At 44.3% G+C, this 72,089-nt stretch overlaps 2 protein-coding genes across 6 annotated transcripts; one reads left to right on the top strand and one right to left on the bottom strand.

Moving 5' to 3' along the window:
* Positions 1–28,659: 28,659 nt before the first annotated feature.
* LOC123402357 (receptor like protein kinase S.2-like) lies at positions 28,660–52,670 on the bottom strand. Of its 5 annotated transcripts, none has more exons than XM_045096276.1 (16): positions 52,510–52,670; positions 42,787–42,897; positions 42,522–42,683; positions 42,340–42,414; positions 41,741–42,179; positions 40,899–41,473; positions 36,993–37,100; positions 36,261–36,699; positions 35,394–35,978; positions 35,195–35,290; positions 34,801–34,930; positions 30,952–31,213; positions 30,599–30,827; positions 30,348–30,498; positions 29,089–29,277; positions 28,660–28,959 (listed from the first exon to the last, which is right to left on the bottom strand). In XM_045096276.1, the coding sequence occupies exons 2-16, from the start codon at positions 42,878–42,880 to the stop codon at positions 28,819–28,821; spliced, it is 3,675 nt and encodes a 1,224-aa protein (XP_044952211.1). In that variant the 5' UTR covers positions 42,881–42,897; positions 52,510–52,670; the 3' UTR covers positions 28,660–28,818. The 5 variants fall into 5 exon arrangements, with proteins under 5 accessions (XP_044952211.1, XP_044952214.1, XP_044952213.1 ...); XM_045096279.1 differs by having other exon boundaries at positions 40,899–41,365; positions 52,461–52,670; XM_045096278.1 differs by having other exon boundaries at positions 37,005–37,100; positions 52,461–52,670.
* A 10,875-nt stretch (positions 52,671–63,545) lies between these two features.
* Positions 63,546–64,448, top strand: LOC123406362. The gene is made up of 3 exons (XM_045099871.1): positions 63,546–63,621; positions 63,750–63,968; positions 64,072–64,448. The coding sequence occupies exons 1-3, from the start codon at positions 63,619–63,621 to the stop codon at positions 64,312–64,314; spliced, it is 465 nt and encodes a 154-aa protein (XP_044955806.1). The 5' UTR covers positions 63,546–63,618; the 3' UTR covers positions 64,315–64,448.
* The last annotated feature ends 7,641 nt before the right edge of the window (positions 64,449–72,089 follow it).

Consider the following 72,089-nt stretch of genomic DNA (forward strand, 5'->3'; position numbering starts at 1 on the left):
TCCCTGCAAGGGACCTGCATCTCCAACTGTCGGCCCCTGCATCTCCAACTGTCGTCCTCCACGTCAGGAACCTTAAGGTAACAGAGGAAGAAACCAATCTTTGGATACTGAATTTCAATGGCTTCCAATGGTGTCTTTGCTGAATTACTCCGTGCCTACAAACTTGATGGAACAAATTACATGGTTTGGAAAAGGAAAATCATGTTCTTGCTTACGGCTGAGAATATTGATTATGTTTCTGAGACTGGGGCGCCTAATGAGCCAGCAGAGGATGCTACAGATGAGGAGAAACAGGAATATGTCGATGAACTGAAGCAATTGACCAAGGACAACAAGACTGCGAGAGTGTATATCCTTGGTTCGATGACTGATTCGTTGGCTGCAGAATATGAGTCCGATAAAACGGCCTGTGGAATAATGGTCAGGCTTGAATAGGATTTTGGAGAAGTTTCCCTTGTAAAGGTGTTTAGTCTTGTGAACAAATTTCTGACATCAAAGATGGGTGATAAAACAGTCAATGAACACTTCAACAAGCTCTACGTCTTGGCGGAAGAATTAAAAACTGCTGGTTATCCGTTCGAGGAGGAAGTCGAAGTCATAGATGTTCTGAACTCTTTACCACCACCTTGGGAACAGTTCAAGATTTCTTTTTGTCACTCAGAGCGCACACTCAATATGAGGAACCTGAGACAACACTTGCTAATGGAGGAGGATCGCAGGCTTAATTTAGGGAAAGAGAAAGCTTCTTATCAGCCAGAACTTCACCTTGGTGAGTACAGAAACAATGGGAACCGGAGGAACTGGAATAAGAGAGGAGGACAAGACCTAAGGGAGAAGATCAATCACAAACGGGACAGGGATAAAAGAAACTACATTGATGACCAGAGGGAGAGGGGGTAGCACAACAACAACAATGGAAGTTACAAAAACAACAACAGCAACCATAACAAGTCTTTTCACTCAACTGATAAGAGGAACTACAAGTGCCATAATTGTGGTAATTTGGGCCACATCAGGTCAGAATGCACCAAGAAAAGGAAGCTGAACAGCGAAAGGAATAATATTAACAAGGATGACAGCCGCAAGGGGAATCATTCCCCTGAAGGTATTATTGATGTTTACGTTTGCACTGAATCCTTGTTTACTACTAATTTTCAAAATAGTTGGGTTATAGATTCTGGTGCAACTACACACATAGCTAAAGATCTTAACTCTTTTGCCACACTCAAAACAATTCCAAGAGGAACAAGACATGTCTATTTAGGAACTCAAGCTAAAGCTGACATACTAGGAATTGGAAACTATGTGCTTAAACTCCCTGATGGAGGAAACTTAGTGTTGGAAAATGCACTTTATTCACCCAACATGAGAAGGAATCTAGTTTCAGTGTCCAAACTAGAGTCAATTGGATATAAAATTTTCTTTGGTGATAGCAAGGCTAAGATTATCTTAAATGGAAGATTAATACATATAGGCGATAGACATGATGGTCTCTATTTTCTAAATGACATCATGGAATATGATTGCTTAGTAGGCGAAGATAACTCAGTTGTGAGGAATATAAATGGACATAATAATTGTTCTGAATCTTACTCGTGGCATTTGCGACTTGGACATATATCTAAGAACAGGATAAAGAGACTTATTAGTTCAGGAATTTCGAACTTTAAGTGGGAGGATTATGGTATTTGTGAAGCATGTATTTTGGGTAAAATGACTAGGTCGCCTTTTCCCAAAGCGAATAAATCAACTGAACAGCTTGCCATCGTTCACTCCGACATTTGTGGGAAATTTTCCACACCCACTTTGGGAGGGCAGAAAATCTACTTTATCACTTTCATTGGTGACTATTCAAGATACGGTTATGCGTATTTGCTTAAACACAAATCGGAAGGATTTGATGCTTTTAAAGTATTCAAAGCGGACGTGGAAAATCAGCTAAACAGGAAAATTAAAATACTTAGAACTGACCGTGGTGGTGAATACACGTCGGGAATACTAGATGATTTCTTCAAAGAACATGGCATTATTCATCACTATACCTTGCCATATACTCCACAATGGAGTGGCGGGAAGAAGGAATAGGACTTTAATAGATATGGTTAGGTCTATGATGGCTTATTCTGACTTGCCATTGTCGCTTTGGGGACAGGCACTTCACACTGTTGTATATTTATTAAATCACTCACCTTCTAAAGCTGTGACGGTAACACCCTATGAGCTTTGGAAGGGAAGGAAGCCCTCACTTTGCCATTTGGCAATTTGGGGGTGTAATGCCCAAATAAGAATACCTAGCCAGTTGCGCACCAAACTACAGTCTAAAAGTACCCCGGGATTTTTTATTGGTTATGCATCAGGTTCTAATGGTTACTGTTTTTGGGATCCTCAAAGAAAGAAATTGATTGAAAGTGGAGATGCAGTTTTTCTTGATCAGGATACACCTCGCCGTGCTAAACGAGCTAGGGTGGAATTATTAGTAGAACCTGGAGACGTATCTATACCTGAAACTGAACCTCTAGTTCAGGAAAATAATGGTGATATACAGTCCAATAACTCCAATTCAAATAGCATGCCTAGGAGAAGTGGGAGGAACACACAAGCTCCTGAATATTTAGATGATTATTTTGTTTTTCTGGGGGAAGTGCACTCTAAAATTCAGAACTTAGAGGAAGAACCAAAAACATTCAAAGCTGCATTGCCAAGTCCTGAATCAAACTTTTGGATGGAAGCCATGCAAGAGGAATTAAGCTGTATGAGGAAAAATAATGTTTGGGAATTAGTTGAATTACCAAACAATCATAAGTCTATTGGTTCTAAATGGATCTTTAAAAGGAAATTGAATGCGAGTGGTCAGGTGGATAAATATAAAGCAAGGCTTGTTGCTAATGGATTTACACAAATGGAAGGAATTGATTTTGTAGAAACCTTTTCTCCCGTTGCCAAGTTTACCTCTATACGGATCATTGGTGCATTAACCACTTATTATGATCTGGAATTGCATCAAATGGATGTTAAAACAACATTCTTGAATGGAATGTTGGAAGAAGAAATATACATGAACCAACCGGAAGGTTTTGTGGAAAAGGGGAATGAAGGGAAGGTCTGTAAATTAAACAGGTCCATATATGGTCTTAAACAAGCCTCACGTCAGTGGTATATTCTTTTTGACAATTCAATCACGTCATATGGGTTTTCAATGACGGAAGGTGACCATTGTATCTATTTTAAGATAATGGGAAATAAATTTGTATTATTATCTCTTTATGTTGATGATATTCTCATTGCCTCCAATAATAAATCTACACTGATGGAAGTTAAAACCTGGTTATCCTCTAAATTTGACATGAAGGATATGGGGAAGCTTCCTATGTTCTGGGAGTGGAAATACGTAGAGATAGAAGGAAGAGAGTATTGGGTTTGTCTCAGAAGGCATATCTCAATAATATACTTCAGAGAATCTCTATGGAAAATTGCAAGCCTGTTAAAGTACCTATTCTTAGGGGAACTAAACTTAGTGAGGAAATGTGTGCTAAAACTCCTGAGGAAAAGAAACAAATGAGCAATATTCCTTATTCATCTGCATTGGGTTCTTTAATGTATGCCATGCTATTTACAAGACCTGATATATGCCATGCCGTGGGTTTATTGAGTAGATATCAAATGAATCCTGGACCTAAACATTGGAAACAGATTAGGAACAATTTGCGATATGTCAAAGGAACTATGGACTATTTTCTGTGTTTTAATGGACACAATCTTCAGCTGCAGGGCTTTACTAATGCTGATTGGCAAGGGGATCTTGATGACCGAAAATCAACATCTGGTTATATATTTACACTAGCAGGAGGAGCTATTTCCTGGAGCAGCAAGAAGCAAGATTCTGTAGCACTTCCATCTATGGAGGCAGAATATATTGCTGCGTCGGAAGCTGTGAATGAAGGTGTATAGTTAAAGGGGTTTCTTGCATCTCTCGTGGTGGTGGAAAGCGCTTCATATCCTGTTACTATTTTCTGTGATAACCAGGCGGCAATCAAGGTCTCAAAGGATCCCAAGTTTCATAGCAAAAGCAAACATATTGAGGGAAGGTATCATTACATTCGTGACGTCGTCAATAGATTAAAAACAATCCGATTAGATTATTTACCTAGTGTGGACATGGTTGCGGATCCACTGACTAAACCTATTAGTCCGGAAGTATTTTGTAAACATGTTTGTAACATGGGTCTACGTTTATGGAATTAGAATGTTTTAGCCAAGTGGGAGATGTAGGAAATACTTATGTGTGGCTTGCAACATTTTATATATATACTACATAGTTTCTGGAATGGTTTACCTCGGTATGGAATTTACCGATGCACTTGAATATTGCTTGGAATACATGAATGGAATATAGTTCATGGAAGCCGGTACATATATGTTGGAAAACATTATTTATTAATGCTGGAATATTTATTATACTGAACGTATATTTGCTCGGGCACAACATATTATGGAAAGCCAGGTTGTTCATGGGATTGGCTCCATGAATTGATAAAGCCTGTGAATTTGAATTATAATTGAAATTCAGCGTGCGACTCACACGTACGTGCTTAAGGGACATATTACGGATGAGACTCCTTGATGGTTACTCATGATCATGGTTGGTTAAGTTAACCTGAAGTCCTCACTTAACTGGACACCTATCTGCAATTTATACAGTTTAAAATAAACTGCAATAGCACTATATAAAGTTCCCTAACCCCTAGCCTCAAAAGATTATTTGTGAGCGGAACAACGGAAAAGGATCGAGGAATAGGGGTCAGAGCGTGTGCGTATCTCTGTATCTGCCGTTGTCATGCAAGTCTCTCCAAGTAGTTGCCCAAAATTTTTTTGTCACTGTCTAGTCGCTATCAATTAAGGCATGTAATAAACCGAATCAAGAAAAATCGTGATCCCTCGACCGTTCGTTCGTCGCGGTAGGACAGGTGAACACGGTAGGGTTTTTTTTTGGAGGGATTCGTGAACACGGTAGTAGGCTTGAGCCAATGTATTTCTGCCGGTTTGGTCACGGCCTTGTAAGCTACAACGTCGGTATTTGATGAGAATGTGAAAGGATATGAAGCTAGCTAGAGAGCACCATCCTTGTCTACCAAACTTCAAATCATATATATGTGCCAAAGTATAGTAACACTCACTACTTATCAACCCCTATAGGAGTCTGACATGAGGTATTTATTGCCACACCACACGAAAATAATGTAGTTAGTTCAACGAGTTCGCCTAGGGCCCACCAGGTGAGCGTGTCCCGAAGTTCTCAAACAAAATCTAGATTTTTTGTCCCAAATATCTGGCTGTCAGTCATTCCCCAAAGGGGAAGGCTGGCCAACGTGGGGTGCACCGGAAGCTTCCGGGTGCCACTGATCGTCGGCCATCCAATGTATTACTCCCTATGTTTCGAAATATAAAACCTTTTAGGGTTTCCACTAGAAGACTACATACGGAATAAATTGAATGAATCTATACTTTAAAATATGTCTATGTACATCTGTATATAGTTTATAGTACAATCTCTAAAAGGTCTTATATTTAGGAACGGAGGGAGTAGATGGCGAGCAGTCGGTGAGCATGTCCCGAAGTTCTCAAACACATTCATCTATAGTGGCCCAAATATCGGTTGTCATTCATTCCCCAAAGGGGGAGCACCGGAAGCTTTCGGGCGCATCGCTCGTCCGCCGTCCAAAGTAGATGGCGAGCGCTCAATCGCATTTGATATGCCCCCTCGTTTGCACGATCACATTTATCAGTCTTATTTATGTAAGCCAGCTATCATTTTCGCAATCCTGACGTGTCGTCGGGGTAGCCGTCCTGCAGAAGCGTCGCGTGCTCTAGCTGCATTGTTGTTGGAAATATGCGCTAGAGGCAATAATAAATAGTTATTATGATATTTTCTGTTTCAAGAAAATCGTTTATTATCCATGCTATAATTGTATTGAATAGAAACATAAATGCATGTATGGATATATAGACAAAACAATGTCCCTAGTAAGCCTTTAGTTGACTGGCCTGTTGATCAAGGATGGTTAAGGTTTCCTGGCCATGAACAAATGTTGTCTCTTGATAACGGGATCACATCATTAGGAGAATGATGTGATGGACAAGACCCAAATTATAAACGTAGCATGTGATCGTGTCATTTTGTTGCTATCGTTTTCTGCATGTCAAGTATTTATTTCTATGACCATGAGATCATGTAACTCACTGACACCGGAGAAATACCTTGTGTGTATCAAACGTCACAACGTTACTGGATGACTATAAAGATACTCTACAAGGTATCTCCGAAGGTGTCCGTTGAGTTAGCATGATTCAAGACTGGGATTTATCACTCCGTATGATGGAGAGGTATCTCGGGGCCCACTCGGTAATACAACATCACACATAAGCCTTGCAAGCAATCGGACTCAAGTGTTAGTCACGTGATCTTGTGTTACGGAACAGTAAATAGACTTGCCGGTAAACGAGATTGAAATAGGTATTAGGATACCGACGATCAGACCTTGGGCATTTAACATACCGAAGGACAAATGGAATGATATACGGGATTATGTGAATCCTTGACATAGAGGTTCGACCGATAAGATCTTCGTAGAATATGTATACCTTGTTCAATCTCGTTATCAGTAAGTCTCTGTACTTGTTCCGTAGCACGTCATCGTGTGACTAACTCCTTAGTCACATTGAGCTCATGATGATGTTCTACCGAGTGGGCCCAGAGATACTTCTCCGTCAGACGGAGTGACAAATCCTGATCTCGATTCGTACCAACCCAACAGACACTTTCAGAGGTACCCGTAGTGCACCTTTATAGTCACCCAGTTACGTTGTGACGTTTGATACACCTAAAGCACTCCTACGGTATCCGGGAGTTGCACAATCTCACGATCGAAGGAAAAGACACTTGACATTAGAAATGTTGCGAAGCTCATCGGCGAGCATCTTGAGCCTCATGCAGTACTTGTCGGTGGTGGCGTTGTCCTGGTGACAGCCGAAGAACTCCTGCTGCAAGAAAACAAGGCGCTGGAGTTTGTTGTCAGTGAAGAGCGCATTGATCTTGGCCCACACGGTGTAGGCATCGTCATCCTCGGCGACAACCGTGTGGAAGATGTCCTTCGAGACTGTCTCGTAGAACCAACGGGTGATCGTGGCATCGATGGCGGACCACTCCGGGTCGCCGCGCATATATGCAGTGTCCACGGAACCGTCGATATGCTCGGTGAGATACTACTCGCGGAAGACGAGGTTGAAGTAGGTCTTTCACGCGTAGTACGACGTGCTGGAGCTGTCGAGACGGATGGGGACCCGGGCCTCAATGTTGAATTCACAGATGGCTGCGGCGGAGGGCTCGTGACCAGCGAACGGGTTGGACGAGTGGGTGGTGGAGGAGCCGGGGGAGTAAGGCGACGACATGGCGGCGGCGTGTGGGGGAGCGGCTAGGGTTAGGGTTGGAAGAGGAGATGGCAACAACAGCGGGGAACCTGCGCGGCTGCTGGTGTAGCGCGGCGCTAGCGAGATGCGCGCGGGCGGGGCGGGCGGTGAGGCGGGCGAGACGTGGGCTGGCGGCAGATGCAGCGCGCGCGGGAGAGCGGAAGCGGCACAGCGGCGGCGGCGCGTGAAAGGAGTGCGGCGGCGGCAGGTGCGGAGGTGGGGCGCGGCGGCGGCTACCCTAGGGTTAGACCGAAAAGGATGATACCATGTGGGTAGATAATTTGCAATACGATGTATATGATTAGGGGTGCTGGTGCACGTATATATAATACAAGGGGATGCCTCTACCTCAACTATACAAGACTAGGAGGTGGGCCACAACTTCAATACACGTGCAACACAAATACATACTCAACAATGTGCCCTAGCAAGTCAAGTGCAGTACACAGGCACACAACGCGCGCGCACACATACAAGACAGAGATAAATAAAGAGGAAACCAAGGTTTATATTGTGCATCTGTTCACGTGATTTTGTTGTGAATGATTTTCGGGCAAAGAAGATAACCTATGTATTTGAAATAATTGACTGTGTCACACATGTATTATCTCTCTGATCTCAATCGAACTGTTATCTCGTTTGATCTCAAATTATGTATCCAAATCCATAATTTTGATTAGAACATGTCTTATATTAGCTAGCTTACCTGACCAGTGTGCCCATCCATACTTCCAAATTCACTTAGAATGCTCAGTATATCTCCTATAGAAGGTCTAGCTTCCGGTTTTTGTTCCCTGCAGTGTACTGCTATGTTCATGCAACTCGTCACTTGGTGGTATTGTAGTAAAGTTGGTGGTTTATTCCACCTGTGTCTCCACCTTCGAAGTACCTACATTTAACAAATGTTTATTATTAATGATAATGCCAGAATCTTACAATACAATTTCCTAGTTCAAGGCCAGACGTTGGACCCGTAGTATGTGTTTGCCTCGACATCGTTAACACAACCGTCCACCCATGTGGATTATACATGAAAAAAAAGATGTTGTTTAAACTAGATATACGTCATTCAGTACTATACTAAAGCACCAAGAAAAGATGCATGCGTGTCATTCAGTACTATACTAAAGCACCAACAAAAGATGCATGCGTCCCACGAACTCCAGCCGAACCCAACGGCCTGTGCCGCTAAGCCCCGAGACAGAGGTGAAGAGGGCCCCGCCGCCGCCAGGCCGTGCGGGCTTTGACCGACGACCCATGCCGACGGCGACCAGGGAAGAGGGCCCCACCGCCGCTAGGCTGTGCGAGTTTTGCCCGACGACCCATGCCGGCGGCGGCCAGGGGAGAGGGCCTGGAGATGAGGAACTGGCGGCAGTGGCTAGGGTTTACTTACTATACTATGAATATTAAAGCAGGAAAACATGCATGAAGAACATTAAGTGTTGTTGTTTTGAAAAAACGAGAGATACCATCCTTACATTATTTTATCAGGGACGGTCTTACACCCCGTTGCTAATTCAGTGATTATGACACCCAGACTATAAATGTCACACATGAATGACGTTTTGCCATATTTCTCGTACTCTGGAGCGACATATCCTCTGCAACAAAAGAAAATAGTGCGATGCATTATGACATAGAACATACTCCCTCCTTTTCGGTTTATAGGGCTCAAATCTGAAATCTCATGAACCAAGATGAATTATGAGTGGATGACACTAGTATTAACTAACCAATGAAATATTTCTCACATATTCAATTTCCAAGGCAATAAATGTAGCTTCTTCCTTCTCATTGGACTTGCATGATGGATGTGGAAAACGATGCATGCATAGCCACTCATCTTCTTTCTCTAAACTCTATGAATTAAATATGGCGTGTGACTCAAAGCACTTTAAATCTATTAGACTCAAAATGAGCCTAGTATAATGAAAATCTGAAAATTTTGAGATGAGCCCTATATACCGAAAAGGAGAGAGAGTATGTAGGGTTGTAATTAATGTTATAAAACTGTGAACTAAGGTTCCTCATATATAGGTTACGCTGTTCCAAAGCGAAGACCAATAGTGTGCGACTTCTCGTTTGATCTTGACAACCCAAAATCAGTAATTTTTGGAACCTTATGATCATCAAGTAATATATTCGCTGGTTTCAGATCCATATGAATAATTTTTTTTTCCTTGTGAAGATAATGCAGACCCTTACAAATTCGGGTGATTATTTCATACCGTGGTTCCCATTCAAGCCCCCTTAATTCATCTGCAGAATAATAAATACATAAAAAGTAAGAATTTATGTTAAACTACATAACTAGCACATATAACAAGCAAGGATAGAATATCGTAAATTCAAGCATGTCACTAAGGTTTAGAGGTAGAAAAGAAGAGCTGCATTAATTGCAATTAGACCGTACCGGTAATATGCTTATCAAGACTTCCATTGCTGATGTACTGAAAACAGAGAATTCTTTCTCTTACGTTGTCAAGGTTAATATCTCCAGCCACTTTTCTCGATATTTGATGTGTATTAGAACAAAAGCCAAGAAACCGGACAGCATTTTGATGCTTGGTGTTCATCAGGCTATTGAACTCACGGCAAAATGACACGTCATCAATTGTGATTTGATTCACTTCAATCCTCTTGACAGCAACAATGATCCCTTTTCGGAGTTCACCCTGTTGGTCAGCATTTAAATGAAGCTCAGACCTACAATACCAGATGAACAGAGTGGACAAGTGGTGCTTCCATTTGTGGCACTTGTTTCTTAACGAAAACAGTAGTAGTAATACTTGACTGGACTTTAGGTATTTGTAAATGGTAAACTGTATACCTTGTAGACCGTTCCGAATCCACCCTGATCGATTTTGTTCTCCTCACTGAAATCTTTTGTGATGAGCCGTATGAGTGCTAACTGCAGATCCCTGGGCTCCTCATCTCCCTTAAGTATACGCTCGAGCACAATCTCGGCAGACATTCAGAACTAGAGCATGGTAAAATTAGATTGCTTAATTGAGACAGGCATGCCGAGATTGGTAGTGAGAAAATGCGTACCTGCTGGAGATTTTTGTTGGTCTTGTATTGTGTGTTGTAACCTATGAAGCACAAAGTGGAGCTGCGACAAGCGATTTTGGCACATTAAAGAAGACATACATGCAGAGATGTTTGTTTAGATATGGTAGGCCATTATGAATGTGTATAGGAAAATGATAACTCTGAGAAGCGAGAAGGAGAAGGGAATACTCAAGCACAAGTGCCTTGGCTCAGTGGTTGGGCATGCGGTTGTGCAACCCAACGACCCGAGTTTAATTTCTAGAATTGACAGGTGATGCATAAGGAGTTTTCTCCCATTTATTGAGGATCAAGTTTGACGTGTGATGAAACCACTCATCAAAAAAATCTTGATACTCATTTAAAAAATTCTGAGGACCATGTTTATCTTGATACTCATACTAAAATGGTTGTATGCATCCCTAGTTGATGCAGAGGCCGGGATGTGAAATTCTCCCCATTTTAAAAATTAAGAGTCTAACATCAATAACCACCGGGGAAACAACAACCATCATCTTTAACATCAACAACCACAGTATTAAGCTGAGGATGGAGGAGGCGTCTAGCAGGGCGACTCGCGGGGCTCCCTTCCCGGCGCCTAGAGAGGTGATCGGACTACCGGTATCTCGCGTCCAGGGATCTGAGTCCGACGATGAGATCCAGGAGATCTCTCCTCGGGCGTTTACTGCTGGGGGTGGGGTGGACTGCCGCTCGGCCGGCGGCGAGTTCGGTCAGCTCTGGGGTGGGTCTCGGACAGAGCATCCGCATCGCCGGTGGGAGGTTCTCTTCCGGGATTCGGCCGCGAATTCGCTGGAAAACAGGCGAGGGTTTATCATTCTACACTTACAATCTATGTGGGCTACCATTAGAGATGAAGAGGGTGACATTCTGGTGGGGAGATATCTCCAAAAGGATGAATTCCCCAAGGCGGGACAGATCCTTCTCATCGATGGCTACCGTTTGATAGTGCTGGAGCAGTCGACGTTAGGGGCCAAGAACAAGGATTCGGTAAGTGTTTCTTCGCTTCCTAGTCGTTTCGGTGGTAGGTTTTGGGTTCTTGCTGATCAGGAAGAAGAGACGGATGAGGAGCTGGGGGAAGATGACGTGCTGGCGGAGGTGTCCCCGTGTACTCCGACCACGGTGTCGCCGATGTCCCCGTGTACCCCATCTCCGACCACGACGATGCTACAGGAGCGCAAGGTCCGACGAAATCCCATCCTTGCGAGGAAGAAGATGGAGGCGTCTTCTCGAAAACCATGGATTGGACCGATTCCAAAGGTAAGCCGGCGGCCTATCTCCCTTCTTGATTTCTTCAAGCCAGACTGCTGGATCAAATGCTCGAAGAACAAACCGAGGGCGGCTTCCGTTCTTCGGCCGACAATGTCGCCAGAGATCGTGGATGGCACCAGTGATTCCAGGGTGTTAGTTACGGAGTCCCTGCGGGGTTCCAAGGACAAATTTTTGAATGCTGGGATCACGGTCGTTGGCCCTGAAGTGCTAGCGAGTTCGGCGGGCTATTCTCTGCCTAATACTGGGTATATGGCCCAAGAATTATTACGGTTTCAGCCTCAATCCGACCTGGACTCCATATCTCTTGGGTATATGGCCCGGGAAGTACCAGTATGGATTGATGGTTCTTCGCCTGCGACCGAGTCTGTTGTCGGTCCAGCGTTCTACCATCTCGATCGCCTGGTTCCTCTATCGACAGGAGCGAGTCGACAGCAACCTAGGGTTTCTCCAAACCCTGGTTTCCCAAGGCTAGGTGCTGGGAGGGCGACTAGGGTGCCACCTCTTACTGCTGCGGCGTCGCTAGTTATGGCAGGGCGTGGCTCCAAGCAGCCTGCTAATAGTCGACCGCCAGGGCAGCACTCGGGCCAGGGGAACCCCCCTGTCGCTAAGTCTTTGGGCTCGACCCCTGCGCAGGTCGGGTCCTCCCAGGTTGTTGCACACGTTGGTAAGCCTCCCATTGGTGCATCCGGGCAGGCTAAGGATTCCACCCAGGCGAACCGACCTCATCGCGCCCGCTGGGGTGATGAAGGTGGTAACGGATACAGTGATGGGCACTATCGTGGGGGTTCATCCTCGGGAGGCGGTCATGGGTTTCCTTGGCAAAACAATGGATTTAATGCACCTCCGGGTCAGTTTGTCCCGGGGCCTTCCGGACCTGCGTATCCGAAGAGAGGAGGATTTAGACAAAATTGGATTGGAAGAGGAGGCGGGAGGAAGCCTAGACCTCCTGTCCCTATCCCTGACCAGCCTGCTGATCTCAATGATACTGCCGTGGTGTCTACGGCGGAAACAACTAAGGAGGTAGCTTCTCCGCCTCCGGCTGATCAGACATTGGTGAGTGCCAAGGGAGACGGTGCCGAGAGGCCTTCTAAGTGGGCTCGAAAGAAAGAGAAAATGACGTGCTTTCTGTTCAGTGAGACTGGGCATTTTGTCTCTGAGTGTAAGGCTGAGCTTTGCGTCTATTGCTTGAAACCTACACATGGTGCTGATAAGTGTCCGCTTACGGTTGGGCCTATGCCAGTCATGACTATCTATGGTGATTCTAGCCAAGATTTGATGTTTTTTGAGTCACCACCCGCTAAGGCTAATGTTCATGCTCCTGAGGCTGGCCTCATGGGCACAGTGACGGTGACTCGGGGGTGCTGACTGTGGAGTAGATAGTGCAACAACTTAAGGAGCTGGTCTCCTCTACCTTCAGATGGGAACCTGTTTCGATAGCTGATAATGTTTTCAAGGTAGTTTTCCCTACTAAGGAGGATCTAGCTCGATTGCTTAAGTTCGGGATGTGCAGGGTTGCTAGCACGAGTATTGTTCTTGAGTTTGATGCCTGGAAGTGTGAAGAGCCTAAGGGGAGGCCTCTACCCCAGATTTGGGTGCACTTTGCAGGAGCTCCTTCTAGAGTGACTAATGATTTTCACGTTGCATGGAGTTTGGGATCGCTCATTGGTAAAACTGAGGAGGCGGACATGGTCTACACTAGGGCCAAAGGAGTTGCGCGGCTGTTGGTTAGTGTTCTTGATATTGAGCTTGTTCCAGATGAGGTTATTTGGACGTTTGAGGGGTTGCGGTATATTCTCCAGCTGGAAATCGAAAGCCCTACACTGTTTGATGTACCAGATACAGATAAAGATACTCCCATGGCTGATGGTGATGATGCGAGTGGCTCCAAAGATAATGCGGAGGGGTCCAAAGATACAGGTCCGACCGACTACCCTAATCAGACTACTAGTTCGCAACAAAATCAGCCTAATCCTACCTCAGGTAATGGCCCAAACAGTTTGATCTCTGCTATGCACCAGGATTTGCGATTTGGCTCTTTTGAACCCGCGTCCGCGCCGGCAAAGTTTGGTTCTCGGTCGGGATGCAATGAGAGTGTAGCTCGGCTTAGGATGCCGCGCTTTTTGGGAAAGAATCCTCGGTGTAACAAAGAAAGTATGCAGCCTAGATCGATGTTGCAACTACTCTCTCTGGGGGAGTTTCTGGCTGGAGCAAGGGCAGCGAATTCTCAGCTTGGTTCGGTTGTTGTACCATCTGATGTACAGCCAGATTCTGACATTTTCTTGGGAGGAGCAACAGCGGCTGGACTGGGTATCGGCGAACCTACTGGCTCGGCCATGCAGGATTCGTTTTTGCAGGGGGGTGCTGGTGAGGGCCAGGTGATGTGCATGCATGCGGCGGCATCAACTAAGGAGGACAGTGATAGCGCTGGGAGCGACAGAGAATCTACCGCGCCATGGCACGATACTGCTCGTCTGCCTATTCCAGCGGCTGCTTGCGGCGGCGCGCTGGACAGTGCAGGAGATGCCCAGTCGGGATTCATCCCCGGTGCTGACCAGCCAGATGTTGTTTGGGCCCAGCAGGGCACGTACATACATACTGACGCGGCCATGCTGGCCATCCATGAGGCTGCTACCGTTGGGGGTGGCAGCGGTGCTCTTCTGCCTGCTCCAGTGGCTGTAGAGGCAGCTGATGTCGGAGCGCTCGCCAGCGCAGGAGGCGACCAGATGGGTGTTGAACTTTGTGTTGCTCTACCAGATGACAATTCTGAGGTGGTTTCTGTTTCTATGGAGGATCCAGTTGGTTTGGTCATGGCGGGCACGGAATTTACACCTACTGCTGTTGCACCAGAGTCTGGACTAATCTCGGTTGATGATGTCATAGCATTCGGAGGTTTTCCCAATCCGATGGGTCCGGATAGACGGGCTAGTCAACGGGTACAGTCTCAGCCAGATGTGGATGACCTGCAAATTGGACGAGCGATGCGTATGGCCAAAATGAAGGAGGTTCAGAATTCCACAGGCATGAATTTTAATACTGAACATTCTATTCTTCATTTTACTCCACAAGAGATTTTAGATAAGGCTACGGCAGTGGGGGTGACTTTGGGTGAGACTAGCCAACAAGTTTCAAAATCTATCAATGACTTATTAGACTTAGAAGTTCATAGGGCATTGGATATTATTCGAAACGTAGCGGCGGTTTGACCTATGAATGATAAGGACATATCTGATATGGGGGGATTGAATCTAATATGTTAAAACTTAGCTCCTGAGGAGGAGATTAAACACTCGCAAGTAGCTTTCGATGATTCGAACATAGCTACTACTCATCTTAATGATATGGCCAAGGATACTCATGGTTATATGGACCAGGAGTATGCTTTGGATAAGCCAAAGCGCAATTCGAAACGTAGAGTAGAGTTTATCCAGTCTCTGCTGTTCGGAGGAGTGCTAGATTTAGGACTGCTAAAAATTTATGATGAAATATGAAAGGACTTTTTTGGAATAGCAGAGGTCTGAGAGACTTGGCTAAAATTAGGTTCCTTGCAGAATCAACGTTGCAACATAGTCTTGACTTCATCGCGTTGATGGAGACGGGGCGGGAAAACTTCACATCGCAGTTTCTTAACTCCCTTTCCGGAGGAGTGGATTTTGAATGGCATTGTCTCCCTCCAAGAGGAAGATCCGGAGGGATCTTACTTGGGGTACGCTGCAATACACTTCAAGTGTGAGAAGTAATATTAGGTGACTTCACGGTAAAATTTAGAATTAGAAACAAGGAAGATGGGTTTCAGTGGGCTCTAGTAGCAGTATATGGTGCCGCTCAACCAGAGCACAAGCCAGCTTTCTTGGCTGGTCTTGTTAGAATTTGCGATGAAAATCTACCACTGGTGGTGGTGGTGATTTCAATATCATCAGGCGAGCTGATGAGAAAAGCAATGATAATTTTGACGGTAGATGGCCCTTTATGTTTAATACGATCATAGAGAGTTTGAATCTACAGGAGAATGAACTCTCCGGTAGGAAATATACTTGGGCCAATTCTCTACATAACCAGACTTTTGAAAAATTGAATAGAGTACTAACTAGTGTTGACTGGGAGCAGAAGTTCCCTTTAGTCACAGTTAGTGCTATGCAGAGGGCTATATCTGACCATACTCCTTTATTGTTAGACTCTGGCAATGCTACTCACAAAGGAAAAAGAGATACTTTCTCCTTTGAGGCCAGTTGGTTTAACCGAGAGGGATTTTTAGACATTATTGCTAGAGAATGGAGCAAACATACGGAGGGGAAATCTAGTGTAGACATCTGGCAAAGCAAAACCCGACACCTTAGACAATTCTTGAGAGGTTGGGCTAAGAATGTGTCTGGACAGTACAAAGATGAGCAAGACCAACTGCTCCACTTTATAGATGTCTTGGATCGTAAGGCCGAGACCAGCATGTTAGATGAGCATGAAAGGTCGTCTAAATATGAGGCCGAACAGCGGGTGCGTGTTCTCCGCGGGGAAGAGGAAATGAAATGGGCTCTCAGAGCCAAGGTCCGGGCAATTGTCGAGGGGGACAACAACACAAAGTTTTTCCACTTGATTGCAAATGGCAAACATAGGAGAAAGAAAATCTTACAACTGGAGCAAGACGGGGGTACCATAGTAGGCCATGAGAACCTTAAACTTTATATCACAAATTATTATAAACGGTTGTTTGGTGCTTCAGAACATAGTTTTGTATCTATGGACGAGTATCAGACTGCGGACATTCCTCAAGTTGGACAAGCCGACAATGAGAGTCTCTCCGCACCATTTCTAGAGAAAGAGGTGTTACAGGCAATTGAGGGTATGAAAAATGGTAAAGCTCCTGGTCCAGACGGGTTTCCAGCTGAGTTTTATAAACGTTGTTGGCATATTATTAAGGCGGATCTCATGCCTATGTTCCATGATCTGTATTCTGGTCACCTTCAACTCTTTCATCTTAATTTCGGTACGATTATGCTATTACCGAAGAAAGAGGGGGCCTCCAGAATTGAACAATTTCGTCCTATATGTCTGCTCAATGTCAGCTTTAAAATTTTCACAAATGTGGGAACGGATAGGCTAACTAAGATGGCACATTCGGTCGTGCAATCTTCGCAGACAGCTTTTATGCCTGGTAGGAATATTCTTGAAGGGGTGGTCGTTCTGCATGAGATCCTTCATGAACTACACTCCAAGAAACTCAATGGAGTTTTATTTAAGGTTGATTTCGAAAAGGCATACGACAAAGTTAAATGGTCTTTCCTGCAACAAACTTTACGTATGAAAGGGTTTGGTGACATTTGGTGAAAGCATGTGGATTGTTTTATAAAAAAAGGAAGTGTCGGTGTTAAAGTAAATGATGACGTCGGTCATTTCTTTCAGATGCTTAAGGGACTTAGGCAAGGAGACCCTATGTCACTTATTTTATTTAACATTGTTGCGGATATGTTGGCGCTAATGATCAGGAGGGCTAATGACAAAGACTTAGTAGGGGGACTAGTACCGCATCTAGTTGATGGGGGTGTCTCGATCCTACAATATGCGGACGACACGATCCTTTTCATGGAACATGATCTCAAAAAGGCCAGAAACTTGGAACTCATTTTATGCTTGTTTGAACAGCTATCTGGGTTGAAGATTAATTTTCACAAAAGTGAGCTTTTCTGTTTTGGGGATGCACAAGCTGAACAGCTCACGTATTACCAACTTTTCGGCTGTGAGGGTGGTACATTGCCGTTCTCATATTTAGGCATCCCCATTCATCACCAAAAGTTGACCATCAAGGAGTGAAGATGTATTGAGGATCGGTTTGAGAAAAAACTAAGTTGCTGGAAGGGCAAGCTATTATCCTACGAAGGACGATTAGTTCTTGTCAACTCAGTGTTGACAAGTATGCCAATGTTTCTTCTATCCTTTTTCCAAGTGCCTGTTGAGGTGTGGAAAAGGTTGGATTTCTATCGATCTCGATTTTTCTGGCAGAGCGACGAGGTCAAGACTAAATATAGACTTGCTAGATGGGCCATTATTTGTAGACCCAAGGATCAGGGAGGTTTGGGAATTGAAAATCTAGAGGTCAAGAACAGATGTCTGCTTAGCAAGTGGCTATTCAGATTGTCTGTCGAATCGCAAGGGATGTGGGTACAAATTCTAAAGAACAAGTATCTACAGCACAAAACCTTAGCCCAGGTCACCGCGCGACCGGGTGCTTCCCCTTTTTGGAAGGGTCTAATGAGGACAAAGGCCGTTTTCTTTAACAGAACTAGATTTGTCATTGGAAATGGTGAAACTACTAGATTCTGGGAGGATACTTGGTTAGGAGCTCAACCTTTGGCTATACAGTATCCACAACTATATAACATTGCACAACGAAAACAGACTTCCGTTGCGACAGTGTTACGGCAGACTCCTCTTAACATTCAATTTCGCAGAGCTTTGTTCGGAAATAGATGGGTTAGTTGGGTACATCTAGTCAGAAGACTGATGGATATTTCCCTGTCTGATTGTCGAGATATTATTCGTTGGAGGTTGACCACGAATGGCATTTTCTCAGTGAAATCGATGTACGACCATTTTATTGATACGCCGCCTATTCCAAAGTCCATGCATATTTGGAAGGTCAAGGTTCCCCTTACGATAAAAATCTTCATGTGGTTTGTTCACAAGGGAGTTGTTTTAACTAAGGATAACTTGGCTAAAAGACACTAGAAAGAAAATAAAAGATGTAGCTTCTGTCAAACGCATGAGACAATTAAACCCCTCTTTCTGGAATGCCCTATGGCTAAATTATTATGGCGCTCATTACAAATTTCTTTCAACATTACACCGCCTACTAGCATTCACATGTTATTTGGGACGTGGCTAAACGGGGTTAATGTACTTTACGCCAAACTAATTCGAGTTGGAACTTGTGCCATATTGTGGGCGATATGTAACTGCAGAAATGATCTAGTCTTTAACAGAATGCATTACATTAACTTTTTGCAGGTCATCTTCAGGGCTACCGTCTTGATCCGCACGTGGTCCTTACTCACTCCTATGGAAACCAGGGAGCCTTTGGTTACTGGATGTGTCCGACGGGAGATGGTAGCTCAGGATATCTTTAACTGATATGGATGGCGGCATGCTAATAGGATTGGACCTTAGTCCAGTTTTTTTAGAGGGTTATAGTCGGTTGTTGGGCGGCCTGATCGCCATGTAACACTTTTTCTTGTTTTTCTGAATGATCGTGGCTCCTTTGTATTTTTACAGACTTTTTCGTTCTTAATAAAAATGGCTTATACATCTCTCGATGCAGAGGCCGGGGCAACGCCTCCTTTTCGAAAGAAAAAAAATCAGGGCCAGCAGATATTTGGAGGAGAGAGCAAACCAAATCTCTCTCTGCTTTGTCAGTGGTGTTAGTGGTGATCTGACCGAGCCCGTCATTCCATCGAGGGGCATTCGCCAGGGGGACCCTATCAGCCCCTATCTCTTTCTCCTATGCACTGAAGGATTATCTTGTCTTTTGCAACGAAGGGAGGCCCAAGGTACACTACAAGGTTTACGTAACAGTCGACTTGGCCCCCCAATAACTCATTTACTGTTTGCGGACGACAGCATTTTCTTTGCACGTGCGGATGAGAGGAGTGTGGAAGCTTTGCAGCAAACCCTGGAGACTTTTTGTGCAGGTTCTGGACAGAAAATTAACTTGGATAAGTCATCCTTATTCTTTGGTCGACACTGCTCAGATGTGGTTAGAAATTATGTTATGCAGACATTGGGTGTTCGCAATGAAGCACTCGAGGAGAAATACCTTGGGATGCCTACAGAGGTTGGACGATCGCCGGTAAACACCTTTCAGTTCCTGCATAACCGGGTGTGGCAGCGCATGTGTGGAGTGTCTGATCGTCCACTTTCTAGGACTGGGAAGGATACATTTATCAAATCAGTGATTCAGTCTATACCCACCTATATTATGAGCTGCTTTCATCTGCCATCCTCCAACTGCCACTCGATGAGAAGATCAATTGCTAATTTCTGGTGGGATATAGAGGAGGGTAGAAGGAAACTTCATTGGCGTTCTTGGGAGTGGTTATCCTCACCCAAAGATCTTGGTGGAATGGGTTTTCGCGACATGGAGATTTTTAACCAAGCAATGTTGGGCAGACAGTCTTGGAGGCTGCTGACGGATCAATCTTCCCTATGTGCTCGCGTGCTTAAGGCACGTTATTTTCCTGACTGCGATTTCTGGGATGCTCCCCGCCCCCGATCATCTTCTTATACTTGGCGCAGCATCCTCTTCGGTAGAGAAATTCTGAAGAAGGGAGTACGTTGGGGCATCGGAAATGGCAAGGCTACACGGATCATGTCTGACAATTGGATTCCTGGTTTTATACCGCAGTCAGTACGTACTCTTGTCCCCATCCCTGTTAATCAGACCGTTGATACCCTTATCAAGGAAGATACAAATTCTTGGGACACGGATCTAGTCAGGGCTCTTTTTCCGCCGAATCTGGCTACTAGCATACTGCAAATACCTATCAGCCGCCACGGGGACGATGACTTTGCGTCATGGCCGCATGCCCGGTTTGGCATATACACAGTAAGATCGGCTTATAATCTGATGCGTACGGACCAGTTTGCAATTGAGCGAAGCCGGTCCAGTCGCGGATCTTCTTCTTCAAGCCTTGATGGTGATGCAAAACAATGGAAAATGCTTTGAGCTGCCAAAGCACCGGGGAAGATGAAGGTCACTCTATGGAGATTTGCCCACGACTGCTTGCCGTGTGGCCATCAGTTACAGAAGAGGAAAATTCCAGCCAGGACCTCCTGTATTTTCTGTAACCAACATGAGACAATAGAACACTCGCTGCTTTTCTGTCAATTTGCTGACGAGGTTTGGACCCAGGTCAAGGCCGACTTCCCAGTTCAACTTCGGCGAAGTGTGTTCTTCTCTCCTAGAACTTGGGCGATGGATTTCCTGAGTAGATGCTCCAACATTGAAGCCACAACAGTTATGGTGACTATGTGGCACATTTGGGATGCCATGAATTCAGCTCGGGAGGGTGGCGCTCTTGTCCATCCTAGTGCTGTCGCTTTGAAGGTTAAAGCTTACCTTAATATGATTCTGCTTCACCTATACAACAATGATTCAGTCCAAAGGTGTGTGTCCTCTTCATCTCATAAATGGATACCATCGCCGAAAGGAACCGTGCTGGTTAATGTGGACGCGGCAGTGTTTGCTCCTACTCGACACATGGGTGCTGGAGTGGTGATCCGAGACCACCTTGGCTCGTTCCTGGCGGCTAGTTGGGAGCTCTTTCAGGAGGTCACCAATCCCGAACTGGCGGAGGCACGTGCTGTTCTTCACGCCATCGTCTTTGCACGAGCAGAGGGCTTCTCCAAGGTCATTATCAGCTCCGATTGTGCTTCGGTGATCCAGAGGCTGAGCTACCAGGTGTCGGATCGATCTGTACTTGGATCTATAGTGACCGACATCAAGACAGTGGCCTTGTCCTTTGAGTCGTGCATCTTCAAGCATGTCTTCCGTGACTCCAATGTGGCTGCTCATCTCTTAGCTAGATCGTGTGCTTCTTCTGTTAGTTTAGTGTGGCGTGGTGTGTCCCCGGATTTTATCCGGCTGACAATTTGTAATGACATTATGGTTGCTTGATCAATAAAGTGCACGATTATCTAAAAAAAAAATCTGTCTCTGCTGCCTGCAAAGAGCCGAGAATATGGTTCCCACTACCACCTGCGACCAAATCGGTAGTAAGACTCCAGTGCTGCGATGAGAGGACAAGAAGAAGAGGCGACACCGCGAGTGGGAAACAGGGAAAACAATGGGAATCCGTTTGCTTCGATCCGCCTTTTTTTTTTTTGAAGTTGCTTCGATCCGCCTTTGATTACCGTCCGATAGGCGATAGGGGTACTCCACCAACCGTCCCTCTCTCTTATCCCAAGCCTCTTCCATCCCCTCGTTTTTTATCCTACCAACCCTCCCCTTCTCTATCTCTATCTCTATCTTTGCGACTGCGTTTGCTTTTCCCATGCTCCGTGCAAGGCTGACGTACGCATTAGTGTCCATTGCATCAAGGCTGACGTGCTGGAGCCAATGACTTTGTCAAACGGGAAAATCGACCCTTCAATTATATTTTCAAAACGATTTATTGCCCATGGAACGTTTGTGCCGATCGGTAGCGGTAGGTGTAGAATTCGTCAAGCCTTCCGGTTTGCCTTTCATCACATTAACTACTGTTCAACACCTTATATTATAATAGCAAAATGGCCCGTGCGTTGCAATGGGAGAAAAAAAACGTAATATTCATTGATGATGACCACATTATGTTCACACATCATCGCTTGATTTTGAAATTTTGTGCACAAATGCAAAAAAATATTTTTTCTTTTAAATTTATTCACAAGTTGAAGCAATCTTTACATTTTCAAAAACTATATATATCATGGTTGTCAAAAATCTTGGTAACTTAAAGAATTATTCTTAATTTGAAGATTTTTTTAGAAAACATACAATAATAATCGATCCATCCAACAGTAAATTCTTCAAAAATCACACGGGAATATTTTCACAAAGACTTAGAAGCATTAATGTTTAACTACATACGTTAGATCTTTCATGAACAATTTTATAAATACGAGAACAATTTTAAAATCGAGAACATTTTTTTACAATTTACAAACATTTCCTAAAAATCGTGAATATTTTTTATATTTCAAACGGGTTTAAATATTTTATTTTGAATTGGCGACCAATTCTAGAAAACACGAACATAATTTTTGATGTTGCAGGATTTTACTTTAAATTCACAAACATTTTTGAAACGCATGAAGTTTTACTGAATAAACAAACATTTTTATAAGTCAGTAATATATTTATTAAATTCACGGACATTGTTTTGGAATTTGCAAAAAAATATATAAAAATCCGGCGCCTTTTTTGAATCCACAAACATTTTATGTTTTCGTCAACATTTTAATTCAAAATTCCTAGTTTTTTAATATGCAAATGCTTTTGTAATTCTAAATTATTTAAATTAGAAGTAAACAAAAATGGAACGGAAAAATTTAAATAAAAAAAGAAACTATCAAACCAGGCATTAGCTATTTTTAAAATTTTAGGACATTTTTTAAATGCATTAACATATTTTGAATTAGAAAGCATTTTGTTAAATTCTTTTAATAATTTTTAATACATGGAGTTTGATTTGAAATCATGGACTTTTCTTATTTTACAAAAAAATATTCAAACTTGCAAACATTTTATTGTATATGCGAGCATTTTTACAAAAACTCCGAGCAGTTTTTGAAGTCACAAACATTTTATTTTTTAAAATATGTTGATTTAAAATTTTAATTTTATTAAACTTTTAAGGTTATTTGAAGTTCTAAATTATATAAAATAGAAAAATAAAATGGAACTGAAGATAAATAAATAAACGGAACTAAAAAAACTGGCGCCTGTGCATGGGTCGGCTCATACGGTGCGCTGGATATTCTCCTAGGGTGCAGAGCATAATATAGGATGGCCGGCCCAGTCTGAGATTTTTCGCTTTGTGAAACGTTTTCTATTACTTACCAGTGGCATGGTGGGTAATTTATGCAAACTTCAGGGGCAATTTCTATGACGTACCACAGAAGCAATAGGTGCTTTATTAATAGGTAAAGATGTGTACGTGTATAGTACTAGGGTCGTTGATTATATACTGCCGCGCCTCCTTTTTTCATGTATATTTGTATTTTTTGGGAGACAAGTAGAGGCCTCGACGACAACGCTCTTTTAACTTGGTAAATTTGGGAGGGGGTATATATCAACAACGACATACCCGATAAAAAATAAGAAGACAAAACAAGAAATAAAAAGAGGAGAAGAAGAAAGGAATAGAAGAGAAGCAATCGAAGAAAAAAAGAAGAAAAAAAAGGAGAAGAAGAAAGGAACAGAGGAGAAAGAAGATGGCGGCGCGGCAGGACGGCGAGCTCGGAAGCTCGGCTGGGCGCGAGAGGCGCGGGATCCGGCGACTCCCGGCGGCAGGGGAGGTGGAGGAGCGAGGAAGGACGCCACGACCCAGATGATGAAACGTTTTTTTCCACTTATTATAGGACTGCGGGTTGATTTGGAAGAAACAGAGGTTTTTTTGGCAAAAACGCCAACGACGGACGACAGAAGCGCTCCACGCTTTATTATTAGGCGAGATAGTATTTGGCAAGACCAGCATGTGTCAATTTCCATATAAAATATTGTTTTTAAGAGAGAATGCAATTAATAATTTGAAGAATGTAATTACTTATTTAATTAGTCATCTATCTATACCTATACTAATTTTAGACTCCCTAGAAATTCCCACGTTAATTAGATTTTACGAGCCGTTAATCTGGTGGGACCGAATAATTACGGTGCAGATTAACTCCAAGTTCAATTTTTTTCCACCAACTCAATGTTGATTTTTTTTTTTTACAAACTCCACGTTCAGTCTAGGGAGAACTCCATGTTCAATTAGTGGCCCACACGTCCAATCTTGATACGTGTGCTTTCCGTCCAAAAAAACAATAACGTGGAAACCATTGAAAAAGAGCCCCACACGTCCAATCTTGATACGTATGCTTTCCGTTGAAAAAAAAACAATAACGTGGCAACCACTGAAAAAGAATCACCTGTGCAAGTACAACTCTCATGTCCATAAATCATTGAACTATACATTAATTTTAATAACTCTATCAAAGTCGCTCTAATATTTGCAACGGGTATAGCAGTCCTGGTCAGCTACGAACATAGCACAAGAGAAGAGCTCTGCCATCGTTCCGCCGGATACAGATGAGCCTGTCAAAATTCCCAACAAGGTGAAGCCATGTGATGACGTGCCAGCAAGCTAGAGGAGCTCCTATTGTACGCCGTCGGGCGTCGGCTCCGTCCTCCCTGAGTGAAGCAACGCAACCGTGCAGGTTCAATCTCTACAACTACATATACGTCCTAATGCTCAAGCTGGGAGGGTTGGCTATCAATCTGCATGTATCTACTTTATTTCCTTCGTCCTTTATGTACTTGAATTTTTGTACGGTAAGGGCTTTGTCTGATTGACTTTAAATTTTTGTACGGTAAGGGCTTTGTCTCATTGACTTTATCGTCTAACTCACCTCAACACTGAACCCTAGGTTTCATGACCAGTCCAAGCATAAAACAGAACCAGCCAAATCTGTCTCCATGAGACGATAAAAGCCCTTGCGGCAAAGCGATCAGAATGAGGCTAGACTTACTAATGATTGTGATACCATCAACGGTACGGCTGGCAGGACGACTTAGACATCGAAGTTGGAGTTCTTGGGATAATTGATCCTCTTCGCGGGCTAATTGAGAAGAAAAAAAGTAACAACAATTTCTTGACATGAAAACGTACATGACACTGTCTACGTACATTCTGAAACCTGCTGTACTAAATATTAAATACACATAGGGTCGTCAATGCTAGAGAACGTCATCCCGTTGTGGTGTGTTGTCAAGGTGAGATTCAAAGGAATCAATGCAACAAGGCCAAGACCTATGCATATGGTACTCTATTAATTTCTTCTCTTTACAACCATATATATCTAATTTACGTGTTGCCTTAACAAAAGAAGCATTCATGTAGATTGATTACGTAGAAATTTGTAACAAAACACTTTCACAACACTCCCTGATGAAGCTGAGGCCATTGTCCGTGATCATTCTCCTTAACCGATCTATCTAATGTGGTTGCAGATCTTGCAGCCAAATGGAGAGAAGGAAAATATTCAAATGCCAAAGGCTATAACAACAGGAGAAACCACGGCATCGTGATCATATATGTTGCAGGAAATTGGATCGGCTCCCAAAGTCCACCATAGTAACAGGTAAAACAATTTCAAGCATATGCGCGAGCAAAGATATAGCTAGCGGTCTTCAGTTGATGACAGTTGCTTTGTTCGTCGTTGTGCTTAATCATTACCCTTAGAGGTAATCTCAATCCAGTATGATCCAAGGTCAATTTTATGTAATGTATTACATATATTGTTTAGGCTCAATGCCCCAATGCCAGATCTATCTTTTTGTATGCTTGCAGATGTTAGACGACACAGAGTGTTGTTTTTAATTACGTTTCCTATGCTTGCATGCTATGTTTGGTGTACTGCTATTTTTGTAGATCGTTATGGTGCATTTCCGATCAATTTCAAACCATATACTTAACCTACTAATTCATATGTTCTTTATCATTACCATAGTAATGTATTATTTGGGATCAATACGTGTATGTCTCGAGTCATCCCGATAGAACTAATTTGTCAACCAAAATAGTTGCAAAGCAAGACCTGATTTCTAATAGACTTTAGGGCCTGTTTTTTACTTTTCTGCATTGCTTTTTCCACTTAAAATATAGAAGTACACGATCTTATGCCACAGCCACAAGTTATAGTGCCAGACTATATGAAAAAAAATTACTTATCTAATTTGTGTATAAATCATCAAGAATTAAACACAAATTTGACTTGAAAAGAAAATTTACAATGAAAGTCTGGATAGATTAGATGAACCACAAACTTCATCTACATAGATTAGATGAAAGTCTGGATGTGAAGATCCATCTCCTGTAAAAGGATTAGCCAGCAGTTTCTCAAGCATACCCAAAGGAATTTCCTAAAAGATATTTTTAGTAGGTACCTCAGGTTGAGGAGCAACTCCTCGTGCTTCCGTTCGTGGTGAAAATACCCCGAACAAACTCCTCAAAGGAAGAGTTTCCATAGTGACAAGTGACAATAAATTTCAGCACAGTAAATAAATGTTTCCTTACCAATTTCCACTTACCAAAGGCGCTTCACTCCCCGGCAACGGCGCCAGAAAAGAGTCTTGATGACCCACAAGTATAGGGGATCAATCGTAGTCCTTTCGATAAGAGTGTCGAACCCAACGAGGAGCAGAAAACTCTGATAAACGGATTTCAGCAAGGTAATAACTGCAAGCACTGAAAGTAGCGGTAACAAGTGATTGTGTAGCGAGGTGAAACGTAGCAAGCAAAGTGTTGTCTTCAGGTACGACGACAATGCCACGTTCGCCGTGAAGGTGTTCGACATGACTATGTGTCGGAGGCGCTACCAGGACGACGACGATGCCAATACGCTCTGTCTCTTCTTCCTCTCCATTAGGCTATGTCTCACACCCATTTTTAAAAAAACTTTTTTGCATTTGGCAAGGCAATGGGAGCAGGAGCAGCGAGTACTGCGACATGTGCTATGTCTATGGCAGCAGCGACTCTGGCTACAGCAAAAGTAGCAGCGACGATGGCCTCGCGATGGTGATCCCACAGTTGGGCGACAGGGCCATGCCAATTATGGTAGAGGAGTACATCCCACAGCCTGGCCTGGGGGCTTCGCTGCTCTAAGCGCACCAGGATGATGAAGGAGAAGGTGAAGAAGCAGGAGTGAAGATCTTAAGAACCTGAAGAGCTTTAATCTTTATAGTGTAAACCTTTTGAGTACGATAGTGTTGAACTGCTACTCCACTTTTAAGTATGATGGTGGTGTGCCTGATGAAATTTTGTGCATGCTCATGGATGCTCATGGATGAAAGATAAAATTATTTCTTTTTGTGCTTGCTCATGGATGCTCCTTGGTTGGTGTATATAACAACCTAAATTATCCCCTAAACCAGCCCCTTTCAAAAAAAAACCTCAGCTTTAGACAGGTGCTGACGCGTGGATGCCTTTTGGTCCCGGTTGGTGTCATCAACCGGGATTAAAGGCCCCCTGCCTGACCTGGCCGCAGCGGCCACGTGGAGGCCCATCTGTCCCGGTTGGTGTAAGAATCGGGACTAAAGGTCGAGGGCATTAGTAACGACATTTTAGTCCCGGTTCCAAAACAGGGACAGAAGGCCCTTACGAACCGGAACAAAATGCCTTTTTTCTACTAGTGCTGTCTAGTCCTGATCAGGTTACATACGGGTGATATCAATCAATTAGTAGCACTAGTCGTTCTTAATAGAACTATTCGATAAAGAAAGATGTTCTAAAAAAATGATCTTGGTCTTTTTTGGGTTCTTTGTACTTGTTATGCACACACAAAAAATGACCAACAAAATCACCGTAAAAAGATTCAATAGTACCTCTTGTGGTTTGCATTCTTGTGCGCAAAATGTGTGCCCCTGGTACAAAAATGTAATTGTGTCCTTTTTTGATAACTTATAGTTGCCGCCTTTATGAAAATTTGAAGTTGCGACTAGACTTGTAAACTTGCAGTTGCGTCCCCTCAAATAACATTGCAGTGCATTCGGGCTACGGCGCCTGCAGTTGCATGTCTAGTGGTGGCATACAACTGTCCCCGTCCTCGAGAACTCCTGTCTAAACCCAAGTTGCATTTGCTTAGTTGCAATCGAGTTAGAACGCTTGCAGTTGCATGTGTAGTGGTTGACACGCAACTTGCCCCGACACACCCCTCTCCTAACCCTAATTGCAGTCGCTTTGAGCGCATGCAGTTGTAATCGAGTTACAACGCTTGCAGTTGCATGTCTAGTGGTTGACATGCAACTGGTCCCAACAACTCACTGACATGATGATTTTTTTAAACAATAATAGTTAAAAGAAAACTAAACAACTACTATTTTGTAAGTTTCTCAATCAACAAAAATAAAAAATTACTCGCACATTTATGTCCCTATACAAAACAGGAAAAGGAAACAACAAAAGAATTAAAAAAAAGACCACGTTGCAAGATGGGACAGGCCTGCGCTACACATAAAAAATGGCCACGGGCCAGGCTCCAACGCTACAGAAACGGGGGCTGCAACGAAAATAGAAAATGGGCCACAGGCCACAGTCCATCGGTATTAATGCAGGCCAACTCGGGTAAACGTGAATCACGACGCGGCAAATATCTGACGGCTGATATAAACGAGTGAGATCAAAAATTATCTCAGCTCAGCTAGCTGAGTTATAGCAAAACTGTATAAAATTTGACACAATGTATCAACAGCATGCGGCATGTCTCTGCAGGCAGCATGGCTAGTCGATGCTACAGCTTTCGTTGTTCTCTCCATCTCCATCCCCATGCCGTGCCGAGCCGGTGCGCGGCATCTCCTCCACCTCTTCGTGATGCCCTTGTGGTGTCATGACCTAAAGCCACTTCGCTTCTTGTCAATGCGTCCGACCTCACCTGAAATTTTGTGCGTCCATCAACCATCATTTGGTGCATGGGGACAGTACATATTTTAGCATACGAAGCAAAAATTATGAAAGTGTAAAATACAGAAGCAGCTAGTATGGCAGTAATGATCTAAATTACCCTGTCAATCACAGCTTCGGTGCCATTTAGTTGATGGATGATATCCACTATATTTGGCCTTTTGTGTCTATCAGTATCCATGCAACTCAGTGCAATCTCAGTGCACACGTTAACTTGTTTGCAGTATGCTTCCAGCAGCCTCCTAGCTAGACATGTTTCCTGCATCTTGTCCCTCCAGTTTCTTTGTACCTACATAAATCAAACACAAATTTGCAAGGATTTTACCATCCAATTGAATTTATTATACATACTTTACAGATCAACTAAGAATGCCTGGAGAAGCATATACTACCCATAATCAACGTAATTAAGTACTCAAAACATGCAAGCGGAGGCCCGTGGACGTCGGTGATCCTTGTTTCCAACGAGTCTCCCTGTTGCGGGTTGGATCTAGTCAGGATCTAGTCAGGATCATCTCTAGCGAGGGATGGATCCGGTGATCTCCTATCTTATCGATGTGCCATGTGGTCTCCATTCTCGGTCCTTGCTGTCTCCTCGAAGGAGCGGCGCTCCACGGCCCGGAGCGAGGGGGGTGCCTCAACGGTGAGTCGACCCCTTCCTGAGATTGCTTGGTGTGTTCGGTCCTCAGTAACCGGTGTTTTCTCAAGGTGGCGTGTCTCCAACCCTCTTCAGTAGTCTTGGGTGTAATTTGTTAGGGGTGCCTTCTCCTGTTTTTTTATGTTTGTGTTGTTGTATTTTTCTTTTGAGCTGCTTGTTTGAGGGTTTCCTCACCACTTTGTATTGGTTCGGCCATTTGTGCCTTTATCTATAAACCGGCGAGGTGAAAGCCTATCTCCAGAACGCATGCACGCGGACATGTACATAGTGCATTAGCTAGACACTCCTCCTTTCTGGTTTATTAGGCTCATTTTGTAAATCACAACAAACAAGGAAGATCTACTTAAGTTCTAGACAACATATTAATGCGACATGCACCTGTCATTCATTCATGCATTGTTTCTACATTAAGAACCTAAATTTGATAGAATAAATTTTGGTATAGCTATACATATTCCCAAGACAATGAGTCTTACAAATAGAATTATTATGATTTTAGGGATATGCCCTTTAAACCATAAGATATGGAATATTGATTAGATCACATAGGAGAGAAAACACACTTAACTCGTTATTCAATGGATACACCTATATTTTTCAAAATGGGTGATTGGTGAACACCAAAGTAAAACATAGCATCAAAACATAATCTAAAAATGACATCAAACTTTTCTCTAAAGTGAGAAGATAGCATGTCTTACCAGATCAAGAAACTTCCGGCGGGACATGTCGACACTTTTTGAATGGCCTTCACGGCCTGCAATTATCTTTATCATTACAACACCCAAGCTGAATATGTCAAACTTGTTCGACACGATGTTTCCAATGAAGTATTCCTTTGGCATGTATCCACTGCATGGAAAAATACATGCAATATTAATATCTAGTAATTGAACATGTTTTCTCTATTATGACAGGAATTTATTCATGAAAGGCACATCAATTAAGTTACATTGTTCCCATAAGAGTTTTTGTGATTATGGATTGTTGATCACCCATGAGCTTTGATAAACCAAAATCCGCAAGCTTTGGTACCATGTTCTTGTCTAACAATATATTGCCTGGTTTCAGGTCTAAATGGTAAATTGGTTTATCAGATCCTTTATGAAGGTATTGTAAACCCTTCCAGGCCCCCTTGATAATGTTGTAACATGTGTGCCACTCAAGTCCATCACCTTCATCTGCAATTTTAAAACACGTCAATGAAATCAAAATATATACAATCATATTCATTCACACGGTAAGCTACATAACGCAAGTAGAGCACCATATTATTGAAACAGAAGAAGTAGAGAAACATCGTACCAGAAAGGTGTTCTTCAAGGCTTCCATTTTGCATATACTCGAAACAGAGCGCTTTGTATGTCATTTCAGCAAAAACTATTCCTCCCATGTGCTGAATAGGTTGATGTTGTGTTTCATAGCAATAGCCAACTAACCTTACAATGTTGTGATGCTCCAGCCTCATAAGGTTTTCAAATTCACGTTGGAATTGTACATCATCAATCATTACCACATTATTGTAAAGAACCTTCACAGCAATTTCTTTTCCGTTTTGAAGCTCTGCCTGTTAAAAATCTATTATAAGCTCTCATTTTATTTTGAAAAAATAGTAAGGTGCTCTTTGTTCTACATGATCAACAACTTGCACAAACTTTACTTATTCTAAATTGCATAACATGGAAATAAAGAAGGCACAATGCTTGACCCTACAATACTAATTTTCTCATGGCTACACAATTGTGAAAGATGTGAGTCACAAAATTAGCTCCCTTCATGGTGTCCACAAGTCCAAATGCACTCAATATTGTATTTAATGGACCTTTTTTCGAGATTGACGAAGGAAAACCCTATTGCTTGTTATATTCCAACTAGACCGGGCTACATACCGCCATCAGAACGCGGTGCCACACACTCCGCGCTCGTCTCCAGGGGCGACACCTCGTGGTCCATCACAGTGCCTCAACTTCATGAAGCCGAGAATGAGCGGGTATGCTTCATTCCCCACATCCTGCACGGTCTCAATTTTGTTTGGAAGGACCGACCTTGCTTACGCATACATTGTCACATGCACGATCAGGGTTGTTGTTGCCGTTGTCATTCCCATTGGCACCATTGCCAGTGCCGTTAATGCCAATTGCCATTGTCGTTGGCGCCATTGCCATTGTCATTGGCGCCGTTGCCATTTCCGTCGTCACCGCCTCCTCTAGCATTGCCAAAATTGGGCGTTTCCACCATATAGATGTCGTAGGTCGAGGCCACCGGCTACTTAGCAGAAGGTGTGATGGCTGTTTGTAGGTTGTCCGTGGACTCGCCGATCTACTCTTCCATATCTTCGGTCTCGTCGGTGGCACCTTTGAAGACATATGTTAGTTCTTCTACGTTAGCAACGAGATGGGTGATGGGTGGGTCAAAAAATCCGACCTCTCCTATGAACTCCCAGATCTAATCATACACCGAGATCGTGTCGTCCAATATTGTGAACTTTTGAAACTGATCCAAAATCTCATTCAAAAGAAGATTCTCACGCTCTTCGTGGTCCTGGCCTGACGTTGGGATCACAGAAAATGGCTTTGAGATCTGATCTGACATCAACCTTGGAAAAGATTACAAACGTTTCCACTGACCTTGATTCGAAATCTCGACTAGGGGAAGTGGCTTCGAGAGCTTGATCTGACATCTGGGCTATGGAGAGCGGCTTCGGGGTATGGTCTGGGTTCGAACCACGAGAAGACTCTCACGCTCATCCTGAGCCTGATCTGGCATCGAGATCGGGTCAAGTGGTTCATGCTGCTCCTCGACTTGGCGTGACACCAAGCTCGTCAAGATTAGCTCACCGTGGCAATCCACGATATACTCGATGTTGCCGAAACTGATTGTCCGGACCGGAGCGAAAGATTCGACCTAGCCGAGATGGCCATCCGAGTTGGTGACAAGGGTGATGTTGCCGAAGACGAACATCGGTCCTAGCGCAAAGATCTCATTGAAATTGATCTGCTGTTTGATGGGCCACCATTGACAGAACTAAATTCGATAGATCTCAAGGTAGGGGATCCTAAGATAGATGTCTTGGAATGAGGGTAACAGAGACAAGGGATTTAACCTAGGTTCGGGCTCTCCGAAGAGATAATACCCTACGTCCTGCTTGTGTTTATTGCGTTGGGGTGAGTACAAAGTACATGTAATCTACCAGAAGATTGTAATGTGTTTTTTACGAGTCTGACCCCTCGGTTCATATAGATACCGGGGGTCCTAGGGTTACAAGATCATAGTCGTCTACGTACAAGGAGATAGAGTTCTCCATGGATCTAGCATCTTTGAGTATACCTCCAGCCTTCTGGGTCTTCCTTGTAACCGTCATGGGCTGCCCAAGTTGGCCCAGGACAAAACCTACATGGAGGTCCTCGGCCCGACACACCTAGCCGGGAGTCGACATGATGAGAGGGCCCCAAGCTAGGACACCATTAGAAGCTAAACAAGTTAAATAGGCCACTGCAGGACCCATCCAAGCAGGCGTCCCCTCGAGGCACTTGTAAAAATGGCGACCTTTATTATTGCCTAAAACTCTCATGGAACTTTTTTTTGGTGCGCAATTGAACCACCATGAAGCACAACCAAACAATGATGTGAGTCGGCCACCAACATCTTCACCATGGAGCCCGAGGGCCTCCAATGGTGTAGCCCATGACTTGGTTGTTGCTCGTTTGAGGTGTAGCCCGTGCTCACCCCATCACCTGGACAACTACACGGGGGTGTCGATCATTGGTAGGCAATAATTATATATATACCGTTTTGGGAACCTAGGTGCCCAGGCACCTTACCTAGATGCCCTTGGATCATACTTGCTTTCGTTGTTAAGATGAGTTCAGATTTTGCATGCATACCTATATTACTACTTTCCTAGTATTTGTTTGCATGGCGTTACTGCTATGGAAAGTAATAAAGGATGCCTAATGGATACGTGTCATTATTTGTCCATTCATGATAAGAAAATTGCAATTAATTAATTTACCATACTTGTTTTTTTATAGCAAAATTTACCATACTTGTTGCCATGTATGGTAGGTGCAAAATAACTAAGTAGGAAAACACCACGCAACACACTTAACATTAGGTATGTTTAGAGTTCTGAACAAAATAATGGGAAGAATATAATTATTTTTCCGTTGTATCCATAATTTTTATTAGGTATACCCGAGGTATATTTCAGCCTTCGTTTCATTTAGGATACCCAAGGTACATCCATAAATTGTATTAGGTATAATACCTCGTGTGTGTGTGTGTGTGTCTACATATTTTCAGTACATATAGTACCTTGGGTATATGTATATTTTCATTAGGTATAATACTTATGGTACATGTATAATTTTGTGAGATATAATAGGCTCCATATGTGTACATTTTCGTTAGGTATAATTTATTAGGTATGGGTATATTTTCATTTGGTATAACACAACAATATAATACCACTAACTGATATGACGGTCTAATATAATAACATGTACACGTGGATATCTCGGGTACATGTACCACTTAATAAAATGAGTGATATTTATGGGTATATACAAATAAAATTAACATCGAGGTATGTAAATAGAGAAATATTTTGAGCATGCACTATTTTGTGCAGGGATTTGAGTATATGCACCTAAAATTATATTGGACTACGTTTGTAGGTATCTAAAACATTGGGTATATACGTAACCAAGTACGAGTATTCAGATTATTTTTAACTAGACTATAGTATATTTTTTAGTGAATTTACCAGCATGCATTACTATAGAAGAAACACCATGCAATTTTGTTTTGAAAATAATTATTTCTAGGGAATTAACATAATATTATTTTGTGGAAAGCAATCATTGACCATTGAGGATACTACTGGATGCAAACAAAACATGAAAATCCATATTTTGTCGATTGTGCGCCATGCACTAATGAATATGACTTTTCATAACGGGCATAGGAGCCGACACACCTAGGTGCCCTAAACAATTTACATATATATATAGACACACACACTCACTCACTTGTGTTTCATACATTGTTTTTATTATCTATCGTATCGGAGTGTGTGTATATATGTATATATTGTATGGGTGTTTGTTGACGAGGTACAAATTAACCAAGAATATTTTGTGTTCGAAGTCTTACCCGATAGACCTTTCCACAAGCGCCTTGGCCAATTTTCCGCTTCTCGGAGAAATTATCGGTGATTTCTTGCAGTACTCGGATCGTTAGACATGTTGTATTTTGCAATTTGCTAGCCATGTCATTGTCTCTGCTTCAAGGAACAGATTAAAACAATCAAAACAATGGCTTGGATTTGTGGATCTATATATAATGGGCAGATCGAGTGAGATAGTAGAGCTTGGGTATGTATTGAGGAGATTCTTAGCATAAAAGACTGGATTTTTATTTTAGGTATCTAACTCAAAGGAAATTACATATATCAGTAGCAGGTACTTGTACTAGTTATATCAGTATGGAGATTGATTATGACAAACTAATAGATGGTATCGCACATCGTGAAGAAGTTAGTACTAACCTTGAGCTGGAGAGCATAGAGCCTGCGGACTGTGGGGCTTCATCGAATCCATAGGTTTGAGTTGCCATTATCGATCCTTCACCTTGCAGTATGCACCTGTCCAATGATCAGTTGAGTACTCCACTATATATTAGACGGGACGAAAGAAAAGACGTTGTGGCTCCGAATGCTTTGAAAGTATCTTCCATGGTCATTCTACCTGCGAGATAAAGCCTCCAGGTTCACGGTGCTAGCTTCTTTAGTTTCTTCTGATGTATTCCCATACTCCAGCAGTTTCGTTAAGCGATCCCTCACTCTTCCGGCATGTGGACGATTATCTGGGGAGACACACTGGAGCCCGAGCCGCAACGCAGCTTTGATCTCCTTGTCGAACTGCCCCTTGAGACCTTTGTCGGCTGCATCGAGAATTCTATTGTTATCATCACATTCTCGGACTTTCTCAATAAGGCTGTTCTTGTTGCCACCTTGCAGGATGATTGGCTTTTCACCGCAAATAGTTTCAAGCAACACCACGCCTAAGCTGTAGACATCACATTGCCCAGATACTTTGCCTGTGTCCATATAAGCTGGATCGATATATGATCTTGTCCCGATGACATTGTCCGTAAAGCGTGAGGTTTCGGTATGCCTGACTTGCGTCACCAGCCCAAAATCGGCCAGTTTAGCATTCCAGTTCCTGTCCAGCATTACATTAGCTGGCTTGAGATCCCTATGCACGATGGCAGCCGGACATTCATTATGGAGGTATGCTAGACCAGAGGCTATACCAATTAGTATATTGCGCCTGAAACACATAGGAAACATGCATGCGCGCACATTAGTAATATAACTCTACTATGTACTCCCTCCCTTCCTAAATATAAGACCTTTTAAAGATTGTACTATAGACTACATACAGAGCCAAACGGATGAATCAACACTCTAAAATATGTCTATATACATCCGTATGTCGTCCATAGTGTAATCTTTAAAAGGTCTTATATTTTGGAACGGAGGGAGTAGTAATTTTAAAGATGAGCAATTAATATAGAAGCACGGTCCTTATAAATACAGATGTTGTGCATACCTTGTCAACCAACTTAGGGGTGAAGATGGACGTGTGTTATTGTATGTTCCAAAATGAACTGCCGTATCCATGGCACCATTCTTAGGGTAAAGAAGGTCCTCAAGGCTACCGTTCTCCGTCATTTCGTAGATGACCAGTAGATGCTTGTCTTCCTCACACCAACCCTTTAGACTTAAAATGTTCCGATGATGCATCTGCCTCATAATTTTAATTTCATTATGAAAGGCCATTTTTGTTTGGTTTGATGTTGTTTCTCGGATCTTTTTAATCGCCACAGTCCTATCTATGCCTGCAAGTGTACCTCCATAGACAGCACCAAAAGCACCCTCTCCAAGCTTTCTATACTCGTTGAAGTTACTAGTTGCTTGTGCCAATTCCTCATAAGTAAAATGCCTTGGAACGTTCACTTCTGAATAACTTTGTTGACCATTTTCCTTTTCTAAGAACGAGAAATTTAACAAAAGTATATTGGACATGTAAGTACTTGCTCCTTAAACAAAAATTATGTGTCATGCAGATGTGCTTTAAAAATAATTACTGAATTCTGTGGTTTCGATGTGAAGTTGTGAAGTCTAACTAAAACCATGAAAAAATAATAATAATTTATATGTGCTTGCACTGAAGGTGCCAGGTATTACTGGAATCTGACCCGTAGGCTTTACTAAAAACATGGAGAATAAAAGATATCTGTTCAGATTTAAGTTATGAAGCTTCGTTAATTTTTCTCTTTACCTGTGCTTGTACCTTGTGTTTTATGTTTTCTCTGTGACTTGTGTCTGCCGCGCCAAAACCAACCTGCTGGTAATGAAGCCGCCGGAACTGGTGTAACTGTACGAGTACCTACAGAACAAATTGAGGACTTATTGCCACAAAAAAATGTACATGGAACAACATGTATAAAAACTGTCCATAACATGCAATATGTGAAAGAAGTTGGATTGATCATCTAAAAAACGAAGAAAATTTCAGAAGCCATTAGTGTACGATGATGCAAGATATATTTGTGAATCAAGAAGTTTCAAAACTAAGTACAGGACCTTCAGCGTGTTTGTCGCCCAATGGAGCTGGGCGACTTACGCATCTGCGACCTTCAATGCTCGTGTCCGGTGGCTATGGCTAAAAAGATGGATCCCTCTCTCGCCTTTGGTGTCACCTACACCTCCCCCAGCAAGCTTGATGCTTGTGCCGCCTTACATGCCTCCACTACTTGGTCCATCGGCGACGGACGCATGTGCTATATCTGGTCCGATCCCTGGCTCGACGACAAGGTCCACCAGCAAGCCTGATGCTTCTACCGCCTTACATGCCTCCACTACTTGGTCCATGGGCGACGGACACATGTGCTATATCTGGTCCGATCCCTGGCTCGACCACAAGGCCATTGTCGACATCACGCATTCCTTCCTATCGCTGATCTGCCAGTGTCGCAAGCTTTGGGCGATCACCGAGGGGGGCTTGCTGGTTGTGCATGGGTGTGTGGGGTATTTGTGGAGCTCTCGTTGTGGTCGCGCTCGTCGAGTATGTCTAGCTTTGGTACCGCCTCCGTGATGTGGTGTTGACCACTAATCCTGACCGCTTCTCCTGGCGGTGGACTAGCGATAGCTCCTAGTTGGCAAGCTCCTGCTACTATGCACTATTTCGTGGCTCCATCCCTACATGAAAAATAAATCTTGGACTCATCGACACATCAAATTCTTCATCTGCTTGGCAAACCTCAGGTCCGTGCTCGACCTCGGCTAGTATTGCTCGTCATGGCCTGCCGCATGCCGACCATTGCACCCTCCATAACCAGGCGCCAAAAAATATACAAAACATCATCATCGGCTGCCCGCTCTCCTAGCAGGTCTGCTACCTGGCCACTGCCCTGGCGCCAGCCAGCCACGAGGAATTCCTCCTCTAGTGAGCCTTTATTGTCGCTGCTTCACCTACCTGTCTTCGGAAGGGGCTCACGTCGCCGGTGATCTTCAAACCTTGGTCCATATGCCGGCTCCACAATCGTTGCGTCTTTGTTGTCGAGCGCCCTTTTGCCTATTGCGTAGTGCTTGTCATGCAGGATGAGGCTAAATCTTGGGCACAGGCGGGTGCGGGTTAGAGGCGTGTGTTCTGTGATCCCTTCTTGTGCTTTGGGATGAACAACACATTCTTTGCCTTTGCACTCTTAGATTATGCTATTCGTCATGTACATATCTTTGAGATGCTCTGTCTTGCTCTTTCTTTTCTTTCTATAAATGAAATGATAAGCAAGCTTTTGCGTATTTGCGGAAAAAAACTAAATACGGTTTGCACATTGAGAAACAAAAAAAACCGGGTGAATAATGTATAATTCAAACTGTAAATATTTTACTGGGGGCGCTTTACTCTTTATTCTTTATAGGCGTCTTTTATTTGCATAGTCATGCAGGGTTTACTTGGTTAGTCGCGGAGCAGGAAGCACCTAGATGGATCATTTGACAAATTTCTCTTTATGAAGTTCCTGCAATCCGATGTGTATATATCACATGTCGTGTTAGGGAACTGCCGAAGTTTTTTTAGTAAATTCATAGACCTCTCAAAGCAGGCTTTCGTCCTGATTTATAAATAAAGTAAAAACAAAGTACACGACCGAACGATACAAGGTAGCGAGGATACCCTCTTATAAAGCAGACTCGAGGATAGCCCGACAGCATAAATGCACACAATACATTGCTGAGAAAAAACATAGGTAGGCCTGCATACCACACCACGACATACCCAGGAAACCTAAGCTCCACCACAACTCCCTCAGGAGGGAGAACGGTGCTAAGCGTCACTGTTGCCGAGTCTGAGACAAACAATGGTCTTCACCCAAAACCTTGGCACAGAGATGATAACCACAATGATATCCTCAAGACGAGAGCGGCACCGGCAGGCTTTGTCCCCGTTGGCGCCAAAGTGCGGAGTATTCGCTTGGTAGCTCACCTGTGCAACGAAGAGGCACCCAGACCAACCACGACAAGGACAAACCTCCATAGCACAATTTGGGCCTCGCCACTGCCAAAGTTAGAGAGCGAGCCCCAACCACCCACCGCTACACCCTTCGCCACCTACAAGATAAGAGGCATTGCCACCACCACCGCCATGGTGCCCGCCGGAGAGCCAACCACGCGCACCGCCTTTCAGGGCTATGGTCGTAGAATCCATGTCCCGAGATATCGCCAACTGCGCACTTCATGATGCACCAACCACTGTAGAAAAGAGTAGAGGCAACTCCTAGACCGACATAAGCCACAGATTCCAGGTGAACACCTGCATGGTATGAGGCGCCCACCCCTGCGTTCCCAGCCAGTCTAGATGGAGACGAGGGACATGGCCCAGTGACTACCGAAGAACGCCACTGAGCAACTCCCAGCCATAGCCCTCTGGCCTTGGTCCAAGTGAGCTCATACGAAACTAAGTTTGTGGCCTTCAACGTTGATCCATCCGATGGTGCCGCGATGTCATGATCACCACCACCGCCCACTGCGCCTGTGAGGAGAGTATCCTCATCACTAGCGTGCACCACCCGGACCGAACCAAAGGTCACCTACCCAGTGTGGTAGCCCCGACCCGCCTTGGGCCCAGATCTAGTTCGCCCGAGCACGAGCCCTAGGTCATAACCACCTATGTCGTGTATACAGCCACGCACCGTGAACACGGACCCAAGAGAAGGGTGGTTGCACCACTACCAACACCCCACCATCAAACGCCAACCGCTTCCCTGAAAGCTGCAGCCACCGAGGTCCCACTAGGGCGCCGGCGGACTCAGAGCCCCAAAAAGTGGGTAGAAACCGGCCCTGGCGAGGATCTCTCGGCTACCTGCAGCGTCGTCTGCCAGATCTGGCCGATCTAGATCGAACCGCCATGCCTTCCATGGACGCCACGATCACGAGCGGCCGACCACCCAGGGACGTAGCTGCCTTGTAGGCATTGGGGTCAATTGACCCCAATGATATTAGTAAATCCTTCATTGATTTATTACTAAACACTATTTATTTATTAAGATAATTCCAGTATTATAGACATGACCCGAGTAAATATTTTTTCTAGCTTTGTCCCTGCGGCCACCCCACAATCAGGGGTCGGCATAGACCTGCAGGCTGCAGCACACACATGGCTCAGCCACTAACGCCCTCTGCCCCTATGCCCTACCGCAAGGCAACAACCGACATCATCAAATCCACTAGCCGGCAGGAGTCACCTCAGACCAGCCGTGCGCAGCCCCCACCCCTCCACACCGAGCCGAGCCAGCGCCGCCGGCACGACCGTTCGCCGCGTCGCTTGCACCGCACATGTCGTGACCGCTGCGTCCCGGGATGAGTGCCACAATTTGCGAGGGGACGGGAGGCGAGGAGGAGGTTGTAGGCGCTCGCCTGGGTTCTAGCACCCCCCCCCCCCCTCGCGTCGCGAGAGCAGGGTTGGGCGAAGAGTAAATTCATGGACCTAGAAAGTTATGTTCTTTACCTTTAAATTCTTTGTATTTTCTAAATGGTTTGTTCAAAGCTAAAGTGATGGTCGTCATGCATGTGTGGTTGAAGGACCTCTGTTTCATTGACGGCACACAAACAAAGCTATATGTGTGTGCTTTTGTTAGCACATGGTTATAATATAAAGGAAACTTTACGGAGTTAAAAAAGCACATACCGAATTGCTCTTCACTTGGTTGGGGGGTTGAGAAAGCTACCTTCCCGTTCTCCAGCAGCTCCATTAAGCGATCCCTCACTCTTCCAGCATGTGGACGATTATGGTGATCTGGGAGGACACACTGGAGCCCGAGCCGCAACACAGCTTCGATCTTCTTATCGAACTGCCCCCTGAGCCCTTTATCAGCTGCATCAAGAATTCTGTTGCTCCGATCACAGTCCTGGACCATCTCAATAAGGCTGTGCTTATCACTACTTTGCAGGATGGATGGTTTTGTACCACAGACAATCTCAAGCAGTACCACGCCTAAGCTGTAGACATCACATTGCTCAGATACCTTGCCACTCTCCAGATATGCGGGGTCGATGTATGCTCTAGTCCCACGGATATTGTCCATATTACGCGAGGTTTGGGTATGACTGAGTTGCGTCACCAGCCCAAAGTCGACCAGTTTAGCATTCCAGTTCCTGTCCAGCATTACATTAGCTGGCTTGAGATCCCTATGCACAATGACAACCCGACATTCCTTATGGAGGTATGCTAGACCGGAGGCTATACCAATTATTATGTTGTGCCTGAAACATGCACGCGTGCCTACATTAGTATAGTACTTCATCCGTTCTTAAATATAAGTCATTTTAGAGGTTTCATTAAGAGACTATATACGGATGTATATAGACATGTTTTAGAGCCTAGATTCGCTCATTTTGCTCCGTATGTAGTCATCTAGTGAAATCTCTACAAACACTTATATTTAGGAACAGAGGGAGTATTATCTTAAAGATGAGTAATTAATACACATGCATGCATGGCCCATATATACATAAAGATACCGTGCATACCTTACCAACCAACTTAGGTGTGAAGCCGGACGTGCGTCATTGTCTGTTTCACCATAAACTGCAGTATCCATGGCACCATTCTCCGGGTAAAGATGGTCCTCAAGGCTACCGTTCTCCATTATTTCATAGATAAGCAGTAGATGTTTGTCTTCCTCACACCAACCCTTTAGACTTAAAATGTTCCGATGATGCAGCTGGCTCATTATTTTAATTTCGTTAACAAAGGCCTTTTTTGTTTGATCTGATGACGTTTCCTTGATCCTTTTTATTGCCACGCTTGTATCTATGCCTGCAAGTGTACCTTCGTAGACAGCACCAGAAGCACCCTCTCCAAGCTTTCTGTTCTCGTTGAAGTTACCTGTTGCTTGTGACAATTCCTCATAAGGGAAACTCCTTGGAACATCTACTTTGGAATAACTTTGTTGACCATTTTCCTTTTCTGAAAAACAGAAAAATTAACAATGGCATATACTATATAGGAAATGTGCCAAGTAATAGCTCCTTGAAAGGGACGGTTATAGAAAAAATGATGGCTGTACTGAGGGGTTTCCATGTGAAGTTGTGAACGCCTAACAGTGTGAACAAAGAGAGTTGTTTACCTATGCTTGCAGTCGAGGGTGTGGTGGTTGCATTGGAGGTGCCGGGTATTACTTGAATCTGGCCCATATGCTTCACTAATAACACAAACCATACAAGATATTTGTTCAGATTAATTTAAGTTAGGAAGCTTTGTCAATTTGTCGCTTATAACACAGTTCAACCAAATTTCACATTATAATACCTTGTTTTGGAGCGGCAATTCCTTCTTGAAGGCGTTGTTTTGGTGTGTTGTGCCCTTTGTTTGATGCTATATCGCCTATTGCTATGGTGGTAGGATTTAGAGATATTGGCGCGAGGCTTCTCCTATGTGGATGGCCTCCAATTTCCTTTCTTTTTGGTAAGTCTATTTATTAAGAAATTACATTAGCTAATAATATATGGTTGTCTGCATCAATCTTTGTGGATGCTAGGGGTTTATCCTCCTTTTTAAAAGTAAACTACAGTACCTTGCATTTTATGCTGCCACCGTGACATGTACCTCCGGTGCCAAAACCAACCAGCTGCCAATGCAACTAGTGCGATGACAAGTCCAATCACCATCGTAACAGTACAAGAACCTGAAGAACATAGTGAAGACTATAGCATGCAATGTATGAAAGAAAGTTTAAAAGAGCATCGAAAAGGCGATGAAAATTTCTGAAGTTTGAAATCCAAACATGGTTTGTACAATGAGAAACAAAAAAACTGGGTGAATAATGTCAAATCCAACTTGTAAATACGTTAACTGAGGCACGTTACTATTTATTCTCTATAGGCCTATTTTATTTCTTGAGGTTTTTCTATAACTCACAATCCTATATTCATAAGCAAGTAGTTAATTATGTGGGGTTTAGTTGGTTCGATCGATGAGCAAGTTGCACCTAGAGGGATCATTTGGCAATTTTTTCTCTATCTATATATAACTCTAACTACTGGCCTCCTGCAAAATATACAAAATATACAGTGTAATCAGTACCATGAACAAGTAAACTGATATTGTTTTTGCGGGGGAAGACAAATGACGTTGACTGTAGTGGTTTGTAGTATAAGTTTGTAGTGTAGGTAATTATCGAGTTAAATGACTGGTGATGGCGTTAGATTTATGCGTGTCTTAGTCGTTGCATTGCTCGAAGTTCATGATTTTACCTGGCTTTGTTAAAAAATAATGTCCAAGTTGATCTAGCTTTATTCCTTGATAGATCTTCTATGCTACTCCCTTCGTCCGAAAATACTTGTTCATTTCTACAACAAGTATTTCGGGAGTACTATACAGTATACCAATAGCAAGTAAGATAAGACATTGGACCTTTCTAATCCGAAAGCTCGTATTTACTGGCTCATTCTAGAGGGCTGTGTGGCCACACAGACACCATCGGATATGTCAATATTATGGCCTACATTGCAGGGATTCGTGGTGGGGCGTCCCTTGTCCTGGCAGCCTACCATTCTCGAATGAAGTTTGCTGGGCGCACACATGATTGTTTCCATTGACATCCAGAAATTTTTGGGAAATTCTCGTGACACGAGCACTAGAGTAGTACTAGCAACTACTCCCTCCGTTTCTAAATATAAGTCTTTGTAGAGATTTCACTAGTGGACTATATATGAATGTATATAGACACACTTTAGAGTATAGATTCAATCATTTTGCTCCGTATGTAGACCCTTAGTGAAATCTCTTAAAAGACTTATATTTAGGAACGGAGGGAGTAGCAAGCTACATGGAAGTAGGCAAGATGATAAGGCGAGACAACACAAAAAATGAATGCAATAGTATAGCATTAGCAGTTTAACATACTAGAAATGAAAAATAAAATAAATCCTAAATACCTAAAAGAGTTATCTCCACTAACTTATTTATATTAACATGCAAGCATCTCACCTCACCATACAATTATGAATGGGATAAGGCCCTGTTCAATATGCTATCATGCATGAGAAAAGACTATTTAACATGCAAGCATGCCACCTCATCATACAATTATGAATGGGATAAGGCCGAGTTCAATATGCTATCATGCATGGGAAAAGACTATTTAACATGCAAGCATGCCACCTCATCATACAATTATGAATGAGATAAGAGACACCTCAACATGCAATCATACATGGGAAATGAATATTTATCTAACATGCAAGCATGTCACCTCACCATATAATTGTGAATGGGATAAAGCTCACCGGAACTCCTTCCCCGGTTCTTCCGCGCGGCGCTACGTGGAGCTCTCCCAGGCCGCCGGCTTCCTAGCCAAGTCGCCATCGATCCGTCAAGATCCCGGGCGGCTTCCCCAGCCGCTCCGCCCCTCCCCCTCACTATGGCATCCCGCACGCACAAGATCAAGGCTCTACGCCGCCGCTACCCCCATGACGGGAAGGCGGGATGATTGGAGGAACTACACGTCGCGTCGGGACAATAAGCCCCCGTCTGTTCCCCCACCTCCTCCCCTACTTCCACTCCTCCTGTAATTCCATGGCTCACCGGCCAACTCCTTCCCCGGTCTCCCTCGTCATCCTCACCTCTACAATCCATGAGATACCATGTAGGTGAGGTCACTCCGTCCCTGTGTGACCCTAGCTCCGTCAAAAGCTCCTTGTCCTCTTCCTTTCTTGGAGTTCATTCTCTATTTTGATTCTTCAGATTGCGACGCAAGAGCGACTTGTAGGGGAAGGACACGCGTACAAGCTGGCTGTGTGGTGCCATCCGACGCTGTCGTCGGAGGGGAAGGCATCCAATAAGGGCATCGGTGGCGAGCGGCTTTGCAGGCGCCCCGGTTGCTTTGGACGTGCAGTTCGGCAAACGGGCGCCTGCAGTTGACTTGTAGAGACCATTTGGTCTCTACCGACAACAACGGGAGCACGACCAAGCGGCGCACGGGGATGTAGTCCGGCTGGTGACGATGTGCAGTTCCTAGGGGTGACCATGTGGTTCAGCTACTGGCGTGGTGTAATTTTTTTGAATTTGCATGTAATCATAGTTCGGTTCACCATGAACTTCAGTTCAATTGCGAGAAAACAAACAAACAAAATATTCGCCATGTAATTTAGTTTACTTCAGTTGGTCCCGATGTAATTTCCTTATAGCTGCGCAGCGGTCCACTTCCGCCCGGCTCACGGTTCACTTCCTCGCTCGAAAAAACCAACACCGATCCACATGTTCCCACCGCTGTGTATGTAGCTCACGTTTTCAAAGGGATATGAAAAAAGAGAGGTTCAAACGGCGTGCAACATTAGTGTACATTTTGAAAAAATAAAGCCTAATGTGGTTGACTAATGTGAGTGTGGCTTGTGTAAATATAATGAATGAATATTTATATTTTGAAGCTCACTTTGTTCCCTCACGCACTTCGCTACAAAACTCATCCATGGTTCACTTGCTAAACAGAAACCAAAATATATAAAAGAAGCTCGCTTATTATTAGATGTTGTTCACTCGCTCAGTCCCTATGGTCCACTCGCTTGGTCTAGCATGTAAAAAAATAAGTATGAAAAAAGACAAGAAAAACTAATGCGGTTCACTTTCGGTAGCGTCGCGGTTGAAAGCACAACATGCTCCCTTGGTGGGTTTGATAATTCATGACAACATACATTGTCTCTTGGACTAATATTTCTACCTAGTGTATTTCAGATAAAGTCCATAGAGAGTGATGGGTTGGCAAAAGGAGTGTGAAGAGTATCCCCAAGGAGAAGAAGAAGAAGGAATAATATTGGCAAACTTCAAGCTAGAGAACTCTACATTTTACTTTGTGAGAAATCACTTTGAGTCCATAGGAAAGCCAATACTATTAAAAGGGGTAATGTATTGATTGGTGAACAAAATGCTCATACGTGCACCAGCGTTAGTCACCAAAAACACCCACAAGCTCTTCCCCAAAAGTTTGTCAAAATTCAAATATCCAAAATCGGTGCAACCAACACTTTCCACTCGGTGCCACCGATTCCCAAACTCAGAGAGACACTAGCCAAGCCCTAGCCTTTCGGTGCAACCAATTCCGCTTTGGTGCCACCGAGTTTGGGTTGCCAACTTTCTGTTACACAAATTCACAATATCGGTACCACCGAGATTGTTTGATTGGCGTCACCGAGAATGGGAAATCTGACCGTTGGTCACCTGATCGGTGCAACCGAGTTTCCTATATTGGTCTCACCGACATTCAAAAGTTGCCACCTTTTGGTCACTTCGATACCACTTCGATACCAAAAGTTGCCACCTTTTGATCACCGAGTTGGTCATTTTGTGTGTAATGGTTGGATGTTTGGATATGCCTATATATACCCCTTCACCACCACCTACTCACAAGTCAAGCACTCAGAACTATTCCATACTTGCCCCATCCAGTTTTTCTGAGAGAGAGCCACCTACCCTTGTGTTGAGGTCAAGATCTTCCACTCCAACCATATGGATCTTGATTTCTAGCCTCCCCAAGTGGCTTTCGACCAATCGCATCTCTTCCACCAAGCCAAATCTGTGAGAGAGTGATTGTGTGTTGAGGAGTCTATCATCTTGAAGCACAAGAGCAAGGAGTTCATCATATTTACCGAGCCTATTACCTTTTGGAGGGTGGTGCCTCCTAGATTGGTTAGGTGTCTCTTGGGATCCTCCTACTTCATTTTGTGGAGTTGAACCAAGAAGTTGTAAGGGCAAGGAGATCGCCTACTTCGTGAAGATGTACCCGTAGTGAGGCTAGTCCTTCGTGGACGAAAGCCGTTATGGAATAGTCAAGGTTGCTAGTTCGTGGACCCTTATGGGTGGAGCCCTCCGTGGACTCTCACGACCGGTACCCTCCGTGGGTTGAAGACTCCATAAACGTGGACGTACGATAGCACCACCTATCGGAACCACGGAAAAAATCCTTGCGTCTCCAATTGCGTTTGATCTACTTATCTCAACTCTTTCCATCATGTGCAATGTCTTTAGTTTCCGCTGCCATATTTGTTGACATGCATGTGTAGGGCTCTTAGACTTGCTAGACTTGCTGAAACTGTTAAAATATGCCAACCAATTAACTTGGAAAAAGATTAAGTTTTAAATTCATGCTAGTAGTCTATTCACCCCCCCCCCCCACCTACACACTCTTCTAGTGATCCCTCAGTGGTTCACTTACTCCCAAAAATGTGAAGTGCAAAAAATTGTTAAGAAAATGACAAAAAAAGTAACACGGTCCACTTTTCGATGGTGTTGTGGTTCATGTACGCCCCGATGTGAAGCAGAGTCCACTTCCTCGTGTGGAAAAATTTACGGCTGAAAAAACAAATTATGCAGTTTGCTTGCCCATTTGATGCAGTGTGGTTTTCCTTTAGAAGAAGTGTGATTTTCTGTCTCATGCAATTCACGCATCGATTTTGGTAACCCGAATAACAGAGTGTCCGCACGTTGGTAATTTCAAAACTGCTCTTAAACCGTACGAAATTATAGAGAGTGTTCTACATGAAAAAGTTGCGGCTCGTTGATATCCTTTCAACGGCATATCATTTGCATCATTCCGATGAGCGGTTTCGAAAAATTCACAAAATACGCTCGCTGCCACTCGTCGGGCGCCGCACTATATTCAAAATTAATTTAAAACCATAAGGAATCTCAAAACATGTTCCTCATATGAAAGTTATGCATCTTGCATAGCTTTCCAACGACGTATCACACACCTCATTTCGGGAAACGATTAAAAAAGTGCAGCGAAAACCGTACTGTAAAATAGCAAAAATTGAAAAACTGAGTTTCCGTGTTTGGGTAAATTTGGAATTGCTCTTAAACCGTAAGGAATTAGAGAGAGTATTCTATATATAAAAGTTGTGCCTCAATGATATCTGTTCAACGGCGTATCATTTGCATCGTTCCGACGAGCTGTTTGAAAACAAATGCAAAATATGCTCGCTGACACTCGTCGGGCGCCGCACCGTTTTCGAAATTGCTCTTAAACCGCGAGGAATATCATAAAGTGTTCAATGTGGCGATGTTGCGCCTAATTTATAGCTTTCCAATTCAAAAGCATGTGCAGAATATTATTATGCAAATATTAGTAGAATAGACCAGCTACATATATATATATATATATATATATATATATATATATATATATATACATACATACATATTTGTGAGATGTACGATATAAAAATTATGTTATTAGAAACTACTTTCACTCATGAATTTCATGATATGGTTTGTGTAACATGCCTGTCATATACTATTACTTTAACTTATCGTCAAAGGTAACCTGGAAACACGTATTAGGTCCTATATATGTGGATAGAGGAAGTACACGTGCATGGCATGTGTCATTTACTAGTATTGGTTTAAAACAGGTCTATATAATTATATTTTCTAATGAATGTGTTATACTAGTGTTTTCGTAGGCGAAAACCTAAGATTGTTCGTCAAATAAGGAGAGAAAGTTGGTGAAATCCATTGTTCATTCGAACTCCACTAATTCCACCGCCAAAAGAAATAAAAAGATCACCACTTCCATGGCTCCACCGCCGTGGTTCTCTATTGCATGGTTGGAACTAGTGAATATATAAATTAATCACTTTGGCGGTTTGATCATCAGATGATGACATGGGTGGAAGTGGTTGGGAAGAACCGAAGGAGCAGCACTGATGCCCGCACTGCCTTTCGTACTATTTTGAAGATGTGACTTACAATGGTTGGTTTGATATCCAAACAACCCCTGAAAAGATATAGAATAGGCTTTCTATGATTCCACCTATCCAAACAACCCCTGAAAAGATATGCATTTCCTTGCTACCGCACGGCCCACTATCACGCTCGTGGACATGACTGTGGACACGGCGAATAACGAGGTTCACATTCAGGATTACGAGTACAACGAAGGATCTATCAATGGAGGGCCGAGTGAGTAGGGAGAGTGACAGTGGAGTAAGGCTCTAGAAGTTGCCAGTAGGCATATGAGTGTTTGGTACCGACAGGCCGTGTCATGCTGACCTGACGAAGCATCACCGTTGGTTCCTCCCGTCTCCGCCAAGTATACGCTGTATCACACTTTGGTTATTCATTTTATTACATGGTGTATTTAGAACAACATCAGGAAAAATTTGTGTGCTTGAGATAGACAGCAGGGTTGCAGAAATACGTAGCAAAGAAACATGTACCTCCTGAAGATTTAGCCCCTGTATGTATGTATGTAGTCTATAGGAAGCACAAGGTGGGACTGTCTACAAGCAATTTTAGCACGTTCGCCAAGATGCAGAGATTGTTTTTGAGATATATATATATACGCCAATCAATGTGTGTAGGAAGATATCATAGCACTGCTACCAAATAAGGAGGGGGCAGCGCGAATTGAACAATTTCGTCCTATTTGTCTGATAAATGTTAGCTTCAGGATTTTCATAAAGGTGGAAACTAATAGGCTGACTAAGATGGCCCATTCGATGGTGCAATCTACTCAGACGGCTTTCATGCCTGGACGTAACATCCTAGAAGGGGTGGTGGTCTTGCATTAAACCTTGCATGAGATTCACTCGAAGAAACTGGATGGAGTTATCTTCAAGGTGGATTTTGAAAAAACATAAGATAAAGTCAAATGGTCTTTCTTACAGCAAACCCTACGTATGAAGGGATTCGACGAGCTTTGGCGGAAGCATGTCGACTGCTTTATAAAAAAAAAGAGTGTCGGTATTGTAGTGAATGATGACGTGGGTCATTTCTTCCAGACACTGAAGGGTCTCACACAAGGGGACCCTATGTCTCCTATTCTATTCAACATTGTTGCAGATATGTTGGCTTTAATTATTAGGAGAGCCAGTGAGAAAGATCTAGTAGGTGGACTAGTACAACATCTAGTGGACGGGGGTGTGTAAATCCTACAGTATGCGGATGAAACGATTCTTTTTATGAAGCATGATTTAGACAAGGCCCGAAACATGAAACTCATCTTATGCTTATTTGAGCAGCTGTCTGGTTTGAAGATTAATTTCAATAAAAGTGTATTGTTCTGCTTCGGAAAGGCCAAAGCTGAACAAGACACTTACAACCAACTGTTCGGTTGTGAAAGTGGGAATTTACCGTTTACTTATGTAGGCATTCCTATTCACCACCGAAAGCTAACAAATAAGGAGTGAAAGTGTATCGAGGATCGATTTGAAAGAAAGTTAAGCTACTGGAATACCTATGGAGGATACCGACGATCCTGTTAATTCTGTTTGTTGAAAAGGCAAGCTTCTATCCTATGGAAGACGCTTGGTACTTGTTAACTCTGTATTAACAAGCATGCCTATATTCCTCCTATCTTTTTTCGAAATACCGGTTGGGGTGCGAAAAAGGTTGGATTTCTATCGGTCTCGTTTCTTCTGGCAGAGTGATGATGTCAAGACCATGTATAGGCTTACTAGATGGGACATCATCTGTAGACCGAGGGAGCAAGGGGGTTTAGGGATTGAGAATTTAGAGGTGAAAAACAGATGTCTGCTCAGTAAATGGTTGTTCAGACTCTCGGTGGAAACCGAAGGTATGTGGATACAAATTCTTAGAAACAAGTACTTACAAAATAAGACCTTAGCACAGGTTAGCGCTAGGCCAAGTGACTCTTATCTGGAAGGGTTTGATGCGGTCTAAAACTGCTTTTTTTCATAGCGCTAAGTTTATCATTGGTAATGATGAATTAATTAACTAGATTCTAGGAAGATACGTGGCTAGGGGAGACGCCCTTAGCTTTTCAGTATCCGCAGCTTTACAATATTGTCCAACGTCAACAGATGTCTGTTGAGACAATATTGCGCGCTACGCCTCTAATATTCAGTTCCGTAGATCCTTAGTTGGTGAAAGATGGATCAACTGGCTGCACCTAGTCATAAGGTTGATGGACATCAACCTCTCTGATTCACCCGATAGTGTTCAATGGAAGTTGACTACTAATGAATAATTTACTGTAAAATCTATGTATTTGCACCTCATAGATATGGCGCCTATTCCCAAGACCATGAATATATGGAAGGTCAAAGTGCCGCTAAGAATTAAGATCTTCATGTGGTTTGTCCACAAAGGAGTTATTCTAACAAAGGACAATTCGGCAAAACGTAATTGGAAAGGCAACCAAATATGCAACTTCTGTCGTAATAACCAAACTATCAGGCACCTCTTTCTCGATTTCCCTTTGGCTAAACTTTTATGGCGTTCGATTCACATTGCTTTCAATATCAGTCCTCCTAATAGCATAAACACGTTATTTGAGACATGGTTAAAGGGGGTCGAATTTGGATCTGCACAGCTTACTCGTGTGGGAACCTGTGCACTACTTTGGGCTACATGGAATTGCAGAAATGATTTGGTGTTTAACAGATATAGCTCTATCAACTTTTCGCAGGTTATCTTCAGGGCTACTGCCTTGATCCGCACGTGGTCTTTGCTCACTCCTGCGAAAGTCAGGTAGCCTTTGGTTACTGGGTGTGTCCGTTGAGAGATGGTAGCTCAGGGTATCTTCAACCGGTTTGGATGGCGATACAGTAATAGGATGGATGGTTAGTGGTAGGACTAGGGTTCCTACCGGGCCTCCGGCGTAGGTTGTACGGGCAGGGAGGAGGGGAGCGAGGGCTGGAGCGGGCGCGCCGGCGAGATGGCGCCGTCGCGGCTAGGGTTAGGCGCGGCGGAGGCTAGGGTTCCGGCTCCTTGGGGAGCCGGGCAACAGAAGATAATATCTTTATTGCTTGATCTCAATTGATGTCTTACAACTAGTATTTATAACTCGAGCCTAAGATAACTTTCCTAAAGTAATTTACCTAAGATAACTTGCGGGCCAAGCTGCTAATATTAACGCCCAATGGGCCTACGCCGGCTATAGGCCACGCCAGTCATAACAGTTAGTCATCTAGGCCTATTCTCATAGCCGGTTGTGGCGCGCTTGGCGCCTTGTATCTTTCGTTTCCTTTTAAAATTTGATGTACTTTGATCAGATTGGTTTCGCTTTGATTAAATAAAGGGCTGCATGCATCGCTCGATGTAGAGGTCGGGGTGTCGCCTCCTTTTCTAGAAAAAATGTGTGTAGGAAGATGATAACTCTGAGAGGCTAGGCAAGAAAGAGAAGGAACAGCAAACCGAAATGAGTTAAGGAGATGAACGCACCAAGTTTCAGAAAAAGACAGGAGATGAACGCACCAAGTTTCAGAAAAAGACAGGAGATGAACGCACCTGTTAGGAGTGAAGCACACTGGCAAGGAAAGAAGACATGGATTGGTACCTCTTATGAATCCGAAGACTTGATTAGCAATACCCAACTGTGGGAGAGGAGAGGGAGAGAGAGAGAGAGACTGACTGTAGGTAAGGTTTGCGTACTCACGATCGTTGAAAGAAGACTCTGCGTACTAAGTTTATGGTTATAAGCCCCTCACAGTTCGAAGACTCGACAAGGTCTACACCTACCGCTATTGCTCACAATAATTGAAGCATATTTTGACGAGGGTTAGCCTGGCCTCTGCATCGAGTGATGCACACAGACTATTTTAACATATGATCATACTGCACAGCAATTATTTAAATCTGTCAGCATCGATACACCATCATCCACCAATATCCATTTTTCAGGAAAATTTGTGCATCGTTCCACATCAACTTATTCGACCGTGAAAGAACACTCTGTATAATCAAATCAGCCGTTGTATATACATGTCCACTTGAACACCCAACCTTTTAAAAAGTCCTCCCTTGTCCTCTCCGACATGTCTGATTTTTTTCCAAAAGGCCAAAAGACATATATGAAGTAGCACAAACCCTTACAAAAGTTGAAAAATACATTTAGATTCTTAGGGGTGCCAAAGTCTTATTCCTCCGACATCTGCCCGCGCCGTGCCGCGAGCACAGCTCGTTACGGCCTCCGAGCCTCGGTCTGAGCGGAAGACGTCGGAAATTTGTTGAAACCCAAGAACTTGTATAAGCAGCAGTTGAGAAGTCGTTGATGTAGACCAGAAGACGCCAGTGACCTGGTCTTTATAGCAATTCGTCGCCCCAGAGAAGAAAACGGCGGAGAGGGTCTGTAGAATGCCCCAGGCCCGAGCAGGTTGACTTGGAGAACAGAAATCTCACAAGCTCCCTGATGAGGCCGAGACTGGCCAACATTCATCGGCCAGAACTAGAGCCGGCCGGAGTACCGAAATGCAGAGCCATATTGCCCGCTCCGCATGACAATGCCACCAAAACAAACCGCTAAAAAAATGCTAGATCCGAAGAACCATATCTAAAAACACATCATCCTCCACACGCCTCCCTATGATACGAAGAGGCATCATCGGAATAATGGCAAGACGGGGAATCCTTATTCCATGCCGACGATGGCGCCATCGTTTCACCACCGTTGTTGGAAGAACAAACCCTAAAAATTCCTACCACCACCGAGCCGAGGCATTGGGGTCCCCGCCCCCCTCCCTTCTCTGGAGCAACAGAAGAAGGGAGAGTCGGCTTGTGGTCTCGCTGACAAGTTGTAGACCGGCTGCCGCCACCCTACCCAGGTCACATGAGCGGAGGAATGGAACGTCCTGCCATGTTTGGTGTAAATATGTCAATATGGGAACCACCATACTGCGGTAGGTAGTGATAGAAAGAGAGATAATAGGTAAGGTGTTTTTTTTCTTAGCTTGCGAGAAGTCCTCAAATATGATCCCAGACACAAATATTTTCTCCATTGTTCTGCTAATACTATATCTCTTATAATTTGTTGACATCAAATTTTGGCTTACATAAATTTATCATTAAGATGGACTTAAATGAAAAGGTTTTTTTCACATAAAAGTTGTTCGTCTCATCGAAATGAACAACCTTTTTTTTAGCTCATCTCCGTCCAAGGTCGTACGCGACATCCAAAGCCAAAACAGTGCGCTTCAAAGGAGAAGTATAGAGATGGACATTTGTGTAAACGTGTCTGAGAAGGCACAGACAATAGCCTGATTGTCCAGGAGATGTTACACTCATCCATATGAACCCAAGAATGGACACCCTGCCCCTATGAGCAACTCTGAGAGACTGAGCCGACACATCATCTTGAGTTTGAAAAGTCTCCACAGACGCCTTCATAGTAGACGGAAACGTCTCCCTCACTGAACGCACATCCCCGAAAGACCTGAACTAAATCAAGGAAAATGCGAGCACCAGTTTCAAGTCTTAGACTTAAACTTTGGCGTGTTGGGGATACATCTGTCCTCCTAACCATCCAATCACAGATTGGTTCGCACATTTTTGATGTTTTGAAGGTGTTCTTCCTCTGTCGTTGATCATGTTATGGGAGACAAAAATGAAGGTGTTGATTTAGCCATGTTTTATCTCTTTTATTGATATTGATTGTGAAGCATTGAGGTCAGAATTAGTGAGCAATTGATTTTTTTCTGTAGGTTTTCGTATATGGTATTTGTTGAAATGTTATGATGTGTTTTGGGAGTAGTTATAAGTGTGAAAGTTGCATATTACTGGAAAAAAAATTGGGTCTGGGCTTTGTTTCAATCCTAGCTCGATCACTGCCAAAATGGGTAATGGAGACTCAGTTTGTACCCAAATGAACCCGAAAAGCAAGTTTGTTGACCCATTTATGTCATTTTTTAAATTTATGTATGAACATGTACCTGTGCTGAAAATAACGAGATGACAACATAGGTAATGCAGACTCAGTCTTGAGATGACCGTAAGCAGCAAAATGTATGAATGCATGTGTGTATGTACTTTGTTGACCGCCAGAAAAAAATAGGACACCTGTCGCCCTCAGTTTCGGTATGGTCATTTGGCGTTAGTTAGTAAGTCAGTATCCTAATTTGTTGGCAATTCATACGTTTTGCTGCTTACGGTCAAATAATTGAGGTATCTTCTTGGCATCTTGCCACCTAGTGGCCGGCTGTAAGTTGGTCCTACTAGTAGACTAAGAATCACAGGTCCACTGTTCTTGGCTCAATGCGGCTAGTTGAGCGTGCGCTTTCTGTCTCTCTCTTGACCTGAAAGACCTTGTTACTACTAGTTCTCACTAACCTACCACAAACATTTTTTCTAGGCATTTGGCACGTATCATAGTCTTTTTTTTGGCGGGGGGAACATAAAATATGTCAAGTCTGATAAATCGTCGATAACATTTCGAATCAGGCTTTTGTCCTACTTTACATATAAAGCAATAATCAGAGTGGATGGTCAAACGGTACAAAGCAGGTCAAAAGATAACCGAACAACATCAATGAAACAGAAAAGGGTGCACAGGGCACAGAAACTGACACAAAGAAACTGTAGAGAAGAAGCATAGGAAGGCCAGGACAAAACGACCTGCTCAATTGATGTCACCCTCTTTGTCCTGGCCTCTTTCCTGCGGGATTTTCAACCGGAGGCTTGTCCGTGGCGTGGGAGGAGGTATGCGACGATGTCTTCAACAGAAACACGGGACCCGTGGGTGTTGCCCTCGCTGGTTCCAAAGTGTGAGGCTTTCGTCGTCAAGAACCTCGATCACTGGCACCACCACGAGAGGATCCTAGGTAACCACCCCGATGCAGCCAAACCATCCGATCCAGTTATGAAGGGGGTGGTGCCAGTGAGTTTACCTAGGATCCTCTTTCCCGCTTCAAGGAAAAGAGGGCGAGCCACCGACACCCGCCTCTAGACCACTTGTCACCCACACGATCAAGAGACAGAGCTAGTAACCACCTTCACCACGTACATAGCCCGTCAGAGAGCCGACCATCATGCATGTATCGAACCTTGCATCAACGTTAAAACACACTAGAGCAAGTACAATAGAGCTGAGTCAGCTGGCTATAAAGAATAAACGGGTAAACGGCTATACAATAGAGCTATATTTTTGCTTAGTTTGAGGAGAGAGAAGAGGAGAGAGAAGGTAACCGGGTTCTTAGTTAAGAGTCAGCTCTAGCACGTGCTTCTAGGCACTTTGTGAGAATGAAAGGTGGGCCATATAATAAATAAGTAGTACACTTTCTAATCAATTATTGTACATGTTAGCTATAAGATGGGATATAGGTGGCATGGCATGAGGTTACAGCCGGCAGCCGGCTCTACTATTGTCCTTGCTCGAATGCCACTCACCAGGAAGGGAAACGCCCGGCCCATGAGACTCCACAAAGACAGAAGAGCAAAGCCGCCACAGCGGCCATCCGACAAAGAATCATTGGTCCACTCAAAGGGAGACCCAGTCACGGATAGCGGGGAAACGCCCTGTCCCTGTATCAGGGATTAGGCTCATGACTCTGACCGACTGCCACCGGAGGGGGCATCGCTCAGCGCCACGTGCGATCTGGCCTCTCTAGTTTCACTGGTCTTCTTAAAATGCAATCATCATTAACCCTAATGGAAATTTGTATGAAAGAGTTCATTCTCCGACCAATCCACAACTGCACCGCCATCGCGGTGTATCGTGACGCTCGGGCCACTGCCCAAGTGTGCCACCACTAGAACATGGAGAGAGGGCTTCCAACCAACCGCGCCATATGCCACAAGAGCCATTACAATGAATCCCAAGCACGGCCTTCACCGTCTCTATAGCGAATGGGATCCAGGATCGGATACACGGGACCGCTGGAGTAGCTCCGCCTTGGACATGGGTACGCACATACTATGCAGCTGAGGACGATGTGGTCCTCAAGGGCCGCAACCGCCCCAAGGCCACCGCCTCTGCATCCATCGCGACGCAGCTAGGCGACCACCCCGACCAGTCCATGACGAAAGGCCACCATCGCATGAACCAGGCCTGAACTGCCCGGTCCTGCACGGCGTCCTCACCACACAGCCACCCCAGATCTGCCACTGGACGGCCACAATGCCGCCCAAGGCCGCCGCCAGATCAAGCTGCCTCCCTGCCAACATCTAGATCGGTCGCGCCCCCTCGCTCGATAAGATCCGACCCATGTCCTCCACTGCGAGTAGTGAGGGGATCCCCCGCCACCGTCTTGGGCCACCCGACTTAGTCCCATTACGTCCTCCGTCGAGATGGAGGGATAGCAGGATGGAGGGATGGTTTGGGGGCTTCCGAGTCACCCGGGATGCGGGTGACGCGGGGTGCGTCAGGTTGGTTTACACATAGGCATGTCCGAGATGAGCCTGAAACGAACATTGCTATATCTACCGTGCTACATGTTCTGTATTAACATTACAATCCGCTGAGCCATATAGTTGTTGTTGTTGTATTTGTATGCCGTCCACATGCTATAGATACTATAATTCCACAGCAGACGGGAGGCTGCACAACCATGGGGTTATTCTATTTGAAGTTAAAGATAGCAATTAGCAAACTAAAAGGCCTTACAGAAGTGATCGATAGTAAAAGAAATAAAAAAAAGAAACCAGCTCTAATACGCGATATGATAGAATGATTTATATATAACTCAAATATTTAAAAAACTATCTATATGGGAGATGTAGATCTCCCGCGACAGCTAATCACTTTTAATGGTAAACTATACTGTTACTAATTTCTTGCTACTTTTAACTATAACGTCGGATTTGGATTCCTTTAAGGCCCTAACCCGCTAAGTCGTCATGTAGATGTGATATATCATATATGAAGCATCATTATATACTTATTTTGTATAGTTTATATGATCCAAGAAAAATGCTAAATGAGTCTTAGATTCTCTACAACCTTTCATAGCTTGTGACCAAGCCACTGGTATACCATAGCCCACTATTTAAAAAACTTGACATATACGGCATTCCCTCTTCTATTAACGGGTCGATCGAAAATCAGCCGACAGATCGGCATGAGCGCTACAGTCGCTACCGTTATTGATGAAGGATTGGGTTCTATTGTTTCATGATAAGCTAGTATTAAAAGTCAATCATCAAACATGCAAGGCAACGCTACGTGGATCTCGACGAATGGATCATCTAGTGGTCACAATACACGATCGTGCACATGTCAGTATAGTGTCATCACTTTTTTTTACTTGTTCGCAGATTATTGTCCACGCCTGTCGCGTGGTTTATATGAGCATATAATTTTGTTGTATATATGGTGCCGTCCGTCAAATAAACTTATGGTCCAACACTCCATAACTAACACAGGTGGACACGTACCAATAATTTCCTAATCTACAAGACTTATTGACTTCTCACTGATAGACTAAACAATATCATAAGAACATGATTAACAAATGGCTGCATCACTCATAGGATTAACAAAACTTATCTCTTCTTACAGATAGATTAAACATACTCTAGTCTTCGACCTATTGGTCGTGTGATGGAAACGTCCTACCGGTCAAAAAATTCCATGCGAATCAGTTAGCCTCTTGACTCATGGATCTCTGTATCTACAATGACGCTATTGGGCATCGGTTATTTCCCGTCACATTGCAGTGTATCCCAGCAAGCATGTTGTTGTTGTGCCGGGATTGCTCGTGTCTCTCCAACGTGCTCAAAGAAAAGTGTCGCACTCTGAGATGCAATCCTTGGCCATCTCTAGTTTGGAGGTGGTGGTGCAACCCTTTCGCGAGATGATGACTACTTTCCAGGGGTCGACGAGACCATGTTGCGACATGAGACGCCGCTCCATCACTAAAATCATCTACTGGTCCCTCGAGCCAATGCACACCTCCAAGAATAACGCCCCCAAGGACGGAACGACACAACAGCGGTGCCATCATCCGATCAGCTGACCAAGGGATTCTTCGGGGGGTAGGGGTAGGAGTTGGGAGCTTCACCTCGATAATGCTTTCATACAGGAAACAATGCAAAGGGCGTCACCATCACTGGATCCGGCCATCGACAGAAGACCAGGCTTTCACACGGATCCGTCCAAAGAAAATGGAATCAAAAGCTTGTGCCTCGGCAAGACCACCTTCAAAGCCACGGAGGTGGACGCACAGATATGGCGATCATCGACAGCCGCACCGCCATCGCAGTGTATCTTGATGCTCCGGCCACTGCCCAAGTGTTCCACCACTAGAACATGGAGAGAGGGGTTCCACCCCACCGCGCCATATGCCAGAAGAGCCGTTAGGATGAATCCTAAGCACGGCCTTCACCGTCTCTGCAGCAAATAGGATCCAGGATTGGATACACGGGAACGCCGGAGCAGCTCCCCCTTGGACATGCGTACATCCATCTTATGCAGATGAGGACGATGTGGGCCTCAACGTCCGCAACCGCCCCGGGGCCGTTACCTCTGCAACCGCCACGACATAGCGAGGCGACCACCCGGACCAGTCCATGACGTAAGGACACCACCGCATGAATCCGGCTTGAACTGCCCGGTCCTCCACGATGTCCTCACCACACAGCCACCATAGATCTGCCACCGGACGCCCACAATGCCACCCAAGGCCGCCGCCCAGAGCAAGCTGCTTCGCTGCCAACATCTAGATGGGTCGCGCGCCTCACTCGACAAAATCCGGCCCACGTCCTCCATTGCGAGTAGTGAGGGGATAACCTGCCACCATCTTCGGCCACCCAACTTAGTCCCATCACGTCCTTCGTCGATAATGGAAGGAGAGCAGGACGGAGGGACGAGCCTAGCGGCTATGGTTTGGAGAACTTCGGGGACCGGTTACGGGGACCTTGCCAATACTCGCAGATTCGGTCCATTCTTGCTAGTTTTCTATGCAACTCACTGATTCCGGGTCCCGACGTGCTACAAACGTTCCACGAAATGCGGGTACCGGTTATGGGGACGTCTCACAGCTCGTAGATTTTGTCCATTCTGACAACTTTTCTATGCTATTACTCACTAATTTTGGGACCCGGAACGATACAAATTATCGGGGATCTTCAGGGTCCGGTAACGGTGACATCATGAAAAAGCACATATTTAGTCTATTATGGCCAGTTTTTTATGCTATTACTCAATGATTCTGGGTCCCAGGGCGCTACAAACGTTCCACGAACTACGGGGACCGATTACGGGGAGCTCGTCACAACTCGCAGGTTTTGTCCATTCTGGCCAGTTTTCTATTCTATTAATTGCTGATTTTGGGACCCGTGGCGATACGAACGTTCGGGGAACTTCGCGGTACGGTTACGGGGACCTCATGAAAACTCACAGATTTGGTCCATTCTAGCCAGTTTTGTATGCTATTACTCACTGATTCTTGGTCCTGTGGCGCTACAAACATTCGGGAAACTTCGGGGACCGGTTAGGGCGACCTCCTCAAAACTCACAGATTTTTATGCTATTACTCACTGATTTTGGTTCCGGGGCGATCGGAACGTTCCGCAAACTTCGAGGACCGGTTACGGGGAAATTGTCAAAACTCACAGATTTGGTCCATTCTGGCCAGTCTTCTATGCTATTACTCACCGATTTATTATCCCGGGGCGATCCAAACATTCCGCAAACTTCGAGGACCGGTTACGGGGACCTTGTCAAAACTCGTAGATTCGGTCCATTCTTGCTAGTTTTCTATGCTATTACTCATTGATTCTGGGTCCCGAGGCACTACAGACATTCCACGAACTACGAGTACCGGTTACGGGGACCACGTCACAACACGTAGATTTTGTCCATTCTGGCCAGTTCTCTATGCTATTACTCATTGACTTTGGGACCCGGGGCGATACGAACGTTCGGGGAACTTCGGGATCCGGTTACGGTGACCTCCTGAAAAGTCACAGATTTGGTCTATTCTGGGCATGTTTTCTATGCTATTACACACTGATTCTGGATCCCGTGGCGCTATAAACGTTCGGGAAACTTCGGGGACCGGTTACACGGACCGCGTCAAAACTCATAGATTTGGTCCATTCCGACCAGTTTTATATTTTATTACTCACTGATTTTGGGTCCCGTGGCGATCTGAACATTCGAGGAACTTCAGGGTCGGGTTATGGAGACATTGTCAAAACTCATATAATTTGGTTGTATATGGTGCCACCCGTCAAATAAAGTTATGGTCCAACACTCCATAACTAACACGGGTGGACACGTACCAATAATTTCCAAATCAAGAAGAACTTATTGACTTCCGGCGGATAGACTAAACAATATCATAACAACATGATTAACCAATGGCTGCATCAATCATAGCATTAACAAAACTTATCTCTTCTTACATATAGATTAAACATACTCTAGTCTTGGATCGATTCGTCCTCTGATGGAAATGTGCTACCGGTCAACTAATTCCATGCGAATGAGTTAGCCTCTTGACTCATGGATATCTGTATCTACAATGACGCTATTGGGCCTCGGTTGTTTCTCGTCACTTTGCAGCGGATCCCATCAAGCATGTTGTTGTTGTGCCGGGATTGCTCGTGTCTCTCCATCATGCTCAAATAGAAGTGTTGCACTCTGAGATGCAATCCTTGGCCATCTCTAGTTTGGAGGTGGTGGTGCAACCCTTTCGCGAGATGATGACTACTTTCCAGGGGTCGACGACTCTGGTCAGGGGATTCTTGGAGCGAATGGTGGTTATTGTCGGCAGGCTGGCCCCCTAGCCAGAATTACTACAAGCGTCTGAAACGCTTGATGTAGGTTCTGTTGTGATTGTTGCAGGTGCTGCGGATTTCATCTAGATCGATGTTGTTGGTTGCTCCTCTGAGCACATAGGTGTGATGTTAGGTTTTTTGGCCATCGTATACAACCAGCATCAGTCCTCTAAGCGCATAGGTGTGGTGCAGCTTGTGGACCAGACCTCTGTTTAAGTCCCAATTCCGACCGTGCAGAACAAGTTGATGTCGTTGTGACTGGGGCATGTGTGGAGGCTATTCTTGGTAACCCAGGTTGTGCCACATGTGTCACCCCGGCTCTTGGTGGATTCCGTCGATGGGTAGTAATCTCATTACACGCCGCCGCTGCCTACCACAAGGAGTGCCTCGGGGAGTGAGGTCATTATACCTGAGCTACAGGTGCCAAGTGAAGGGTCATTTTCGCCTATATTGATGGTGCTCTCAAAGATGGACTCACTTGCTGCGAGGACAATTGTGTCGACGCCCTCACCACATTCGTTGGAGCTTAGCAAGACATTCCCCTTTGTGGATCATCTTTGTTTAGACCTCGTAGACTTGTTTTCCATCAAAACTAATGATTTACTCAAAAACTTTGATCCTAGCACAAGCTAGGTGATCCGATGTCTCTTGAGGGAGAAAACTCTGCCTCATTAGGCCATCCGAAAGGACAAATCGGGCAAGTGCAAGAGTAAGAAGGGTGGTGTAAAAGGTGTGATGTAGGTAGTTCCATGATGCGGGCTTCATGACTGTTGTTCGGATGTGTCTGTTATCCTGATGGAGATGTGCGTCTCGATTTGCAGTTTGTCCATGCTCCTTCATTTGTGATGTCGAGACCCGGGTGCTGGGAGGTGGTAGCGGTGTTGTGTCGGATGTGTTGATTGGTCGACCTTTCTGGTGGTGTGGCTCCATAGTTTGTGTCTAGTCGCAACTGAGCTCTTCGTTGCAACGGTTTTTGCCCGGTTTCTCGTAAATTAAGTGGGCAACTATCATCCTCTTATTTAACTCTTTTGCCTCTGTTTAAAAAATAGAATGAATCTACGGAAAGTTGTGTTTGAGGTCGAACAACATAGTACCATGGATGTCCGTGCCAGTGTCATTAGCAGGAGCTGATCGACCTTCCCTTTCTGTGTTGTTTTGATGCAGATTTTATCGGGAATTAAATCTAAGAGAGACCCTATTGTGAACTGAAATAGAGAGAGCGAGAGTCTACCACATGCAAGATATAAAGGGAGAGAGGGAGAGATATGCGTTGTGTGAAGTCGGATGCACAAGGGTAGTAATTGTGACTGGGTCCGACAGTAGAGGCTTATACACTTCTCTTTTTCGTATGGACATGCCTCACACGAGTATCGGTGAGGAGACGATGGACGGACCTATAAACCATTTAGTCTCTTAGAAATAAATCATAACTCGCCGCGGTCACCAGCATGTGTCGCGTGTGTGTCTATGTCTCTTAGATAGTGTCCGACTCTTGTGATGTGATGCGATTGTATGTCGGGCGCAGCAGGCAGACAAAATTATATTTGGTAATGCCAAAGACTGGTATGCCAACTTTTGACTTCAAAGGTGAGGTTGTGGCCCAATGTTAATCTGGTTGGTGTCACCTAGCTTGCATGGCTTAGTTATATTGAACATGCATACACTCAGGTGTTCAGAGAGGGTAATTTTTTATTTGAAGAAGATGCCACGTTGGTCAAGGATTAAAATGCACACACGTGACACTTGTTACGAGGACCCAGAAACACAGGTGTCCCGAAACATTTCCAAAAAATACACTAACATTGGCTTTCATTCGCTCAACTGCTCTATAAATAGTTGGCCTTACCAGTTCATCCATGGAGGATAAAGGAAGCAAGCAGCTGGTCTCCCTTACAAAGACTCAAAACACAAATTCACCCTAGTGCCGGTTAGATACCCATCGGCCGAGATAGCAATGGTAATAGGAGACAAGATATTGATGATTAAGATAACATGCATGCATAATTACTCGTTAGCTAGCATCGTCTATTTCATCGTACAGGTGAGCTAATTTAATATCATTTTTTATGGATTAAATTTGTCCAGGCGACGTCGCTGAAGAAGCATGGTCCGCATGGTTGCAATGAAGGTTCTGCTTTTGACGTCGAGCCCAGCAAACCGCCTAAAACACTCACGAACATCAATATTTGGAGCAATGACGGCCCCGATGGGAAAATCAATGCCATATCGTTCAACTACATTGACAATAATGGGGATGAAGTCCAGAAAGGTACATACGGCAAAGAGGCTGGTACAAAACACTCGGTATGTAAGTCCGCGTTCATAATTTCATGTACTAGGTACTACTTTGCAGATATGTATTTATATTAAATATTCCGCATCGATGTAATAATAGTACATTCTACAGATTCCAATTGGACAAGGCGAGTATTTGACCAACATCTCCGGCTACATCTGTCCGTGCATCAGTGCGCTCAACTTCAAGACCTCAAAGAATAAACCCTATGGGCAGTTTGGGAAGTTCCCAAACACTGGAGACACTTCTTTCGTCATTGATGTGGATCAAGACTCCATCGTTGCCCTCTTTGGCCGCTATGACGATCAGATCAGGGCCATCGGCGCCTCTTCTGGTCCCCGGCTTGATCAATAGTGCCATCGCGCATAGTTAAATAAAACATGCATCTCGTTACCAAGCTGGAGTACATGGCACACGCTAGGCACTCGTAGGGATGGATGGAGCCCTGGTCTTTGCTTGATCCCCGTACTATATTGTACTATATAATGTTTCATGTGTGAGTATGTGTGGTTTGTAAACTGTATCATCGTGGCATGCATGTAATAATACTAAATAAAAAGTCTCGGAAACTGAGTATTTTCTTGATGACTAAGAAAATACCGGTTTATTGTGCCAAACATATTTGTTGCAGTAAGTACGCACTGATTCCAACAAACAATATATTTCCATGTCGTTTTTCAAAATTTTCGAATAACTGAGATCCGGGATTGCAATTTTGGCTGGACATAAGCGGGATCATGCCAGCCAAACGCTCGCCGGTGACTAACCCATCCGTCGTCTCCGACGCTCCACTTGTCTAGTACGAGGCTCAGACAAAGCATCCACTTGTGGACGTGGTCATGGAGAAGGAGCACTAGAGTGATGGTTAGCTATGGAGCAGGGGGCCATCGGATAGGCGTGCTTGTGCAGATGGCCAGGACATTGTCACAGGTGTGTGCATGCCTTGAAGAATGCGTCAATCACGCGTGGAATGAGAAACTGACAATCACGGTCGTGAAGGACAACCTCGGTAGAGCGGTGCGCAACGTAAAGGAAACGTCGGACGAGCTTTGTGCGTCATGGTTGCGGCGGTGAGCAAAGTGTGTGTTTGATTTGTGCATGTGTGTGGCGACTGCTTTGCGTGCGAGCTAAGATGCTAGCTGCAAGGCATGTATCCGAAGCGTGCAATGGTCGATAGATGGACAATATCATAGAGGTATGCATGTACATTCGTAGCAATGTGCTTACGTAGGAACGTCGATGTAGCCATTCAATATAATTTATGAATGCGGTCTTTCTTTGATTCAACCCCTTCATCTTAATATAATAATAACCCAAATATGCATTAAGTAAACATAATATATCGCATCCAGCCATGGACTCAACGATATGGTCTATACAACGTACATCAAAATGAGCATTGAGACCAATTTAGTTGTTCGTCTCGTCAAAATTAATACATTGCTTTTACGTTCATGTCCATCAAAGGTCATAAAGGAGTTCGACAGCCGGAACAGTATGATGCCAGTTTGTAAGAAAAAGAAGGCAATTTTCCGGTACAAAAGTCCGTCAGCGTCATATGTAGATAAGGTAATTTGCAGGTTAGCAATCCACGAGGCCCTAGGGATGATCATGTCAACCCAGGGCAGTCCTTAGCTGCCTCATGCCGAGGACCGAAAGACCATTAGTTCCGGTTCAAATCAAAACCAGGACCAATGCCAGGCATTGGTCCCGGTTCGGATTGCCGGGGCATTCGTTCCCGTTCGGTCCACCTCATTAGTCCCGGTTCGGGGAAAACCCGGGACTAAAGATCCAACGCCTGCCACGTGGCGTGTCGCGGATCATTAGTCCCGGTTTGTGGTACGAACCAGGACTAAAGGGTAGGCTATTAGTCCCGGTTTTGGATAAAAAAACGAGACTAAAGTGTTGCCTATATAAACCCTCGCCCTGCCCACCCTCTCCTCTGTTATTGGGCGTTGAGGTGTGACCATGCATGCCATGCTCTTGTCACTCTAGTTCATGCACATGAGGTGTTCGATGAAATGCCCGAGCCACCATATATGAGAGAAGAAGAATGCCGACTGTTGTTGTGGGGGTCGCTTCTCCTTGCTCTCCTTGTGCTAGATATTTGTTATGCACTAGGAAAAGTAGGAGTAGCGACCATCGTCGACGGTCGAAAAATCAGGTGAGGGAGTGTCCACCATATATGATAGAAGAAGAATGCTGAATGTTGTTGTGGGGGTCGCTTCTCCTTCTTCTCCTTGAGTTAGCTATTTGTTGTGCACTAGGGGAAGAAGGAGTAGCGACCATCATCGACGGTAGAAAAATCAGGTGATGGAGTGTCCACCATATATGAGAGAAGAAGAATGCCGACAGTTGTTTTAGGGGTCGCTTCTCCTTCTTCTCCTTGTGGTAGATATTTGTTATGCACTAGGGGAAGAAGGAATAGCGACCATCATCGACGGTCGAAAAATCAGGTGAGGGAGTGTCCACCATATATGAGAGAAGAAGAATGCCAACTGTTGTTGTGGGGGTCTCTTTTCCTTCTTCTCCTTGTGCTAGATATTTTTTATGCACTAGGGGATGAAGGAGTAGCGTCCATCATCGACGGTCGAAAAATCTGGTGAGGGAGTGTCCACCATATATTAGAGAAGAAGAATGCCGACTGTTGTTGTAGGGGTCGCTTTTTCTTCTTCTCCTTGTGCTAGATATTTGTTATGCACTAGGGGAAGAAGGAATAGCGACCATCATCGACGGTCGAAAAATAAGGTGAGGGCATGTCCACCATATATGAGAGAAGAAGAATGCCGAGATACTTCGAGAGCGAATTGTCCGTTTTGTATACGAAGTGCATCCAGTTTTTGTCGTAACCCTCTCACCATTTTAGCACATGCTATGTGGGTGAAATGATGATACCATGCCAACTTTCAACATTTTTAGCGTTCATTTGTAGTGCTTTTCAATTTCAGGTCAACTAGCTCAAAAAAATTAAGTAATTGCACGAAAAATACAAAAGGAAGTCAGAAAGTGTTGAAAATTTGTGATGTTCCTTTGAATGGTGGATTTTCAACACACAAAAAGTATGGTGTTCAAATAAGTTTAAAAAAATGAAATCCCTTTGTAACAGATGAGTTCTTGTTCGGAACCCTGATACTTCGGGAGAGATTGTCCGTTTTGTAGTGCATCCAGTTTTTGTCGTATCCCTCTCAACTTTTTAGCAAATGCTATGTGTGTGAAATGATGAAAGTCAGAAATTGCTGAAAATTTGTGAAAATATTCAATATAAAACAAAAAAAGGGTCAACTAAAAATAATCAATTAAAACATTAACTAAAATGAATGAGTTAAAAATATTCAACTAAAACTATCAAAGTGCACAAAACTAAAATTTGTTAAAAAGAATGAAGTAAAACATTAACTAAAAAGAAACAAAAAAATCAACTCAAAAGAATTTTCATAATTTTTTTTTGTTAAATTCTTTAAAAGAAAACTAAAATAAAAGGAAAAAAATCTTTAATAGAAAAAAATTGAAAGTAAAGTTATTCACAAATTTAAAAGAATTCAAATTTGAAAACTAAATATTTAGCTATAACTAGAAAAAAAAAAACAGTCGCGGCTTTAGAGAGGAGCTCGACACGTTAGGGTAGCGGGGCTTATAAGCCAGTCGCGGCTCCTCTCGACAAACGAGATGGGACTAAACTTTGGAATGCCGCCAGCCCAAGGTCTTTAATCCCGGGTCGTGGGTCGAACCGGGACAAAAGACCACCTTTAGTCCCGGGTCGACCTACGATCCGGGACTAAAGACCCTCGTTTCCCGCCACTCCGCCTGCCGAAAAGGGGTCTTTAGTCCCGTGTCGTGGCTCGGCCCGGGACTAAAGGTGGTCTTTAGTCCCGGTTCGAGCCACGATCGTGGACCAAAGCTCCGCCTATATAGGCGGTAGTTGGAAATTTGTGATGTCCAAATCGCGGTTTCCATCTTCTTCCTACTCTCGCACGCGACGCGGACGAAGCCTCGACGCCGACTCTTCCCCGACGCCGTCGCCGTCTCCGCGCTCCTCCCCGTCGCTGCCTCCCTCCTCGTCGTCGTCGTCGTCATCGCTGGCGCCTCCCTCCCCATCCCTGCCGCCCCCTCCCCTCCCGCGGTAAGCCCCCTTCCCCTCTCCTGCTCCGGTAAGCCGGCCGGCCAGCCCCCTCCCCATCCCGCTCCGGTAAGCCCACACCCTCCAGGCGCCTCCGCCCCCCTCCCCTCCCGCTCTAGGCACCCCAAGGCTGCTGCCATTTAGATTTTAGGGCCATCGGTTCAAGCTAGAACAAATTGAAATAATGGAAATTGAGATGCATATGTTAATATATAAGAAAATAAAGATATATATGTTTGTTGAAGATCTTTTGATGGGCTAACTAGAAAGAAGGAAAGAAATCCTGTTTGTAAATATCATGTAAATAGGCACATTAGGTTTGAATTAGACATGAGACGCCGCTCGATCACTGAAATCATCTACTGGTCCCTCGAGGCAATGCGCACCTCCAAGAATAACACCCCCAAGGACGGAACGATACAACAGCGCTGCCATCATCCGATCAACTGACCAAACCATTCAAATTTGAAAACTAATGGCACAAATAGAAACTAGAATTTTTTTTGAATCTAATGCAAAAAAGAATCAATCAAAAACATCAAATATCCTAAAAGATATAAGCAATTTAAAACATAAACTACAAACAAGAATTTAAAAACAGAAAAAAAAAATCTGAACACCTTTAGTCCCGGTTCGTGTCACGAAGCGGGACTAAAGGTCTATCCTTTAGTCCCGGTTTCAGACACCAACCGGGACTAAATCCTCCAAACCCTTTAGTCCCGGTTCAAGACACGAACCGAGACTAAAGGTCCAAGACACGAACCGGGACTAAATCCTCCAAACCCTTTAGTCCCGGTTCGAGACACGAACCGGGACTAAAGGTCTCATTTGAACCGGGACTAATGCCCGACCGGCGCCTTTGCCGCTCGAACCGGGACTAATACTAACATTAGTCCCGGTTCGTAAAGGAACCGGGACTAATGTGTTTTTCGAGCTGGGACGAAAGCCCTTATTTCTACTAGTGTGTCCACCCAAATATCATGTGTTACACATGACATACATTATCCTGTATGCCATGCGTTTGAATTGGTATACGCGTACATGTCGACTAATCATATAGGCACCACAATGATAGCAGCCTGCCACATGTAATGTCTTCCCTATTTTGCCCACGGCAAAAACGTGAAAAACCTCTATTTGTTTCATTTCCTAACAATAAATTCGCCTATGTTGTACATGGCAAAAAAGAGAAGGGTAGTTGATGATGACGTCGAGGCCGAATCCCCCTCTCAGGAGCCCCATTCGGACTCCACATCAGCAATCCGAAGGAAAAACAGGAGGTGGGGCGGCAGCCCCTTCTTGTAAAACACAATGATACTTCTTCTATTTTTCTCAGGGAAAAGGAATTTTTTGGCTTGAATAAGTTTCTTCCAATTCCATAAACTTTTATTTTTGTACAAAAATAACACCATGGTAGTTCTACTGAAAGTCAGTTTGGGTTAGTATTCTTTTAAATCTTGCAAATTAGTGTCCAAAACAATAAAAAATGTGTTTTGAAAAGTGGATACATTTGGGACGTATCTGTTGGAAATATGTCCTAGAGGAAATACTAAATTGATTATTATAATATTGTCATGTTCATGATAATCGTTTATTATCCGCTATAATTGTATTGATTAGAAACTCAAATACATGTGTGGATACATAGACAAAACACTGTCCCTAGTAAGCCTCTAGTTGACTAGCTCGTTGATCAAAGATGGTTAAGGTTTCCTATTCATAGACAAGTGTTGTCACTTGATAACGGAATCACATAATTAGGAGAATGATGTGATGGACAAGATCAAAACTATGAACCTAGCATATGATCATTTCAGTTTATTGCTACTATTTTCTACATGTCAATATATGTATTCCTATGAGCATGAGATCATGCAACTCCAGAGGAATACTTTGTGCGTCTCAAACGTCGCAATGTAACTCGGTGACTATAAATGTGCTCTACAGGTATCTCCGAAGGTGTCTGTTGGGTTGGCATGGATCAAGACTGGGATTTGTCACTCCATATGACGGAGAGGTATATTGGGGCCCACTCGGTAATACAACATCACAATAAGCCTTGCAAGCAATGTGACTAAGGAGTTAGCCACGTGATCTTGTATTACGGAACGAGTAAAGAGACTTGTCGGCAACGAGATTGAACTAGGTATGGAGATACCAACGATTTGTCGGGCAAGTAACATATTGAATGACAACCGATAAACATCTTCGTACGGGATTAACTGAATCCTTGACATAGAGGTTCAACCGATAAACATATTCATAGAATATGTAGGAACCAATATGGGCATCCAGGTCTCGATATTGGTTATTTACTAGAGAATGTCTCACGTCATGTTTGCATAGTTCTGAACCCGCAGGGTCTGCACATTTAAGGTTCCATGACCTTTCAATATAGTTGAGTTATAAGTGCTGGTGACCGAAAGTTGTTCGGAGTCTCGGATGAGAAGCAGGACATCACGAGGAGCTCTGAAATGGTCCGGTGGGAAAGATTGATATATAGGTAGTCTTGTTTTGGTCACCGGAAAAGTTCAGGCTCATTGGTACTATGCCGGGAGTGCCCGGAGGGTGTCGGGGGCCACCGGAAGGGGCGTGACGACCCGAGTGCCTTATGAGCTGTGAGAGGAGGTGGACCAACCCTTGGTGGGCTGGCCGAAACCTCTCTCCAAAGCCCATGCGACTAGGAAGTGGAGATAAGAGCTAAAACACCTTTAGAAGGAAGGGAAGGAAGAGTCCTCCCAAAGTAGTCCACCTCCTTTGTGGAGGTGGACTCCTCCTTTGGTTCGGCCGGCCCCTTCTCCTTGGAGGAGGGACCAAGGCTGCTTCCTCTCCGTCCTCCTATATATACTAGAGGTTTTGAGGGTTTTGAGACACAACAAATCAGCAACGTGCTGCCCTCTCTCTCTAAATCCGTTTCTCCTCTAGTCTAGTTTCAGCGGTGCTTAGGCGAAGCCCTGTTGGAATACACTACATGAATCGGGCATTTTGCCGTGACGACGCTAAAGACGGCAAAGAGAGAATTACAGACGGCAAAAAAATTACCGTCAGCCCATGACGGCAAAAAATGTCGTCAGACCATGTGCCTGCAAAGGGTAATTTTGCCGTCAGCATTTTTTCGGGCAGACGGCAAAAAATTTGCCGTGAGTGAATACATTTTGCCGTCAGCAAGACCCTATAGACGGCAAAAAAAGTTAACAGATGGAACGGTCGGACTAACGGACGACGTTAGTCTTTTTGTCGTCAGCCTCATGATAGCCAACACGGCAAGACTACCATCTTTGACGTCATCCTCAATTATCAAAGACGGCAAAGAACTCTTTAATTAAAAAAACTAAACCCAAAATGCATAGGTTATGCACAATCCTCAGTTATCAAAAAATGTATTGCATAACACATAATCTTCATTATTAAAAAATCCAAAGGCTCAATCATCAATTATCACAAAATATATACACACTACGCTGTACATAATACACATAATGCATCACAATACATAGGCCAAAAAAACCACACGCTGTCGCCCACATCGAGCGGAACCAGCCTCTTCTCCCGCCCTGACGCCCCCGCACAGCAGTACAGCACTGCTTCACTGCCCAACGCCCAGCATCATCGCGCTCTCGTTGACCTCGCGAACTTACCGGTCGCCGGCCGGAGCCCAGCCTCCCCGCCTCTTCTTCCCGCCCGCCTGGCGCGGTAGCGCTCCCCTGCGTGCACTCCTGCTCCCGCCCCTACCCCGCCCCCCATGCAAAGCGGACGCAGCCGCTGCCACTCCCAAGAGGTGGCGCCGTGGGTGATGGGGCACATAGGCCAGCAGTACCTGGGGCGACGCGTGAGGAGGCCGATGGTGCCGGGGAGACGAGGGAGGAGTCGGGGCCTGCGGCCGACGGGGGCGACGGGGGAGACGAGGGAGGAGTCGGGGCCGACGGCCGACGGGGGTGGCGGGGGAGACGAGGGAGGAGTCGGGGCCGGCGGCCGACGGGGGCGACGGGGGAGGTATCTGGGCCGGTGGCCG

The sequence above is a fragment of the Hordeum vulgare genome, chromosome 6H, assembly GCF_904849725.1.
Source record: "Hordeum vulgare subsp. vulgare chromosome 6H, MorexV3_pseudomolecules_assembly, whole genome shotgun sequence".
NCBI lineage: Eukaryota > Viridiplantae > Streptophyta > Magnoliopsida > Poales > Poaceae > Hordeum > Hordeum vulgare.

Excerpts from the sequence above, each read along its gene's own strand:
- LOC123402357 (XM_045096276.1), bottom strand. The coding sequence starts at position 42,880 with ATGGTGATTGGACTTGTCATCGCACTAGTTGCATTGGCAGCTGGTTGG. Across the intron at positions 41,474-41,740 it reads CACCTAAGTTGGTTGGTAAG|GCACAACATAATAATTGGTA; the intron begins GTATGCACGGTA and ends TGCATGTTTCAG. Across the intron at positions 29,278-30,347 it reads GCCGGAAGTTTCTTGATCTG|GTACAAAGAAACTGGAGGGA; the intron begins GTAAGACATGCT and ends TGATTTATGTAG.
- LOC123406362 (XM_045099871.1), top strand. Across the intron at positions 63,969-64,071 it reads AGGCTGGTACAAAACACTCG|ATTCCAATTGGACAAGGCGA; the intron begins GTATGTAAGTCC and ends TACATTCTACAG.